Source organism: Kogia breviceps, chromosome 2, assembly GCF_026419965.1.
Source record: "Kogia breviceps isolate mKogBre1 chromosome 2, mKogBre1 haplotype 1, whole genome shotgun sequence".
NCBI classification, from domain to species: Eukaryota; Metazoa; Chordata; class Mammalia; order Artiodactyla; family Physeteridae; genus Kogia; species Kogia breviceps.
In genome coordinates, this window is record NC_081311.1 from 180,692,266 (window position 1) to 180,748,463 (window position 56,198).

General features: G+C 41.8%; 2 protein-coding genes across 4 annotated transcripts; one reads left to right on the top strand and one right to left on the bottom strand.

The window, feature by feature from the left end:
- Nucleotides 1–10,793: 10,793 nt before the first annotated feature.
- On the bottom strand, nucleotides 10,794–40,347 carry PECR (peroxisomal trans-2-enoyl-CoA reductase). Its single transcript, XM_067023370.1, is given in 10 exon segments — nucleotides 10,794–10,922; nucleotides 13,559–13,597; nucleotides 13,600–13,669; nucleotides 20,280–20,390; nucleotides 22,862–22,958; nucleotides 27,171–27,413; nucleotides 30,294–30,490; nucleotides 32,165–32,298; nucleotides 40,057–40,213; nucleotides 40,270–40,347. Coding segments are annotated over 10 exon segments (1,212 nt in total). The 3' UTR covers nucleotides 10,794–10,836.
- A 1-nt stretch (nucleotide 40,348) lies between these two features.
- TMEM169 (transmembrane protein 169) lies at nucleotides 40,349–55,506 on the top strand. 3 transcript variants are annotated; one of them, XM_067026826.1, is made up of 4 exons: nucleotides 40,349–40,471; nucleotides 47,039–47,198; nucleotides 50,647–51,042; nucleotides 52,979–55,506. In XM_067026826.1, the coding sequence occupies exons 3-4, from the start codon at nucleotides 50,772–50,774 to the stop codon at nucleotides 53,599–53,601; spliced, it is 894 nt and encodes a 297-aa protein (XP_066882927.1). In that variant the 5' UTR covers nucleotides 40,349–40,471; nucleotides 47,039–47,198; nucleotides 50,647–50,771; the 3' UTR covers nucleotides 53,602–55,506. The 3 variants fall into 3 exon arrangements, with proteins under 3 accessions (XP_066882927.1, XP_066882928.1, XP_066882930.1); XM_067026829.1 differs by having other exon boundaries at nucleotides 40,375–40,467; XM_067026827.1 differs by lacking the exon at nucleotides 47,039–47,198 and having other exon boundaries at nucleotides 40,350–40,471.
- The last annotated feature ends 692 nt before the right edge of the window (nucleotides 55,507–56,198 follow it).

Here is a 56,198-nt window from a genome sequence, read left to right on the forward strand (position 1 = left end):
GAAACTTACACAAGTCTCTTAGATAGCCTCATCCACCAGAGGGCAGACAGCAGAAGCAAGAAGAACTACAATCCTGCAGCCTGTGGAACAAAAACCACATTCACAGAAAGATAAGATGAAAAGGCAGAGAGCTATGTACCAGATGAAGGAAAAGATACAACCCCAGAAAAACAACTAAATGAAGTGGAGATAGGAAATCTTCCAGAAAAAGAATTCAGAATAATGATAGTGAAGATGATCCAGGACCTCGGAAAAAGAAAGGAGGCAAAGATCAAGAAGATGCAAGAAATGTTTAACAAAGACCTAGAAGAATTAAAGAACAAACAAACAGAGATGAACAATACAATAACTGAAATGAAAACTACACTAGAAGGAATCAATAGCAGAATAACTGAGGCAGAAGAACGGATAAGTGACCTGGAAGACAGAATGGTGGAATTCACTTCTGTGGAACAGAATAAAGAAAAAAGAATGAAAAGAAATGAAGACAGCCTAAGAGACCTCTAGGGCAACATTAAACGTGACAACATTTGCATTATAGGGGTCCCAGAAGGAGAAGAGAGAGAGGAAAGGACCAGAGAAAATATTTGAAGAGATTATAGTCGAAAACTTCCCTAACATGGGAAAGGAAATAGCCACCCAAGTCCAGGAAGCACAGTGAGTCCCATACAGGATAAACCCAAGGAGAAACACGCTGAGACACATAGTAATCAAATTGGCAAAAATTAAAGACAAAGAAAAATTCTTGAAAGCAGCAAGGAAAAAACAACAAATAACATACAAGGGAACTCCCATAAGGTTAACAGGTGATTTCTCAGCAGAAACTCTACAAGCCAGAAGGGAGTGACATGATATATATACTTAAAGTGATGAAAGGGAAGAACCTACAACCAAGATTACTCTACCCAGCAAGGATCTCATTCAGATTCAATGGAGAAATCAAAAGCTTTACAGACAAGCAAAAGCTAAGAGAATTCAGCACCACCAAACCAGCTCTACAACAAATGCTAAAGGAACTTCTCTAAGTGGGAAACACAAAAGAAGAAAAGGACCTACAAAAACAAACCCAAAACAATTAAGAAAATGGTCATAGGAACATACATATCAATAATTACCTTAAACGTGAATGGATTAAATGCTCCAACCAAAAGACACAGGCTTGCTGAATGGATACAAAATCAAGACCCATATGTATGCTGTCTACAAGAGAGCCACTTCAGACCTAGGGACACATACAGACTGAAAGTGAGGGGATGGCAAAAGATATTTCATGCAAATGGAAATCAAAAGAAAGCTGAAGTAGCAATACTCATATCCGATAAAATAGACTTTAAAATAAAGAATGTTACAAGAGGCAAGGAAGGATACTACATAATGATCAAGGGATCAATCCAAGAATATATAACAATTATTAATATGTATGCACCCAACATAGGAGTACCTCAATACATAAGGCAACCGCTAACAGCTATAAAAAGGAAAATTGATGGTAACACAATAATAGTGGGGGACTTTAACACCTCATTTACACCAATGGACAGATCATCTGAAATGAAAATAAATAAGGAAACAGAAGCTTTAAATGACACAATAGACCAGATAGATTTAATTGATACTTATAGGACATTCCATCCAAAAACAGCAGATTACACTTTCTTCTCAAGTGTGCATGGAACATTCTCCAGGATAGATCACATCTTGGGTCACAAATCAGGCCACAGTAAATTTAAGAAAAATGAAATCATATCAAGCATCTTTTCTGACCACAATGCTATGAGATTAGAAATCAATTACAGGGAAAAAAACGTAAAAAACACAAACACATGGAGGCTAAACGATACGTTACTAAATAACCAAGACATCACTGAAAAAATGAAAGAGGAAATCAAAACATACCTAGAGACAAATGACAATGAAAACACAACGATCCAAAACCTATGGGATGCAGCAAAAGCAGTTCTAAGAGGGAAGTTTATAGCTATACAAGCCTACCTCAAGAAACAAGAAAAATCTCAAATAAACAATCTAACCTTACACCTAAAGGAACTAGAGAAAGAAGAACAAACAAAACCCAAAGTTAGCAGAAGGAAAGAAATCATAAAGATCAGAGCAGAAATAAATGAAATAGAAACAAAGAAAACAATAGCAAAGATCAATAAAACTAAAAGCTGGTTCTTTGAGAAGATAAACAAAATTGATAAAACATTAGCCAGACTCATCAAGAAAAAGAGGGAGAGGACTCAAATCAATAAAATTAGAAATGAAAAAGGAGAAGTTACAACAGACACCGCAGAAATACAAAGCATCCTAGACTACTACAAGCAATTCTATGCCAATAAAATGGACAACCTGGAAGAAATGGACAAATTCTTAGAAAGGTATAACCTTCCAAGACTGAACCAGGAAGAAATCGAAAATATGAACAGACCAACCACAAGCACTGCAATTGAAACTGTGATTTAAAATCTTCCAACAAAAAAATTCCAGGGCCAGATTGCTTCACAGGTGAATTCTATCAAACATTTAGAGAAGAGCTAACACCCATCCTTCTCAAACTCTTCCAAAAAATTGCAGAGGAAGGAACACTCCCAAACTCATTCTATGAGGCCACCATCACCCTGATACCAAAACCAGAAAAAGATACTACAAAAAAAGAAAATTACGGACCAATATCACTGATGAATATAGATGCAAAAATCCTCAACAAAATACTAGCAAACAGAATCCAACAGCACATTAAAAGGATCAGACACCATGATCAAGTGGGATTTATCCCAGGGATGCAAGGATTCTTCAATATATGCAAATCAATCAATGTGATATACCATATTAACAAATTGAAGAATACAAACCATATGATCATCTCAATAGATGCAGAAAAAGTTTTTGACAAAATTCAACACCCATTTATGATAAAAACTCTCCAGAAAGTGGGCATAGAGGGAACCTACCTCAACATAATAAAGGCCATATACGACAAACCCACAGAAAACATCATTCTCAATGGTGAAAAACTGAAAGCATTTCCTCTAAGATCAGGAACAAGACAAGGATGTTCACTCTCACCACTATTATTCAACATAGTTTTGGAAGTCCTAACCATGGCAATCAGAGAAGAAAAAGAAATAAAAGGAATACAAATTGGAAAAGAAGTAAAACTGTCATTGTTTGCAGATGACATGATACTATACATAGATAATCCTAAAAATGCCACCAGAAAACTACTAGAGCTAATCAATAAATTTGGTAAAGTTGCAGGATACAAAATTAATGCACAGAAATCTCTTTCATTCCTATACACTAATGATGAAAAATCTGAAAGAGAAATTAAGGAAACACTCCCATTTACCATTGCAACAAAAAGAATAAAATACCTAGGAATAAACCTACCTAGGGAGACCAAAGACCTGTATGCAGAAAACTATAAGACACTGATGAAAGAAATTAAAGATGATACAAACAGATGGAGAGATATACCATGTTCTTGGATTGAAAGAACCAATATTGTGAAAATGACTCTACTACCCAAAGCAATCTACAAATTCACTTCAATCCCTATCAAATTACCAATGGCATTTTTTACGGAACTAGAACAAAACATCTTAAAATTTGTATAGAGACACAAAAGACCCCGAATAGCCAAAGGAGTCTTGAGGGAAGAAGACGGAGCAGGAGGAATCAGACTCCCTGACTTCAGACTATACTACAAAGCTACAGTAATCAAGACAATATGGTACTGGCACAAAAACAGAAACATAGATCAATGGAACAAGATAGAAAGCCCAGGGGTAAACCCATGCACCTATGGTCAACTAATCTATGACAAAGGAGGCAAGAATATACAACGGAGAAAAGACAGTCTCTTCAATAAGTGGTGCTGGGGGGCTTCCCTGGTGGCGCAGTGGTTGAGAATCTGCCTGCCAATGCAGGGGACATGGGTTCGTGCCCCGGTCCAGGAAGATCCCACATGCCGCGGAGCGGCTGGGCCCGTGAGCCATGGCCGCGGAGCCTGCGCATCCGGAACCTGTGCTCCGCAACGGGAGAAGCCACAAAAGTGAGAGGCCCGCGTACCACAAAAAAAAAAAAAAAAAAAAGTGGTGCTGGGAAAACTGGACAGCTACATGTAAAAGAATGAAATTAGAACACTCCTAACACCATACGCAAAAATAAACTGAAAATGGATTTGAGACCTAAATGTAAGACTGGACACTATAAAACTCTCAGAGGGAAACATAGGAAGAACACTCTTTGACATAAATCACAGCAAGATCTTTTTTTTTTTTTTTTTTTTTTTGCTATGCAGGCCTCTCACTGCTGGGGCCCTTCCTGCTGCAGAGCACAGGCTCCGGACGCGCAGGCTCAGCAGCCATGGCTCACAGGCCTAGCCACTCCGTGGCATGTGGGATCCTTCCAGACCGGGGCACAAACCTGTGTCCCCTGCATTGGCAGGTGGACTCTCAACCACTGCGCCACCAGGGAAGCCCCACAGCGAGATCTTTTTTGATCCACCTCCTAGAGTAATGGAAATAAAAACAAAAATAAACAAATGGGACATAATGAAACTTAAAAGCTTTTGCACAGCAAAGAAAACCAAAAGAAGACGGAAAGACAACCCTCAGAATGGGAGAAAATATTTGCAAATGAATCAACAGACAAAGGATTAATTTCCAAAATATATAAACAGCTCATGCAGCTCAATATTAAAGAAACAAACAACCCAATCCAAAAATGGGCAGAAGACCTAAATAGACATTTCTCCAAAGAAGACATACAGATGGCCAAGAAGCACATGAAAAGCTGCTCAACATCACTAATTATTAGAGAAATGCAAATCAAAACTACAATGAGGTATCACCCCACACCAGTTAGAATAGGCATCATCAGAAAATCTACAAACAACAAATGCTGGAGAGGGTGTGGAGAAAAGGGAACCCTCTTGCACTGTTGGTGGGAATGTAAACTGATACAGCCACTGTGGAGAACAGTATGGAGGTCCCTTAAAAAACTAAAAATAGAATTACCATATGATCCAGCAATCCCACTACTGGGCATATACCCAGAGAAAACCATAATTCAAAAAGACACATGCACCCCAGTGTTCATTGCAGCACTATTTACAATAGCCAGGTCATGGAAGCAACCTAAATGCCCATCAACAGAGGAATGGATAAAGAAGATGTGGTACATATATACAATGGAATATTACTCAGCCATAAAAAGGAATGAAATTGGATCATTTGTTGAGACGTGGATGGATCTAGAGACTGTCATACAGAGTGAAGTAAGTCAGAAAGAGAAAACAAATATCGTATATTAACACATGTATGTGGAACCTAGAAAAATGGTACAGATGAACCGGTTTGCAGGGCAGAAATAGAGACAGAGATGTAGAGAACAAACGTATGGACACCAAGGGGGGAAAGCCGTGGGGGAGTGGGAATGGTGGTGTGCTGAACTGGGCAATTGGGATTTACATGTATACACTGATGTGTATAAAATGGATGACTAATAAGAATCTGTTGTATAAAAAAATAAAAATAAAATTCAAAAATTTTAAAAAAAAACAAACCCAAAACAAATGTGGCCAATGGTAACTTTCACAGGTACAGCATCTAACCCTGTGGCAGCCATGGAAATGCACTGTTTACATCTCCTGCCATGGGGAACAGAGCTGACTGACAGCTCCAGCTGCGGCACTGGTGGATCCACCACTGCATTTGCCCTTGGGCTGCTCCCACCTAGACTGAGCACAGCTAAGCTGTTAATTCACACCCATTCCTGAGAGACCAATGGGTGACTCTGGCCCCAAAACTTGGGCAGCTTATGGGTCAGCCTGGTGGACCCTTCCTCCGACCGTGCAGCAGTCTGAGACTCTTCCTACCCAGGCCTCCTTCCTGCCCTCTCTCCTTCACCGTTGTCAGAACTTCATTACATCCACATTCAGGGGTGGCCCTGTAAGACAGTGGAGTGGGAAAAATCTTTCTCAGAGGCAGTCTGCAGGCAGTGCAGCTGGTATCCACACTGGAAAAAAGGAAGCCCAAGGTGAGAATGTACAGATTCCTGCACAGTGGCCCAAGGTCTGGTTCTTTGGCCAAGAACCTGGAAGGAAAAGGACTGAAAGACTGGAAACCAGGGGTCTGGGGTAGAGACATATGGATAAACACAGGGGAGTGGGCACACAGTGTTCATTTCTGTCTCACACAGTAATGCTCCCCAGAAGGCATCCATCATGGAAGAGGCACAGAGCAACCAAGCAGAAAAGAAGACTCAGCCCGTCCGTGTTGCGCGGGCTTCCTCATCGGCCACCTCAGAACTGGCACCACGGGCTCAGGGATGGAGGAAAGCAGAAATCCAGCATGTAACCCCAATTACCCAAAGTCCATATAGTTAGTGCTGCCTCTGAATGTCCAGTCTGTCCACACAGAGACCAACGCTGAGCCCCGAGATGGCACATTCCTCGTGGTGAACAAGTGCTGCCGGACAGCAAGTCAACACGTGGGCCAGTTAGGGATGTACTGCTTCTCTGCTCCGTGAAAATGGATCCAGGCCCTTTACATAGCTTCTCCTTTGCCAGCTAGCACCAAAGCTTTGTCAGTAGAGGGCGATGGAGAGACGCGGGAGGAAAAGGGTTTTGCTTCTAGACTCCTGCACTGCCCGCCACCCGGCAGCCCCCAGGCAGCTGCCCCCGGAACCCTAGAGGGCGGACTTCTGGCAAGTTCCAGAGGGCAGATTTCTAGCAAATTCCACCAGCAGAGCAGCACAGATGATGAGTGACTTCTCTGCCATCCAGTGAACCACAGCCATGCCCTCCCTCAGCCCTTGGGCGGAGGGGTGCGTGGATGAGCTCTTCTCTTTCTATCAGCCCTGTATAGCTTACTCCTTCTGTCTACTATTCCGGTATCCTTTAAAGTTCTCTTTACTTCCTACTAGCCAATCCCCTGTTAGAGGTAATAATTCTCTGTATTAAACTTTCCCTGTTCAAATGATTGCATAGTATCTGTGTCACACCTTACAGTGAGAGAAGTGATAGATACCATTCCAGGTAAGAGTTTGCCTTTCCTGTTCACAGGGACTCAGACATCACTGCTATCGAGGGGCTTATACAAGGTGGGATCCGCAGGTGTGGAATCCCGTGCACCAGCATCCAACCAGGTGATCAGAGTGGGTCCCTGATCATGGAACCATTGATTGTGTCACACTTCCAGAAGCAGCCAGCCTCACAGAGGACTGCAACAGCTAAGGCACAGCTGAAGTGCCATCGACCCTCTGAAAGGATGGCGTACTGTTTCTCAGGACACGTGTCCCCACTGGCTTTAGGAACACGTCGGGAACCAAGGAGTGCACGAGGGAATGGCTCTACTTGCCACACTCCCTAAGATCCACCATGGGACTCTGTCCTCCCCATCCCTGCAATTCTGGGCTCTGCGGCGTTGGAGGTCCTTGTCCCAAAGGGGCAACTCTCATCAAGGGACACAGCAAGGTTCCATTGAACTAAACTGTGTCTGATTCTAGGGCACTCTGGACTCCCTGTGACCAGCTACCAGCTGGTGAGAAAGGGAGTTGCCATCACCGGCAGGAGACAGAGCTACTCTTATACAGTGGGGACAGGGAGGGACAGGGAACCAGGTGACCCACTGAATGCCTCCTGATACCCTTTGGCCCCACTGTGACTGTGTTCGTGCACGTGTGCCAACCATGGCTACAGTCCAAGGTGGTTCCTCTCTTCCTCCTTCTTTTACAGGTGTCAGACTCCATCACAGTCTGAAGGCTGTGGATGCCTTCTCAGCCTCCCTCCCCTTTACCCTCCACGGGCACATTCCCCAGAAGTCTCAAGCACATCTTACTCTTCCCTGGCATCTTCTTCTCTGAGGACCTGAACTAACACAAGCCACGAACCAAAAGAGCAGTGTGTGTGGAAGGGGGTGACAAAGGTCATCTTATCAACAACCTCTTTTAACATGATTATAGAATTGCTTTTGTTTTTCTCGAGATGTCTTTTTCTTCCTGTTATATGCCTTTAGTACCATGACCTTATCCTCTGTAGCACTTAAAATAATGGAGAATTTTATGCTGGAGAGGAGAAAGGGAATCCTCCTAGCCTGCTGGTGGGAATGTAAATTGGTGCAGCCACTATGGAAAATAGTATGGAGGTTCTTTAAAAAACTAAAAAGAGAGCTGCCATATGATTCAGCAATCCCACACCTGGACATATATATGGAAAAGAAGAAGACTCTAATTCGAAAAGATACATACACCCCAATGTTTATAGCAGCACTATTTAAAATAGCCAGGACATGGAAGCAACCTAAATGTCCATCAATAGATGGATGGATAAAGAAGATGTGGTACATATATACAACAGAATACTACTCAGCCATAAAAAAGAATGAAATAATGCCATTTGCAGCAACATGGATGGACCTAGAGATTATCATACTAAATGAAATAAGTCAGACAGAGAAAGACAAATATCATATGATATCACTTACATGTAGAATCTTAAAAAATGATACAAATGGGCTTCCCTGGTGGCGCAGTGGTTGAGAATCCGCCTGCCGATGCAGGGGACACGGGTTCGTGCCCCGATCCGGGAAGATCCCACATGCCGCGGAGCGGCTGGGCCCGTGAGCCATGGCCGCTGAGCCTACGCGTCCGGAGCCTGTGCCCCGCAATGGGAGAGGCCACAACAGTGAGAGGCCCGCGTATCGCCAAAAAAAAATGATACAAATGAACCTATTTACAAAACAGAAAGAGACATAGAAAACAAATTTATGGTTACCAAAGGGGAAAGGCGGGGATAAATTAGGAGTCTGGAATTAACAGATACACACTAGTATATATTCAATATCTTATAATAAGCTATAATGGAAAAAGAATCTGAAAAAGGATATATGTGTGTGTGTGTGTGTATATATATATATATATATGAAACTGAATTTGCTACACCTGAAACTAACACAACATTGTAAATCAACGATACCTCAATAAAAATAAATAAATAAAACAAAAAAAGATTATTTGGGAATTTTAAATTTCTGTGCATATTTTTTTTCACTACTGAACACCCAACTCCTACCATAATGCTGAGCACAAAATAGGGGTTCCAAATGTTTAGTTGAGTGAATGAGTAAGGCTATGCAGGAACATCCAATCTACAGCAAAATTTACCAAGTGTAGTAGCAGAAGAACATTATTGACAAGACACTATTATGACACACACAGAAATCCTGGAGAGCAGACTTATATTTCTAGAGCACAGATAATGATCAGCTGTACAGTGACAGTCGAACAAGAAGATGTCATAAGGAGTTGGAGCTAAGTTTAGTGCTACGTGGGGCAGCCTCCATGTCTTAAACAGAAATAAGCAAATGTCAACCTATGGAGATATAAGGGGTTGTCAGCAGTGGTCAACACGAAGTAATTTGAAAAGCAAGCCCTGCTTCTTCCATCTTCCACAACAACCTGTGCGGGGCCACCCTGCCCTCTAAAGTGGCTTGTGGGGCTTCCCTGGTGGCGCAGTGGTTGAGAATCCACCTGCCGATGCTGGGGACACGGGTTCGTGTCCCGGTCCGGGAAGATCCCACATGCCGCGGAGTGGCTGGGCCCGTGAGCCACGGCCACTGAGCCTGTGCTTCCAGAGCCTGCACTCCGCAACGGGAGAGTCCACAACAGTGTGAGGCCCGCATACCAAAATAAATAAATAAATAAATAAATAAAGTGGCTTGTAATTCTTAGAAGCTGTGACGTTATCATCTCCAGAGGCTACGGTTAAAATGTAGTCTAGGAGGAAAAGAAGAGTTCTGATCTTTCCACCTTCACGGAATGAGGACAACGTTTAAGTGAACATGGGCTCACTCTCAAGGGTGACCTTGCACTTGTTCACTCCCAGAGAGAGCACTTCCTTACATGGGGCCCACGGCAGGTCACTAGCCTCATCCTAGTCCCAGACGTGCTTGGGTTGCTGCTAAAATTACAGATTCTGGGCCCCCCACCCCAGAGCTTGGTCAATCATATACTTTGAACTGTTACTGATAAAGAAACTACTTCACTTCAAGAGGGAATAAGTCACTTTAAAGAGGTTTAATTGATTAAGAGAAGAAATGAACATTCATAACTTGTAGATGGCACTTCATAAATTGGGATTGATTGCCAGAAAGGATAAATTGAAGGAAGAATACTGAACCCTAATACAACTGCATAAGTTTTAAATAAAAAAATTTTGTGTGTACCAAAGAAGAAACATGGAGAAAGAGAAACCTTTGGCTAAGAAATCAAGACACATATCAAGCACTGCAAAAAATACTACTTATGACTTTATTTTTCTTTTTAATTAAGAGGGCTTACACAAATTGGGCTTCATGAACAAACCACACAGCAATAATTACATAAAGCTTTACTGATCCAAAAGTATTATATCTGCCACCAAAAATGATTCTTTGTATATTTCTGTTGTAAAAATCATAATGATGCCACAATTTAGATGTACTGCCTACCTTTACAATTAAATATTAAATCCTTTTGGGAGATCATGATACCCCTATCATTAATTTGAAATATTTTACTTTTCAAATACCATTCTTAGAAATAAAAAGTATAATCATAAAGTATGTTAACTTCCATTCCTAAAAATTTTTTTGAACACAAGCTAAAGGGCATTGGTTGGGACTTAAAAATGCATTTATTTCAGGAATAGTTTTTGCATAGATGTAATTGATAACATTAAAAAATCAGAATGTAAGTTTTCCATACAGATTATATGTTCCTGTAAAGTACAGAAGTGCACTGTTGAGATGTTAAGGCATCTGGGGACAAAGGACACTTCCATGTTTCCTTAGCCTAGAGCTTGCCTCTTTGCTTAGAAGACTCTTTCATCCTTTTGACAAAAGCAAGGTCCCCTACTCCCTCGGGCCAGTTGTCATGATGTTAAGTAAGTGGAAAACCTCAGGTCAGACGCAAATCTATTAACCTCATTAGTCCTCTTAGTTTCCACCAAACCATTTTGTCATTTTCCCTGGTTCACCCCTTTTCTCAGCAAGAAAAAAGAAATTACTGGGACGAATGGCAAACGTTTTGAAAAAAACCTCAATTTGAATCCCATCTCCGCCACTTAGTAGCTTTTGTAGAAGTTACTTCTACAGATTTGGAGAAGTTACTCTTCCCGAGCCTCAGTTTCCTCATCTATTAGAGGGGATAACAACATCTATCTGTTAAAGTTGAGAGCTAATGTGATTCCTATGTACAGTGCTGGACATAATGTAGACATTCAATCAATCTTACTTCCTTAATAATAACACCTTCTAAAACATGCTCACTTTGTACCAGACACTTAGAGTTGCCCACACTCCCAGCAGCCAGTCTCCCATCTCCTCTCTCCAACAGCCTCAGTTTCCATTCAGAAAACCATGAGGTTCTGGGGAAGTGACCCGACTCAGATCACTGACTGATCTAAGTCATAAGTGCACTCTGTTCCCCTGGCTGGGGGTACTGGTCCCAAGCACAGGGAGTCTCAGAATTTGGTTAGAAATGCTGAGACAAAGTCATTCCCTCCCCTCTGTCTCTGTCCAGGTGGATGTGAACAAAGGAGCCTGTAGCTGCAGGTGCGGCAGGCAGCCATCCTGCTACCAGGAGAGTCCATCTTACGATATGGCCAGCATCATAGCAGCAAAAACAGAGGGAAGAGGGAAAAAAATGCCCTTGATGAGATCACTGAGCTGCAGAGTCAAGTCTCACCTGTTATTTGAGACAACAAATTTCTTCATTGCTTAAGCCAGTTTGAGTTGTAGCTACAAGCATCCTATCTGACACGGGACTTTCAACGTGCATTAACTAATCTAATCCTCCCAACAGCTGATGAAATGAATACTATAAGGGACCTCACTTTATAGAAAAGAAAATGAAGCCTTCCAGAAATGAATTTTCCCAAGAACCTCAGCTAATAAGGGTATAGCCAAGCTTCCATCCCAGGCATTCTCACTGCAGGGCTGGCAATCTTAAAGAAAACTTTAGAAGGAAAGGCTGACTCTGACTGCTCATTATTCAGGGGGAGTATATTCTTAAAAGATGGATGTGGCTGCTTTCTTCAAAAACTTAAAAGCTGTTTTTTGTACTGATGAAAAAACCGTGTTAGAATTACAAAAGAAAACCATTTCACTGGAGGCTTGGAGAAGCACTCACCTCGAGGTTTTTTTCCTTCTTTAAAAAGGAAAAACAGGGCTTCCCTGGTGGCGCAGTGGTTGAGAGTCCGCCTGCCGATGCAGGAGACACGGGTTCGTGCCCTGGTCCGGGAAGATCCCACATGCCGCGGAGCAACTAAGCCCGTGAGCCATGGCCGCTGGGCCTGCGCGTCCGGAGCCTGTGCTCCGCAACGGGAGAGGCCACAACAGTGAGAGGCCCGCATACCGCAAAAAAAAAAAAAAAAAAAAAAAAGGAAAAACGATGTACCTCACTTGAACAAATACTGACTCAACTCCGCTGAGGGAAGTGGAAAGATTTTCCCCCCACCCTTGCTACATTAAATACTATCAGAAAACAATACTGTATAACCATGTAGGCATTTCTGTGTTTCCAAATGAGATCCTTAAAGCCACAGTATCTTATGCACATTACCACACTGATGCTATTAGTGAAGAAATATACGGGAGGGGAAAAGAGTAAGTAATATTACAGATCCAAACTAATCAGTGATTAATGCAAAGAAGGTCTGAACCCTTGATAAGCCTATTAGCACATAAAAGAGTAGGTCCCTGATATTAAATTCAAGTACACGTATGTTACATCAACCACATTTTAATTCACTAGCAGCCATTTAATCAACTACCTTTAGTAACAGTTCAAACACATTTGAATTTCATATTCTTTTCTACATTTTGAGAGTGATTAGCTTGGACATGCCTTGAATCCATGGATGTGTTTTGTCATGTGTAAAATCAGGATACTGGACAGATTTTTTAGGACCCTTCCAACCCCAAAGTTCTATGGTCCAGCCATAAGATAAACACACACACAGAGAGAGATTTCTGTGTAATATCTACATTTGGATGAGCCTTATAAAACTGCTGTTTTGTACATCAAAAGTGAATGAACACAGCAAATTCATATGGGTTCATTCAATCTATAACCCAAAGATGGTATAAAATAGCACCATATCATCCCTCCCCACCTAACAGGTCTGATTCTTCCACTCAGATACACAAGCCACTTACTGGAGAAACAAAGAGAGGTTCACTCTCAAAAGTATGGCACCTTCTTGCCTCTCTTCTTTCTCTTCCTTGTACATATATACTCATATTGAGAGTATTTTTCAAGGTTAAAATTTACCAGCCTATGCACACACAAACAACTTTTTAAATATGTAAAGCTGTGTGCTACAATATATTCAGATATTTTCTGGACTAGGAACACTGCCTTTAAAAATCATATGATGATCATAAATATTTTGTACATTTTTGATGTTCTACAAGAAAAACAACGCTTATCTCTTAAGTACCTAAAGAACTTTTTGAAAACCTGAACAGGAGAAGGCGTAAAGTGAGTGACTACTCGTTTCTCAACTGCTCACCTGGTATCTCAAATGAGTGTGTGTACAGAGACTGACCCCATCCACATCCACCAACTGTCCGGCGATACAGGAAGCTGCAGGAGATAGCAGGAAGCGTACCAAGGTGGAGACAGAAGCACACACATGCATACGAACAATCAGATACTCCTCACTTCTGGCTGCTTCCCATTCCCGAGTAAACGCATCTGAAATTACAGGTCTGTATCTTGAACCCTATAGCCTAGAATGCCAGTCTGTGTGTGCCATAATCGGAAGGTGCATAGACAGACGCCTTTTTCTATTTGAGCGTCATTAAAATTAGGTACGTGACTAGGGTGAAGGCAAGATAAAAAGAGCCGTGGACAGTGTCCAACGAACTACACAGTGTGAAGTAGCCAAAAGTGAACGCAGTGCTCAATGTCTGCTCTCTCCCATCTCAAACAATTCAGTTCTTTCCACAATCCTCATTGTTTTCAACACCACCACGTGCCTTTTATAGTTTTCTCCTTGAAATAGTCATTGTGTCTGTATAACAATAAACTGGCTTTCTAGTTTGTTTAGTCCACGGTCCCTTTAGGCCAAAAGCCCAGCAACTCAGAGCTTTCTACCAGAGGGACCTGAGAATCCCACTGCAGCCCCGAAAAGTACAGATAGGTAATTGATGAGTTTAGCAACATCTAATTCCAAAACAAAAGAGAAAGACAGAAATTATCTCCCTGGATGTAAAGGAACTCTCACGTGAGGCTGCTGGCACAGGCAGAGTTTCTCAAAGGGTGATCTTAAAGTCCTGCATTAGAATCCCTGGGGATGCTTACTGAAACTCCAGATTCCAAGACCCTACTTGAGATTGCCTGAATTGTAAGCTCCAGAGTTAGGGCCCCAGAATCTGCCATTTGATCAGGTTGCCAAGCAGGGCTGGGACTAGGGTGAGGCTAACGAGGTGCTCGGGGTCAAGGGTGCAGCAGTTAAGGAGGTGCTCACCCTGGGGGCAGACCCTGCACCTGTGCAACCCTGAGAGCAAGTGGGTCCTTAAATATTGTGTTTGTACCTTGCCTGCCTCACCCCAGTCCTGGGCCTGCACAGAGCACTATAGCATGTTTTTTTACATGGCCGTGCCTCTTTGAGACTCTGAGACCCTGGGGGGAAGCATAGCCTTCTCTCCATCCTTGTATCCCCAGCAGCTATTATAGGACGGCACTGTCGAAAATGGAGGCCACTAGCCATATGACACAACCAAAGCATTTCCATACCGCTAGTCTGAATTGAGATGTGCTGTAAGTGTAAAACCACACATCAGATTTTGAAGACTTGGTATGGAAAGAAGAATGTAAAATAATCTCATTAATAATTTTTATAATGATTACCTGTTAAAATGATAATGTTTTGGATATGTTGGGTTAAATAAAATATATTTCTAAAACTAACTTCATTTTTTTTAAAACTTTTTTTAATGTGGCTATTATGATGTGTAACATTACATATGTGACTATTATCACATTTTTATTGGACAGAGTTAGTACAGAATTAATAATTTAAAAGTTCCCACATTCCTGGGAAAGGGCTGATGGGGCCTAGCAACAGGTAACCATCAGAACTAGTTTTACCCTGTGTAATCAATCAATGACAACTCGCCTGAGAACACGTTTTGTTAGTCAACCAATCAGTGAGAGCTCTCTGACTCTGCAAGTTAGCCAATCTGGAAGACTCAGTCCAATAAGCTCCTTTCTGAGTGTCAGCCAAACAACAACCCTCTCACCCAAGTAACCATGACTTCTGGAAGTCTGCAAATCTCTAAAACCAAAAGCTTCAATAGTCTACTCCAAGGGACCATGCCTGACCAGCAATAAATGTGGTTTTGTGCTGAGTTTTGTTTCAGATATTGAGCAGGGGCTCCATCCTTTGACAGTGTTTAGCATAAAATAACTACTTAATAAATGTTGACAGAGGGAAAGAATCTTTTTGCACCTCTCCCCCTCAAATAAAGGGATTTTTCATTGCCTAGCTCTCAGTACAGTGTTTTGCCAACAGACTAGGCACCATTAAATAATACTGAATTGGACTGAAACTACCTGTGAGGTATTAATAAAAGACATAAATATTCATGATACCTGATTTACTTTTGGAACTCAACATGGAGGTAAAATGAACTAAAGAGATATTTATAATTACCAAATTAAGCACTATGATAATACCTTCAGATAGATTCTTCCTAACTTTCATTTTAATGGAATCTATTTGACAGATGAACTTGAAGTACTAAATCGGGCATGTTATCAATCAATAAACACTACAGGAGTCTGGCAACTTGTATCCACGTCATCTATGTGGGTAACCCCTCTTTTAGCTCAGTTATCTGTTTACTTTCAGCTGTGTTTATTAAAGATCACAGGGATTTTATTTTATTATTTATTTTTATTGCTTTACAATTGTTGTTCATTTTTGCTGTAAAATGAAGTGAATCAGCTATATGTATACCTATATCCCCTCCCTCTTGGACCTCCCTCCCACCCCCCCCACCCCAATCTCACCCATCTAGGTCGTCACAGAGCACCAAGCTGAGCTCCCTGTGCTTTACAGCATGTTCCCGCTAGCTATCCATTTTATGCATGGTAGTGTACATACATCAATCCTAATCTCCCAATTCGTCCCACCCTCCTCTTTCCCCCACCCCCATGTCCACATGTCCGTTCTCTACATCTATGTCTCTATTCCTGCCCTGCAAATAGGTTCTTCTGTACCGTTTTTCTAGATTCCACATATATGCGTTAATATACAATATTTGTTTTTCTCTTTCTGACTTACTTCACTCTGTGTGACAGACTCTAGGTCCATCCACGTCTCTACAAATGACCCAATTTCGTTCCTTTTTATGGCTGAGTGATATTCCATTGTATATATGTACCACATCTTCTTCATCCATTCATCTGTCATTGGACATTTAAGTTGTTTCCATGTCCTGGCTATTGTAAATAGGGCTGCAATAATAAGTCAACTTGGGTTTGAATCCTAGTACCATGACCTGAGTATGGCCTTAGGCAACTTACTGAACCTCACTGGCTCTTGGTTTCTTAATTTGTAAAATGAGTGTACAGTGTAAGTATAAGCCATCTGAAGGGCCTGCCAAGTGCTGCACTCCCTTCTAAGAGACGTTGAGGGCACCGCAGGAGCCCTGGCAGTTCCTTTTAAAACTACAGCTACACTGACCCTCCTGACTCAGTCCCAGGAACCGTCACCTAAAAGAAGACAACTCACTGATAAGCAGTTCACCAATAGCCTGTTGTGAAAGTTCTGCCCCAAAAAGGGCATTAGTGATTAGCTGGGGCAATCAGAGTAGCTTGGAAACGTGACCTAGGGATGCTGGACCCTATCAAGCAGAGGCTGAAACGCTCTCCTTATTCTGCAACTCATGGCAATTCATCACCTCTTCTTCCCCTTACAAGCAAACTTTTTGAAGATATAACCTACATTAGTCACAGCACGGTTGGCAAAACCCTAGGCTTACCTAAGACCTTTTCAGGGGATTTGCGGAGTCAAAACTGTTTTCATAACCATACTGAGTCCTTATCTATCTTTTTCACTGTGTTGACATTTGTACTAATGGTGCCCAAGCCATGATGGGAAAAATGGCTGCAGCCTCGGCACAGATCACGGCAGGAACACAAACGTGAAGTAGTGATCATTATACTAGCAGTCATGATATTCTTCACCAGCAAGCACTGCTGGTGGGAGGAAGTCTGTTTCACTTTCAGATGTCCTTGATGAGCATTGAAAATGATGAATCATATTAATCTCAACTACTGAGTACACATCTTTTCAATGTCCTGTGTGTTGAGGTGAGAATTACACCTTCAGCTCTTGGGCTGCACATGGAAGTATAAAGTTGTCTCAAGGAAAAGAACTTGTGCTTGAGCTACTAACCGAACTAGTCACTTTTTTCACAAAACACCATTTTTTACTTGAAAGAATGACTAACAAACTACAGTAATTCACACTTGGGTATTTGGCAGACATTTTTTTCAAAAATGAACCAAGTGAGACTGCCACTTCAAGCAGATGAAAACAACTGACAGTGTTTGTTGTCAATGACAAGATTTGAGCTTTCAAGTGAAAATTAGAATTTTGGAAAAGTTGTACATGTCACTGAATCTGACAGTTTTCTAATGCTTAAAGATTTTTCAGAAGAGATTGGTGGTGATATTAACAAATTTGAACTTTTGATACTGTATCATGAATTGTGTATCAACATTTAGAAGATGTCTGTAATTCAGTGAACCCATATTCTCCAGAAGACCAACGTCTGATATTACAAAATCATCTATGGGTGAAAGACCCAGTAAAAGTGCAAGGAATACCAACGAATTTTAATGTAACAGAGTGAAAAAGTTCACTGACATGGTTTCAGATTCCACATTGCAATGAATCTTTAAGAAACTGCCACTTGTTGAGTATCAAAGAAGAATATCCACAATTACCCAAAAAGGCTATTGAAATACTCCTCACTTTTCCAACTGGCACGAAGCCAGATTTGCTTCACATGCTTTAACCAAAACAACATATTGCAACAGACTGAATGTAGAAGCAGATGTGAGAGTCCAGCTGTTTTCTATTAAGCCATACATTAAGCCATTTGTAAAAAATGTAAAACAAATGCAAAAAAGTTTGCTTTTGTATTTTAAAATGTAGCTATTTTCAGTAAAAATATTATTCATAGCCTGTAATGCCTTTATTGAGATGATTTTAAATGAATTCATAAATATTTCTTAAATTCCTCAATTTCAATTTTTAATACAGTAAATATAGGCAATATAGTTCATAAAATAGGAGTGTTCTCTCCAAAACAAAAATTCAGTTAGATCATTCCCTTGATTAAAAGTCTTTAAGGGCTTCCCTGCTGGCGCAGTGGTTGAGAGTTGGCCTGCAGATGCAGGAGACACGGGTTCTTGCCCCGGTCCGGGAGGATCCCACGTGCCGCGGAGCGGCTGGGCCCGTGAGCCATGGCCGCTGACCCTGCGTGTCTGGAGCCTGTGCTCCGCAACAGTGAGAGGCCCATGTACCGCAAAAAAAAAAAAAAAAAAAAAGTCTTTAAAAATCACTCTCAGTTTTCAAGATAAAAATCCAAGCGCCTTGCTCAAAATAGCTCATCAAATGTTGGATTTAACAGTATCTTCTAAAATTTAATATGCAAGTCAATTTTAGTTCAGGAATTCTGCTTCTAGAAAGTTATCTCCTCACCCAAGAGTGCATGACTACTTTGAAGGATGTTCACTGCAGAATTACTGAAGTATAAAAAATATAAATAGAATCTCAAAGTGCAACAATAGGGTCTAATTAAATATACTATGCTACCTCCATAGCAAGTGGAAGAAAACATACAGTAGAATCCCACTTTCATAAAAAAGTCTGTAAATAAAAATATTTTTGAGCATGCACAGTAAAATTTTGGAAAGATATACATCAAACTGATAATGAAAGCTAGCTCTAGGAATTAGAACACATTTTCCTCTAAGAGTTTTATGGCTTTGCTTTTATATTTAGCACTTAAATATATCTGAAAATCATTTTGCATGTGATATGAGATGGGGGCTCGATTTCTAAAGGAACAGTCAATTGCTGCAAGACTTTTGCTGAATGGTCTATCCCTTTCTCGCAGATTTGAAACACTACTTTTATCCTATAAACTCCCTGTATATATATGGTACTGATACGAGAGTCCATTCTGTTCCGCTAATTTTAACCTCTTCTAGTACCAGCCCCTGATGTGGTAAATACGTATAGTTTTATAGTATGTTTTGGTAGCAGGAGGGTCCAATCCCCTCATTATTCTTTTTCAAAACATTTTTGGCAGTTTTGGCATAAGTATTTTTCAAGACAAACTTTAGAATCAGTATATTGATTCCAAAAATATATTAAATGTATACACTGATTTAGGGAAACTTGTTTTTAGTCAAATTGAGCCTCTCCATTGAGGACTGTGACATGTCTGTGTTTATTCTGTTCTTCAGTAATAAACATTTTTTCATTTAGAGTTAAGTTTACTCTGGGTATTTTCGTTTTTATTATTATTGTGGAAAAGATCTTTTTTTTAAAAAAATTACTATTTAAGACTGATCTTGCTGGCATTTAAGAAAGCTATTGATTTTTACATACTTAAAACTGGCCACCTTACAGAAATCATGTATGGAACTTCATTTTGTCATAATTGTCTGACTTGCTTAGGTTTCTGTGTACCATAAATGCCATGTGATAAAACAAAGTAGCTGAAAAGTACAATGAAACAATAAAAACATGCTGCTCTGGGGCTTCCCTGGTGGCGCAGTGGTTGAGAGTCCGCCTGCCGATGCAGGGGACATGGGTTCGTGCCCCGGTCTGGGAGGATCCCACGTGTCGCAGAGCGGCTGGGCCCGTGAGCCATGGCCGCTGAGCCTGCGCGTCCGGAGCCTGCGCTCTGCAACGGGAGAGGCCACAACAGTGAGAGGCCCGCGTACCACAAAAAAAAAAAAAAAAAAAAATGCTGCTCTTAATCCACACTGCATTCACTCCTGAACAAATGCTACTGTGAGTATTCAAAGCACCATCAGGATAGGATTCCTGGGAGCCAGAAGGAAGAGGGGAAATGGCTTCATGGCGTGGGAGCAATCTTCTCTATTAGCCAACCAGACTATTTAAAAAGGACACCAAAATATTACCAGTCTCCAAAGTATAAAACAAAGTAACTCCAACCAATGTTACATATATACATCACCTCCTCAAGAACTCCAAGTCTTTTAGCTGGGATTTGCTGAAAATACCCTTCAAATAAGTCTTTTGCCAAATGACCATAGTTGTTAAAAGCAGTCTGGGAATAAATGATTCCCTATGTTTAAAATAAAACAGGAAGAAATAAAGTACATAAAATTAAATTTTAATTGTAAAGACAACAAGGCAGTCTGTCATCCAATACCAAGTTGTTTAAGTTTAATAGAAAAGTTAACATTTCTAATATTAATTTTTCTCAAAATGGTCAAAGAAGTACAGTCAACCACTACTCAAAAGGATTATCTGAACGCTCACTTTGTGATCTCCCCTCCCATAATAACCAGCCAAGCTCAAGATTTTTTCATAAAAGACTTGGTTTCCGAAAGCATAATCATACGAGTAGATCAGAGAAGCCCTTAACTGGGAACAATGGGTCAGGGGAGTCTCTTTTACCTTCCACTAAGGCTTCTATGTTTTACAATGGAAAACTGGCCTATAGTTAAGTAGGACTTAGAAAATGCAATATTATCATGGCTTCTTACCTAGAGAAAAATCACAAATAAAAAATTTAAATGCAATACAAATAAATTTTAATTTTAATTGTTTAAGAATTCTTTTATTCAGCTTTCAGTAGCTTTCAATGGTTTATAAAGCCAAAACAATTACTCAAAAACTGTTTAACACAGGATAAAGCTATTTATTACTGGCTTATAATTATATACAGCAGAGATTATTAGAAGGGGATGAAACAGGAGGGATGAGAGTAAGATGAAGAAACTTGGCAGTATTAATTACTCCAAACAATACTGAGGGGTAATATACTGGTTTCCAATTAAACAATTTGTAACCTTTTTTTAAAGAGGAAGGAATCTAGGGGCTTCCCTGGTGGCGCAGGGATTGAGAGTCCGCCTGCCGATGCAGGGGACACGGGTTCGTGGCCCAGTCCGGGAAGATCCCACATGCCGCAGAGCGGCTAAGCCCATGAGCCATGGCTGCTGAGCCTGCCCGTCCAGAGCCTGTGCTCCGCAACGGGAGAGGCCACAACAATGAGAGGGCCGCGTACCGGGGGAAAAAAAAACAGAGAGGATGGAATTGGGACTACCTTAGTGGCGCAGTGGTTAACAATCCGCCTGCCAATGCAGGGGAAACGGGTTCGAGCCCTGGTCTGGGAAGATCCCACATGCCGCAGAGCAACTAAGCCCGTGCGCCACAACTACTGAGCCTAAGCTCTAGAGCCCGCGAGCCACAACTACTGAGCCCGCGAGCCACAACCAATGAAGCTCGCGCACCTGGAGCCAGTGTTCTGCAACAAGAGAAGCCACCACAATGAGAAGCCCGCGCACTGCAGAGTAGCCCCCACTTGCCACCACTAGAGAAAGCCCGCACGCAGCAACGAAGACACAACGAAGCCAAAAATAAATAAATAAATAAATAAATTTTAAAAATAAATAAATAAAGAGGATGGAATCTTCCAGTAGTATTAAGGTTTAGACATTAAACCTAAAAACATCTGTGGAGGACAAACCTGACTTTAGTATTGTGCTTATAACACCATCACATCATTAAAGGTTATCAAGAAATACACATTTGGAGGCCAGTATTCCAAAGTATCAACATTCAGAATGGAACTATATCTAATTTACCCTATAAATATTTGAGAGTAAGGTAGATAAGGTAATGTCAGCCCCAAAGCATTTAAGGGATGTGAAGTTTCTGGCTAGGAACCTGCATTTGTTAGAGATGAGATTTCTCTAACATCTACAAGTCAGTTCATGCTTAGTTCCCACTGAGTAGCAGAGATAACAATATCTGTGGATACTATATAGATAGATCATAGGTAATACCTCCAGATATTACAGAGTTTCAGATTGAGGGATGATTACTATCTTAGCAATGACCAGGAATCATCACAGAGAAGTGAATTTGAGCTGAGTTTTGCAGGATGTGTGAGATGTTTCATTTATTATCTCTCTTGGAGTACATGGCCAATATGTAATACCCAAGGAAGCTTAAGCTATGTCTTACTTCACATAATATGACAGTGTTTAAAGCTGACAAATTATTTTTTTCCCTATCTTTTACATTATGTTTCAGAGAAATTTCCCGTTGACTTATAGTTGATCTTCAACTGGAAATTCCTTCCTAGAACTTTGACTTTAAGTTTCTCTCTCTCCTAATAAAGGATTAATGATATACCAAGAAATAACAAGATAATCTAGAAAAATTCATTCTTTAAAGCAGCGATTCTCAACCTTCACGGTGAACTTGAATTTCCTTCACTGTGCAATTGAATCAGCTTAAAAAAATACCAACAGCTGGATTCCATAGTTTGGAGTCAAGCTTATATACCACTATTTTTTATTTCATAGATGATTCTAATATACAGCCAGGAGTAAGAATCACTGGCTTAACTTAACCTTCTTGACAATCTGGTTGTAAATCAAAGAATATTTCTTCCTGGTTTTATCTATTTTTAAAAGCCAATCTTTTCTAGTATACATGCATATTAACAAATACCTCTATTAACAACACAAATGGAATCAGAAGAACACAATTTGTCAACGGCTCTCATATTGAACATTTACCTACAGGGGCAACACAATTGATCCTTATTCCACCGCTGGCCCATTCCACAGCTAAGGATTTGGTGAGGTTGTAAACACCTTCTCTGGCAGCTCCACTATGCCTTTAAAAGACAAAATACAAACATTACAATCAGCTTCTCTTGAGTATGTCTCCCTTAACTAAATTGATAGGTGTACCAATGACCTGTCAGAGTTCCACCACAATGTTCTTGTTATGAGTCCCTGTCTGAACCATAAGAAAGAACCAGGTCCTTCAATATTAAAGCAAAACCACAGCTATCTGATAGTCAAACAAATCCCACGTAAGTCAAGGCCCACATAAGATCCCCCAAATCATCATGTGCATAAGAGGAATATTTTGAAGAACTTTTGATTATGGAAGAAAACAAACAAATTGCTAATTTTGAGGGTTACAAGTGTGGTTATTTTTTCTTTTTTTTTTTTTTTTGCGGTATGCGGGCCTCTCACTATTGTGGCCTCTCCCGCTGCGGAGCGCAGGCTCAGCGGCCATGGCTCACGGGCCCAGGCGCTCCGCGGCATGTGGCATCTTCCCGGACCGGGGCACGAACCCGCGTCCCCTGCATCAGCAGGCGGACTCTCAGCCACTGCGCCACCAGGGAAGCCCAGTGTGGTTATTTTTTAAATCCATTTTAGATAATAAGGGATATGAAATTCATACTTCAGGCTAGAAATAGTATCAACAGAATTTCTAGACATAAAAAAAATTTAAATGAATTTTAATATGTTTCCAGAGAAGAGGTTCAAATACTTAGGTCTGTATCCATATGGTGCAAAAAGGTATAGACATACGATGGCTTAGAATTTCTAATTAAAAGGTCCTCAGAGCCAAGTATGTGAGATCTGGGAGTGTACCCACTCCTCACTAGAGAGTACCTCCATAGCCCCATCTTCCTGAAGAAAGTCCCCCTCAGCCCCCATGTTGGCTGCAAAAGCCCTGGCAGGACTCCAGGCAGAAACCAAACGTTCCATCTGCCAGAACTACCTGAGCAACCTCATCACCATCGAATGTGGCCACAGTCTGGGGTGGATTTACGGGACAGGTTTCCTTGCTTGCCACCAATGCTAGGAGGGGCCCTTCTGGAGTAACGCCCAGCTGGACAGGATGACATGACGGTGAACACGTAGCTTCACACCACCAGGAGCAAGAGGCGGGGGCAGAACACATGAGCATATGCAGGAAGCATAGTCGAGTTCGGGCAATCTTCTGGGAGGAGAACCTAGAGATGTTTGTCCCCTTGCACTCATTCCCTGACCACCAGGGCCACCATATGAGGTCCTGCCTCTCATCATAGGAAAAGGCTCGGCAGTGACCTAGAGCCCCTGAAGAAGAAAGTGGCAGGTGTTCAGAAACAAATAGCCACCCAAGAAAGAAAACCACTAGGAGTGGGGCGGGGGTGGTGGGGGAGAGAGAGAGCTGGAAAATCAGAGACAGAAATTACTCTCTGAATTTGAGCACCTGGGCCAGTTTGTTGAATGTGAGCGAGAGGCAGTTGAAGGGAGTGAGATGCCACCCAAACATGCTCCTGCCATGGTATATTGATTATGTTCAGCTGTGGGCACTTGAAAAACAGTAAATGCAGAGAGAGGCTTTCTCTGAACCCCCCTCATCGGCTAAAAGGAACGCACTGTCATAAATCCCCTCCCTGGGAGTCTCATCAACCAGGGAAGGCTGACTGTTGTCACATGACAGGAGACTAGATGTTGACACCACATGTGGACAAACTTTGTCACCAACTCTCATACCTCCCATCCATTCTTCAAAGGACCCATTCATCTTTCCTAAAAATCATATACTCCCCACCCCCAAGAGGTCTATATCCCCTCTCCCCTTTCCCTATTAAGATAGTATTTAACCCTGAATTTGAAGCCACGACCGGCAGTTGCTCATTTTTCCCTGGGTACCTCCCATGTATACATGAGGTATACATGTGAATAAAATTCTATTTGTTTTTCTCCTGTTCATCTGTCTTTTATTACAGGAGTCTCAGCTAAGAGCTCAGAAGGGCAGAGGGTAAATTGTTTATCCTCCCCTACATAGTTCTCAAGGCTTAGCCAAGAAGGACATTTAATACAAACTCAATGCAAACACAATAGAATTTTCAGACTACATCTCCACACTCAAAGACCTACTAAAGAAGTTGGCAGAGAAGAGTGTGATGTCAGAAGGGAAAGTGCTGCTGGATGTCGAGACCACCCATGACAGGTGTGAAAGACTGAAGCGCCTAGCTCTCTGTTGGTTCCATAAGGAAGGAAGGAGACGGCCTTCCTCTGCAGTAATTGGCACTGCAGAAAATTACATGGAAACTGAAAGTTACTCTGGATCTTGAAACAGCACATCCTAATCTCTCTGTCTCTGAGGATTAAAAAAAAAAAAAAATTGGTGACATTTGTGAAGAAAAAGCAGAGTTTATCCAGAGAGATTTACGGCTTATCCAGTAGTCCTGGGTTCTGAAGGATTTGATTCCGGCTGGCATTACTGGGAGGTCCAGGTGGATGAGAGGCCCGAATGGACCACGAGTTTGTAAAAACTCCGCTTCCAGGAGAAAAAAGTGACCCCCACCAAAACGGAACAGATGGTGGATAATTCCGCGGCAGGATGGAAACTATGTCACATGAGGCATTGTTCCAGCCACTTTTCTGAAGCAAAAGCCCAGAAGAGAAGGAAGTGCATTTATCTGGACTAGGAGTTCCATGAGATTTCATTGTGCCATCTGAATAACGTCTCACAGCTCTTCTTTCACTGAGAAAGTTTTCTGAAATACTAAGGCCTTATTTGTGTATCAGATATGATTTGAAATGTCTTACACTGTATGAAGGAAGAGATTATGAGCGATAAACCACCCTAAAGGCTGTCACACCGCTTCATTTTCTTCCTGTAATTTATGAATAGGAAGCAGAATAATATCTAACTCTCAGTGAATCTATCTCTAACAATTTTTTTTCAATGCTTCTAGGACTTAAACATATAAATGAAATCATACGTACATGCTCTTTTCTATCTGGCTTTTTTCACTCAGAATAATGATTTTCATATTTATCCACACTGCTGCATGAATCAATAGCTCACTCCTGTTCATTTCTGAGTCGCACATTATACATATACACCATGATTTGTTTATTCATTCACTCATTGATAGGCATTTGGGCCATGAATTCTCTCGCCATGGGAGATATGAGTTGCTTTTTGGCCCATCTCTTGCCCTTGTAATGATTGACAATGACCCAAAAGATCAGCGGGTCAGTCTAAGCTCCTCTGCACAGATTGTAATGGAAATTGGACTATTCTCAGACAACACTGAAAATGTCAAAAAATGATGAGAACCCCAGAGAAACACTTGCAAAGACAGCAATACAATTCAAACACACACACACAAGAAATATCCAGGCAGCCTTTCAACAGATGAAAAGAAGCTGCACTGGGATATCATTTCTTGCCCATCAGAGTTGTCCAGAAATTGACAAGACACATTTTTGGTGAGGCTGTGAGGAACAGGCATTCTCATTCATTGACGATGGAGTGCAAAATGCAAAGAAACTTGCAAATGCCTAACAGGATACATTTCCTCTTCACCCAGCAGTCCAACTTCCCGGATATACGCTAAATATATTACCTCCACAAATGTGAAACAAATATTTACAATGTTACTCATCACAGAATTATTTGTAATAGCGAAACATAGAAACACAAATTTCTATTAAATTTGAGACAATGTGTGCATTTGAAACAATGAATTTGAAAAGAAATCCTTGATTCCATAGTGGTATACTAAAAAAGTTAATAATAATAATAACATATATAAGGAGAAGTGATGGTTGTGGTGTAACTAGAAGTCTTTTTATGGAAGAGTATCAGCTACAAAACATAGAAGCGGGACTTTCGGGGAGGGGGGAACCTTCAAGATGGCGGAGGAGTAAGACATGGAGATCTCCTTCCTCCCCACAAATACATCAGAAATATACCTACATGTGGAACAACTCCTACAGAACACTTACTGAACCCTGGCAGAAGACCTCAGATCTCCCAAAAGGCAAAAAACGCCACCCCACGTACCTGGGTGGGGCAAAAGAAAAAAGAAAAAACAGAGACAAAGAATAGGGACGGGACCTGCACCTCTGGGAGGGAGCTGTGAAGGAGGAAAGGTTTCCGCACACTAGGAAGGCCCTTCGCGGGCGGAGACTGCGGGTGGCGGAGGGGGAAGCTTCAGAGCCGCGGAGGAGAGCGCAGCCACAGGGGTGCGGAGGGCAAAGCGGAGAGATTCCCACACAGAGGGTCGGTGCCAACCAGCACTCACCAGCCCAAGAGGCCTGTCTGCTCACCCGCCGTCGGGCGGGGGCTGGGGGCTGAGGCTCGGGCTTCCGTCGGATCCCAGGGAGAGGACTGGGGTTGGCTGCGTGAACACAGCCTGAAGGGGGCTAGTGCGCCACAGGTGGCCGGGAGGGAGTCCGGGAGAAGTGTGGAGCTGCCAAAGAGACAAGAGACTTTTTCTTCCCTCTTTGTTTCCCGGTGCTCGAGGAGAGGGGATTCAGAGCACCGCCTAAACGAGATCCAGATATGGGAGGGAGGAAGAGAGGGGGGGAAAGACACAAAGAGAGAATGCAAATGCAGCAAAATGTTAGCACTTGGTTAATCTAAATGAAAGGTATACAGACACAGCTCGGAGATTCGGCAGGTTCAGTTCCAGACCACCACAATAAAGCAATATTGCAATAAAGTGAATCACGCAAATTTTTTTGTTTCCCAGTGCATATAAAAATTATGTTTACACTATACTATAGTCTATTAAATGTGCGATAGTATTATGTATAGAAAAATAATGTACAACCTTAATTTTAAAATATTTTATTGCTAAAAAGTGCTAACCATCATTTGAGCCTTCAGCAAGTTGTAATCTTTTTGCAATAGTAACATCAAAGATCACTGACCACAAATCATCAAATATAATAATAATGAAAAATTTGAAATATTGCATTAATTACCTAAATATGACACAGAGAAAAACAGTGCTGGCAGACTTGCTAGATGTGCAATAAAACAAAACATAATAAAACAAGGTATGCCTAATAGGAGTTCATTATATTATTTCTTTAACTTTTTCACACATTCAAGAGGTTTTCAAAAATAAACCGGGAGAAAGAAATTCCTATATTAGTAAAATGAATAATTAAAGGCTACAGGAAAGTCTAAATTCACCAGTAATTTATATGTGGATGTTCCCACAAGTCTTTAACAATAGCATATTGTGTCAAATAGTACAAGTTGAAAAACCTGGAGCTTCAGGGTAATCATAACTTAAATCATTTTAATTAAATAAAAAATACATGTTCATTTTAGAAAAACTAGAAAAAGCAGATATGCAAAAAGATGAAAATAATATGTAATTTTACCTCCCAGAGATAATATGTCAGTATTTTGGTATAAACTCCTTCAGAATTATGTCTATTCATATACAGCCATATATAAATATATACTGGTTTTTGCAGAAATGTGATCATGCTAGGTAGAATGTTTTATAACCTGCTTTTCACTCGATGTCTGGGAATATCTTTTCATATTGAGAAGTATATTTTTATACCTATATTTTTAGTGGCTGCATAGTACTCTATCCTGTAGATGTATAAAACTTCACTCAACTAATATTTTACTCTAGAATATTTAAATGGTTTTCAGTTTTTCACTATTATTATTATGGTACAGAAAAATGTATGTTTCATATTTCTTGTTTTCAAAACCAAAAGCTAAGTCCCATTGTTTAAAGTCAAAACAAAACAAAACAAAGACTATAGGCCCTGTATTCTTTAATTCAATTCTGGCTAATAAAAATCATAACTGAGGGCTTCCCTGGTGGTGCAGTGGTTGAGAATCTGCCTGCTAATGCAGGGGACACGGGTTCGAGCCCTGGTCTGGGAGGATCCCACATGCCACGGAGCAACTACGCCCGTGAGCCACAACTACTGAGCCTGCGCGTCTGGAGCCTGTGATCTGCAACAAGAGAGGCCACAATAGTGAGAGGCCCGCGCACCGCGATGAAGAGTGGCCCCCGCTTGCCACAACTAGAGAAAGCCCTCACACAGAAACGAAGACCCAACACAGCAAAAATAAATAAATAAAAAATTAATAAACTCCTACCCCCAACATCTTCTTTAAAAAAAAAAAAATCATAACTGAATCTAGACTGCAGACTTCTAATTAATGGCTGTTGGCAAGGAACCTCAGGTTGGTAAGAGACTGTTGACTTGAGTGCTAGAAGGTGTTGAAGTGCTGAGCTATGAAGGGTGAGTTAGAGACTACAAGCTATCTCCTAATACTCATGCTCCTCTTCTTACATAGAAATTGAATTTGTACTTACACACATAGATTCACCTAAAGATTCTATTTCCCAGTATCCCTTATAGGTAGGTATGATCTTTTAACTGAGTTCTAGCTGATGATGAATGTCAGTGAAGGTAATGGGGCCACTTTCCGATGGTGCTGTTAAAAAGAATGAGTGAGTATTACATTTTTTCTCATTCCTACTGTCTGGAATGCAGTTACAATGACAGGAACTGGAGCAGCCATTTTGGACCATAGGATGGAAACCACATGTCAAAGACAGTAAAGCAAGGAGTAGGATCCTTATTCCCTAATGATTATGGAACTACCATACTATCCCTGGACGATATACCTTGAGTTCTTATGTGAGGGAGAAGTCAACTATCTTATTCAAGCTCTTCTTTTTTATGTATCTCTATACTTCAGCAGCTCATCCTGTATCACAATTAATACAGAACTGTATACTACCAGTTAGATAAAAATGAGGCTGGAAGTGTCTGCAAGACCTTTGATTTAGAGATACTAAGAATATAAAGCCTAACCCATGTTGGGGTGAAGACCCTGTGGTTCAGAATTATACTTGTTCCACATTTTTCAGCATAAAAATGCCTTGGTTAGTTTGTAAGGGAACTATTCAGTTACCCAACTTCAGGGTTGAGTACTACCACCTATGAAACATAAGCTTTAATCTAAAGACTATGCATGTGTGCTAATTACTTATTAGTGATAAAAAATGTGGACTCTGGTATCTCCCTGAAGATTTCACTGAATTAATTAATAGGTCCTTGTAACAGATTTAACAGATTCATTTCTTAAAAACAAAATAAGTGTGGAGTCTTCCTTTATTTTATGAAGCACTTTGTAGCAATACGTTTGTACAAATCCTGAATAATTTTTATATGATAACTTCCTAGAAATAAAATCAACAGATCAAACAATATTTGTATTTTATAAATGTTGCCGAATTACTATCCAGAAATGCAGCAATTTGCATTGCTATGTTGTATGTAAGTTAAATCAGGGCAGTAAGTGTTGATGACATGGAACTTCTGAGCCCATAACAATTTCTCTTTCAGGATTCTCTATGATCTTTACATAAAGACACTTGGACTTCTTGGATGATTGATCACACTTGCCTGCTTTGCACATGTAGAAGGCACCCGTCAGGTTGGTTTCAATCACAGCATTCCACCCCTTTGAACTGATGTGTTCAGAAGGAGAGAAGAACTGGCCTCCTCCATTGTTTACCAATAAACTGATCTGACCATAAAAGTCTAAGGTGGCTTTGACTAAATTATTTGCCTAAAGAAAACCATTAAAAGTGAACTGGTTACAGACACAGAAAGACAAATACTGTATGATAGCACTTATATGTGGAATCTAAAAAATGCAATGAATTAGTGAATATAACAAAAAATAAGCAGATTCACAGACATAGAGCCCAAACTAGTGGTTACCAATGTGGAGAGGGAAGCAGGGAGGGGCAATGTAGGGGTAGGAGATTAAGAAGTACAAACTATTAGGTATAAAATAAGCTACAATAATATATTATACAACATGGGGAATATAGCAAATACTTTATGATAACTATAAATGGAGTATAACCTTTAAAAATTGTGAATCACTATATTATACACCTGTAACATATAAATTGTACATCAACTGCACTTCAATAAATAAATAAATAAAATGTTAAAAGTGAACCGGTTAATAACCTAACTTGCTACTTGGACTTTATCACCTGCTTTAGGAGAGTAGCAGAGCTTGCAGTGTCTCACAGTGAATAGTAACTCTGAGAACCACAGTAAATGGAGAGGTAGTCACAATGAATAAACCTGAAAATCCTATATCAGTCAATAATTTACCAGTATCCGATACCCATAGATCATAAAGCTAAATTTGGAATTTTAATGACAAGATTTATCCAAGGACCTGGATCACCCCTCTATTGTTTTACTTTGTGAGCTACCAACACAGAATAATGGATAGTGATGAAACAGGCATTACAAAATGAGTTAAAGGGCAAAAGGCACAAAAGGTAGTCTCTAGATGAAACTGTCCTTGCTAAGCTTCGCTACATTTCTTCCCTTCCTCTCTTTCTCCTGAGGCCACTCACCCAATAGATCATTAGCTCAAGAATCTCCTTCACAGGCTCTGCTTCTAGTGAACCTCATCTAAGATAGCTACTATGGGAAAACTTAAAGCACAGTCAGGTTTAGGGACAACTACTATAAATTAAAATGAATGAATAAGTAAGATAGATTTGCATTCCTCATAAAATTAAAACTACAGTTGCCATATGATCCAGAAATCCCACTCCTGCACTGCTGGCCATATACCCAGACAAAACTATAATTTGAAAAGATACATGCACCCCAATGTTCATAGCAACAGTATTACAATAGCAAGACACTGAAACAACCTGAATGTCCATCAACAGATGAATGGATAAAGATGTGATACACACACACACACACACACACACACACACACACACACACACACACAATGGAATAATACTCAGCCATTAAAAAGAATGAAATAATGCCATTTGCAGCAACATGGTTGGATCTAGAGATTATCATACTAAGTGAACTAAGTCAGAAAGAGAAAGACAAATACCATATGATATCACATATATGTGGAATCTAAAATAAAACACAAATCAATATATCTATGAAACAAAAACAGACTCACAGATATAGAGAACAGATTTGTAGTTGCCAAGGGGGAGGGAAGGATTGGGAGTTTGTGATTAGCAGATGCAAGCTATTACATATAGAATGGATAAACAACAAGGTCCTACTGTATAGCACAGGGAACTGTATTCAATACCCTGTGATAAACCATAATGGAAAATATGAAAAAGAATATATATCTGTATAACTGTCACTTTGCTGACAGCAGAAATTAAACACATTGTAAATCAACTATACTACAATAAAATTTAAAAATACAAAGATAGATTTGCTTTACCTCCTCTTCATTGCAGATGTTGCATTTTATGGGAGTGACTTGAGCCTGGCTGGTAGGAGGCAGTCTGGCTTTCAGTTCATCTGTGGCAGATTTTAATCTATCAGACTCACAGGATGCAATGATCACATTACACCCTGAGGAGACAAAAGCCAAAGAACAGCTAAAAATGTTTTCACTGGTTGTCCAAATTCTGAAAGTAATAATGTTTAGAAAATGTTTCATGTGTTCCTATAAAAAAAGATGAATTAGGACTTCTGCTTATGGTCAAGATGGAGTAATAGGAACTGAACTTACCCTCAGTCCAAAACAACTAAAAAACTGAACAAAATATATGCAACAATGATTTCCAGGCACTGGATATCAAGTAGCACAGGATAATGATCCCAGAGAGTGAACACAAACAATGTGAGCCCTATTATTATTCCAGAGTGCTGCCTAGAGAGAGTCTTCAGGCAGCAACATAGGGAGGAGGAACCCATTCAGAGCCCAGCAGTCTCCTGGGTAGAAGAGATGAAGTTGGGAGTCCAGGGAGGCCAAGACAGCTAGATTACACAGGGCACAGAGAGAAAGGAGGTACACAGGGAGAGAACTCCAGAGATCTGTAGAGTTCCCTCAGATCTTTAGCTGAGTAATATTGAACCTATATCTTGACAGAAAAGTTACACTTAAAAGTATTAAGAGGACTTCCCTGGTGGCGCAGTGGTTAAGAATCCACCTGCCAATGCAGGGGACATGGGTTTGAGCCCTGGTCGGGGAAGATCCCATGTGCCGCAGAGCAACAAAGCCCGTGAGCCACAACTACTGAGTCTGTGTGCCGCAACTACTGAGGCCCGCGTGCCTAGAGCCCATGCTCCGCACAAGAGAAGCCACCGCAGTGAGAAGCCCGCGCACCTCAACAAAGAGTAGCCCCCGCTCGCCACAACTAGAGAAGCACGCAGCAACGAAGACCCAACACAGCCCAAAATAAATAAATAAATAAATAAATAAATTTATTTTTTAAAATTGATGTATAATTTTCAACAAAGCATATATTATACTGTTAGGAGAACCGTTATTCCTTTCTTCTTCTGTTTCCAGGAGGAAGCTTCTACTCCCAGGAGGGGAAAGAATTGAAATACACATTTCTAGACCAGGTCCAACCCTCAGCCAGGTTTCCCTGAATTAGGAGGAATAGCTAACCTAATTAATAAAACGGAAAGGAGAAACAAGTTCCCCTGGATTAGCCTCTGCTCATCACCTTCTTTTCTTTGATCTTTCTGCCGTAAAGATGGGCATTAACTGCTCTAGTTCCCAGAGCAGAGCACAGGCTGACAGGGCATGGAAATCTGACATCTACAACTCTTCCTAAATCCACATTAAGAAGTTAAGCCTCATTAAAAAAAAAAAAAAAAAAAAAAAAAAGAAATCCTCAAGAATACTAAGGTGATTAATGCCTGACTTTGTCCCAGGCCTCAAATAAGAGATATAATGAAAATATAAATAGGATTATTCACAGGAATTATCTAATTAGAAGCTTACTAAATTATCACTAACTACTATCTGAACCCTGAAGGCTTCAGGAAAGTTATCTAATATTAGCAGAGCTATACTGGGACACAACTTTAAAAGGCTATTTATTTTAACTGCTATATAAACTTGAACCAGCGGGCAAAGGTATTACAAGGCAGAATGCTGCAGTGCTGGGTAGAACTAGAAACCTAAATTTCCATTAAAGGAATGGTTAAATAAATTATTACACATCCATACAATAGAATACTGTATAACTTTGAGAAGAATGAAGTACTACTATATGCACTAGCATGGAAAGAAAAAATTACAGAGCAGTAAGAATACTACAGTCACAGTTTTATAAATAACAAAATACATACAAGTGTATATGTGTGCATGTGGGTGACTTATAGAAAATCACCAGGAAAGGGATTTAGGAGATGGGTAGAATGGGAAAGCTCATGTTTTTCTTTTATATACTTCCATACTACCTGAATTTATTGCAATGCTCTTATTTTACAATAAACTAGAAAATTATTAGATGATATCCTTCTCCTCACCCTTATGCTAAATGATTTGGATGGACTTTTTTTGTTGTTTATATGAGTTGCTAGAGAAATTCAGGAAGCTTGATAAACTTACTTAGAACAAGGTACAGAAGTAACTAGCAAATAATGAGTTATTTCCACATCAGAGGCATTTGTAGCCAAATATATTGCTTTTCTACTTGGGCTGATACTGATTCCTTTCAATCTTCAACTCAGAGTGCTACATTTAAGCACCTTCTATGTCCCTGGTGTTGATAAGAGCCTAGTCACCAGAGCAAGAAAGAGTGCTGTCTTGCCTCACAATTTCCACTTGCAATTCCTACTTTCATTTCATCCACTGTCACAGAAAGAGAATGACTAATTTGAGGACAGAGACAAGGATCTAGCTTGTATTCAATGTGAATGGTCTTAGGTTCAATATTCTTTGATGGAATCAGGACTCCTCTGGTCTAAGAGCATCTGTCAAATAGAGGAAGAGGGTTTCAATTCTGTTCGCTATATCCTGCCCTTGTGAGCTAGGGCTTTCAGCATCCTCTCAGAAAAGGGACAGTCAAAATCATTTGGATGTGAAAGACAACACAATAATCACTTTAAAAAGCATGCCTCGGACTTCCCTGGTGGCGCAGTGGTTAAGAATCCGCCTGCCAATGCAGGGCACACGGGTTCGAGCCCTGGTCTGGGAAGATCCCACATGCCGCAGAGCAACTAAACCTGTGAGTCACAGCTACGGAGCCTGCGCTCTAGACCCCGCAAGCCACAACTACTGAGCCCGCGTGCCACAAACTACTGAAGCCCACATGCCTAGAGCCCGTGCTCCACAACAAGAAAAGCCACCGCAATGAGAAGACTGCACACTGCAGCGTGCAAAGAGTAGCCCCCGCTCGTCACCACTAGAGAAAGCCTGCACTCAGTAACGAAGACCCAATGCAGCCCAAAATAAATAAGTAAAATAAATAAATTTATTTTAAAAAAGCATACCTCAAAATCCAACTTGTAATTCACACCAAAAAATAGGAGGCTTCTCACTGGAAATTGAATTGGCTAACATTTTTGTGGCGAGCATTGCCCTCTGAGGAAGGCGCCATTAAGACCCTCATAAGCCTCAGGGCCCGATTGTACTCTCCTTGGTATGCATCCTGGACTTTATGGTATGAACGTAAAAAAGGAGATGGCCTTTGGCCAAATCGCTCCAGGGACCTGCTCAGTTACTGGGAGTCCCTGGTTGTTCCCTAAAGCTAGGAAAAGCAACCCTGGAGGGGAAATTGGTGCCTTTGAGGGAGAAGCCGAGAAGCCAATCAACCAGCTGATGCTGATAAGGCGTGACTAAGCCGAGAAGCCAATCAACCAGCTGATGCCGATAAGATGATGACTAAGCAAATTCCCTGCTTTAGGGGTATATATACGGCTATGCTTTGTTATTAAACTTGTCTTGCAACCATCAGTTGCTTGTGCCCTTCTGATCCCATACCTTGGTGCGTTCAGTTCCTTACCCCCTCTCGTCGATTGTTGCTACACTTTGAGGACCCACCGCGGCTGGCGGCCCGGTAGGTGAATCCCCGGAGTGAAGAGTGAAAGTGTGGCCACATAGTAAAGTTGATAGTAACTCGGGGCAATAGTCAGAAGTAAAAAAAATATGGGACAAAAAGTATCCAAGAAGTGACCTGAGATCACTGATCAAGAGAAGGAGTTGTCCACCAGTGCTTTCCAGGCTTTCATAGCTGGAAATTATGATGTCTGTCTGCAACATCTTGCCTGCCTACAAGATATAAACAAAGACGATTATAAAATAATTTTGAATACGGCAGTAGCTGAGTTTTTCAAAAGTAACCAGACAACAACAGATAGTTTAAGACAGACACTTAACCAGTTGAAGAATCAGGTGCACTCGGCTGTTGAAGAAATGGATGGACTAGATGATCTTGAAAATAGTATGTTGTATTACAATCAAGCAGTCATCCTGTATCATGTCTGACAGCATACAGAAGCCATATCCGTTGGTGAAAAACTTTATATCAGTTCATAGAACCTTTTGAAGAAAAATTTGCCCAAGCAGTGTGTTTTTTGCTCGTAGACCTGTATATATTAACCTACCAAGCTGAGAAAGCTTTACATCTTCTTGCTGTTCTAGAAAAAATGATTTCACAGGGCAACAATAACAAAAATGGAAAGAATGAGACTGGTAATTACAGCAACAAAGATGGGTCTAATCATAAAGCTGAAAGTGGAGCTCTAATAGAAGCTGCAAAGTCAAGGATACTATTTTTGTGTTGAAGTATATGTAGGAGGACAAGGGACTTTACTGGCCGGCCATAGTTTAAAGCTAGTTAAAGCTGTTACAAGTTTGAAGTTTCCCTCCTTTTTTCCTTCTGATTTTCCCCAATCTGATTTTGAATTCTCAAATCTGGTGCACCTTAAATTATAATAATGGTACCATTCTAATTTCTTCAGTTTCTGTTACTGATAATAGTTTGGTTTTTTATAAGCATTGGGATTTTGGGAAGTTTGCATTGTCTTATTCTTATCAACCGGTTATTACTTGTGTTACACCCTCATATGCCTTGCTAATAGGAGATTTACAGATTGAGCTTACTTCTGGTTCCTTAGGATATAATATAACTTGTCAGAATTGTATTTTTAGTACCTGCATTCTGCCTATGAAAGGAACTTTTTCTGTTATGATGTTAAAGCAACCTTCCTATGTAATGCTGCCTGTAAATATTTCTGAACCATGGTATCATAGTACTAGCATGCAAGCTTGGCTAGAATTATCTGAAGTTTTAAAAAGACCTAAATGATTCATTGGAATATTAATATGTAGCATATTAGCCTTAGCCGCTTTAACAGCCACAGCCGCTACCGCCGGTTTAGCATTAAGTAAAACTGTACAACAAGCACGTTATGTTAATCAATTGTCTAAAAATACCAGTATTGCGTTAGCATTACAAAGTCATATTGATACTCAACTAAAAACTGAGGTTGATGAGTTAAAAAATGCTCTCATAGGTTTAGGAGACCAAATTATGGCTTTCAAATTGAAAATGGGTTTGATTTGCCATGCTAAATATACTTGGATTTGTGTGACTCAACACGCTTATAATGAAACTGACTGGGATTGGAACAAAGTAAAAATGCACTTTTTAAGTGTATGGACTGATGGACACATTAGTTTGGACATACAAAAACGTAATGCGGAAATACAAGCAATTCAAGAAGCTCATCTACAAGAAGACGGGCCCCAACAATTAATTCAAGGACTCTTGGATCAGCTTCAATGGTTAAACTCAATGCATTGGTTTCAAAATGGACTCACAGGATTGATTACCGTGGGGTCATGTGTATTGTTGATGTTAATTGCCTTACCTTGTTTATTACGCTTTGTTGGTCGTCTCGCTGCTCTTCGTCAGGAGGTGTATGGGTTGAAATTGCATTATCAAGCTTTAAAAAATAAAAGAGGGGGAAATGTGGCGAGCATTGCCCTCTGAGGAAGGCGCCATTAAGACCCTCATAAGCCTCAGGGCCCGATTGTACTCTCCTTGGTATGCATCCTGGACTTTATGGTAAGAACGTAAAAAAGGAGATGGCCTTTAGCCAAATCGCTCCAGGGACCTGCTCAGTTACTGGGAGTCCCTGGTTGTTCCCTAAAGCTAGGAAAAGCAACCCTGGAGGGGAAATTGGTGCCTTTGAGGGAGAAGCCGAGAAGCCAATCAACCAGCTGATGCTGATAAGGCGTGACTAAGCCAAGAAGCCAATTAACCAGCTGATGCCGATAAGATGGTGACTAAGCAAATTCCCTGCTTTAGGGGTATATATATGGCTATGCTTTGTTATTAAACTTGCCTTGCAACCATCAGTTGCTTGTGCCCTTCTGATCCCATACCTTGGTGCGTTCAGTTCCTTACCCCCTCTCGTCGATTGTTGCTACACTTTGAGGACCCGCCGCGGCTAGCGGCACATTTTATTTTATTTGCCCAATTTGGGTTTCTATAACAATTTTCAGGAAATAGCCATTAATCCTGGCATAAAAAATAAAGCTGAGCAAGTCAGGAAAAATTATTTGTATACTCTTTCACTGTAGGAAATGCATTTCCAATACAACATTACTTTTTTTTTTTTTTTAGTACATTGGAAGGTTGAACCAGGATCTGATCAATCTGCTGTGAAGCCTGGTATCTGACCTTCACAGAAAATGATAACGGGTTCTACTTTTCTAATGGATTTTCCTGAACAGGGTTAGAGTTTTGGTGTTGGAAGTGAAGTGGGTAGTAATGGTGATGAAGCTACACCACGGTCAGATTAAGAAATGCTAATTTCCTTCTTTTTCTTATTAAGATGTATTTTTTCCTGTTTTTCAACATACTTTTTTTTAAGTTCATACTCTGTGCTGGGCATTAGAAACACAATGGTAAGCAAAGACAACTTGTTCATTAAAAAAATTTGAAAAATGAGTACAATTTAACCATTCATCATTCAAATCATTTCCAGAAAAAGTAGTTGCTGATAATATTACAAACTTCTTTCCAGTCTTCTGCATATATAGTTTTCATTAACAATTAAATTGTAATGCTATATTTTGTTTAGAATCCTGATTTTTTTCAGTTATATGGTATGCATTTGACAACAAAATCTTCAATAGCAAGATGTTTAAACAGCAGCATATTTCATTGTTACTGATTTAGTCATTTCCCTTATCATGTTTCACTATTCAACACTACATTCTTGTACACAAACCCGTGCTTGTCCCTGATTACTTCCAAAGAGTAAATTCCTGAGAGAGGAATTACTAGGTCATACAGCACAAATACTGTTAACATTTTTGGATTTTTTTCCCCAAACTGACCTCTAGAAAGCTTGTAATAATTTACATTCTTGCCTGCCTTCTCACTTCCTCATCAACACTTTCATTTTCCCCAATGTTTTAAAACTTTGTTAAAAAACCAATGGCACCTTTTTATTACTATATTTTGCATTTCATTGCCAAAAAAGTTGACTATTTTTTCATATACTTACTGCTTTTTTTTTTTTTAGTTCTTGATTTTAAATGCTTGGCCCATATCAGAAGCTATTTTTCTATCAGTTATTAGATCTTTTCCTTATTTATGAGATCTCTTTACATAACAAATTTGTTGTACATTGTAAATGTTTTTCTTCATGTTCCTTCAAACTTTGTTCATATATATTTTTTAATTCAATGAGGATATACATCTTCATATTTATCGATTTTCTCTTTTGTGGTTTCTTTCCTTGTTTATTGCTTATAAAGTCCTCCCTTCACCCAAGTTAAGGTAAATATTACAAGAGATTCGAGAAGATTATACGAGGGGAGTCTTTTACCTTTTCCAGTTAAATGAAGTCTTCCCATGTTTCCTAATCATTCATTAGGCAATAAATAGAATTTATTTATTTGCCCCAGCAGCGCCGCTTGTGGGACCTTAGTTCCCCGCCCAGGGATCCAGCCCAGGCCTACCAGCAGCAAAGCCCTGACTCCTAACCACTAGATCGCCAGGGAATTCCCTAGAAAGAATTAATTTTAAATTCACATCCATAATTAGTTCCATAGCATTATTCCATACGTCTCCTTAATCCCCACCTCGGACACAGTATCTTTGGCTCTAAATTTTCCCTTTAGTCTACAAATAGTGGTTCATCATCCACCGCTTCTCCACAACTTTTCTTAGAACTCTCCTCTCTCCACTCTCCCTCGCCGTTTAAATTTCACCCACAGCTATACTTCCTTTGCTTTGCAACTTCACGCTCTCCTAAGCCCGCCTCTGGCCCCCTGGCTCCCGACCCCAGGTTACGCCAGCTTCTAAGGATCCCTCGCTCTGAGTACCCTAGCCCAGGGGCCTGCTCACGCACCTAGATGCAGGAGCTCGGTCGCGATGGCCTTTCCGATGCCCGTACCCCCGCCGGTGACGATGGCCACTTGGTGCTGCATCAAGCCTGCTGCCAGGCAGCTTTTGCCCTTGACCTAAGAACTCACGGCCACGGGACATTTGAGTGATGAAGCGTAGGCCTGGTTAAGTCAATGGGTCCACGCCGCCTTGTAAATATGCTGGACTGAGGGCTCACGCTCACGTGACCGCCCGGGCCCCGCCCCGCCCAGTCCAGTCTACTCGCGCTGCCTCGCGTCGCCCCGCCCCTCTCCATCGCCCCGCCCCACCCCGCGCGGCCGTTTTAGGAGCTCTCTATTCTCCCAGCGCTGAACCGCTCCCCCAAGGCGGCGTCCTTACCGTCCGAACTGTCAGCCTGCCTATCTCCTCGGCACGTGTAGGTGAGATTCTTTGTTCCGTGTGTGTGTGTGTCTTGTGTGTTATTTCGATGCTTTGGGGAAAGGAAAGAAGACAAAAAGCGGGATTGTGCTCTATTTTGAAAAATTCAATCCTCAGTGCTATAGCTCTCACGGTTAATTAAAATTAAATCTCCAGTGCATCTGGGTAAAGAGAGGCTGCAGCTCGGGAGCCTCCAGTATTGCCTCCTTGCTGCGCGCGCCCGCTCGCATTGGAAGTCCAGCGATGCTCTGGCTCCAGCTGCTGTGTGCAGCTGGCTGGGAAGGAAAGAGGTAACCTTAGCTGAGGGCGGAGAAATCCGGCTTCATCCTCCGGAAGGGATGGGAATGAGAGGGGGAGGGGGGAATACAATTGTAGTTATCCAGAGAACCAAGATAATAAATGATTTTTAGAAAAAGCTGAAGCCCACCTCCACCTCATCTCCCTCTCCTCACTGAGGAATGAAGGAAAGAAGGAACCTTTACCAGATTTGAGATTTGATACATTTCAGCTGGGCGGCATACATTGATGAGTCCAAAAGAAGATCTTTCCTCGAAGGGTGTATGCTTCCTGCAAGAATGCATCTGTAGGTGTGTGTTTGAGATCCTACCCTCTAGTTCATTCCTTACGCAGGGGAGCGAGCCTCCTGAGGACGGGGGAGATTTCTCATCCGTGTTTTGGTGCCCATTAACAGTGATTTATTATTCAAATTCTCCATCTTGCTTCCTGCTGTCAACCCACCAGAGTGGAATTACACCTGGACTAGCCTGGGGAGACTTTGCCTGAGAACTTGACAAATCTAGGGAATGTGTCAGGTGCTGTGGTCTTAACAATCCAGGCAGGATCATGTTTCTATGTCTGTTGTCAGAGTGTTGCAGGAAGGGGGAGCCTTTCCAGGGCCCGAGAGTGGGCTCTTGTCTAACACTCGGAAGAGAATTGTTCGAGGAGATGCATGTGCTGACAAAGCAAGAGATTTTATTGGGAAGGGGTGCCGGGGCAGAGACTAGTAGGGTAAGGGAATCCAGGAGGACTGCTCCACCACGTGGCTCACAGTCTCAGGGTTTTACGGTGATGGGGTTAATTTCCAGGTTGTCCCTGGCCAATCGTTCTGACTCGGGTTCCTTCCTGGTGGCTCCCGCATCACTCAGCCAAGATGGATTACAGCGAGAAGGAATCTGGGAGGTTGGTAGGACATATGGACTGATGTTTCCTCTCTCCTTTGGACCTTTCCTGAATTCTTCCAGTTGGTGGCATCTTGTTAGTTCCGCGTTCCTTACCAGGACCTCCTGTTTAAGATAACTCATGCAAGTGGTTACTCTTGGGCCTGGCCACGGGGGTTGGTTTCAGTCAGTGGTCCCCCTAGCAAGAGTACTGTATTTTCCCCAACAAGGTATTGAAATAAGGTAAAAACAAACAAATGCCATCATTCTTTTGTTGGGTCCACCACCGAGTTAGAGTGAATTGGAAATGGATCTGGTTGAGAGTGGAAGCCAACATCACTTCCTCCCTGTTCCTCTATCCCCCTGTCCTCCTCTGACCTCCTTTGAGAAACACCTCCCCCTCTGTCTTTGTTGCGGACACATTCCAATCAACACTGCTTGAAGAAGGGAAGCTATCTCTTCCACTTCTCATTTGCTGGATAGTTTATCAAGGAATCACTTCTACTAACTCAGTTCTAAGAGGTTTCTTATTCCAAAAAGTTCTAGGCTTTCTTTCTTGGGAGGAAGGAACACTTTAAATTTTCTTTCAAAGGTACTTGTATTGAAGATCTAATTAAATGTGATTTGTGACCTGGTCTGGACTTGGGGGTTCACAGAACTCTGCCAGGGCAGGTCAACATGGGCCTGGCTGTACTGCAGCCTCTGTGTGGTGGCTGAGTGGCCTCAGAGAGGGATTCTGCAGTCCTCCAGTGAAAATGTGACTGGACTGGCTTCAAGCCAGTTTTGCTTGCTGAGGAAGACAAGGAGCCATTCCTCAGCCTCAAGGAAGTTGCACCATGAGCAGTCAAAAAGCTCTTTTCTTTTGTTTAAAAGAAAAAGGCATGTCCTCTCTGCCCCTGCCTCTGACCTCAGTCAGGGTTTGAATGTGTGCTAACCCCGAAAGGCCTGGAGGCACAGCAGTAGTTCTGCCTCTTGAAGGCTCTTTGTTTCCAGATTTCAGCTCTGACTCCTGGTTGAGCCCTCTCTTCTCAGGGCATTCGTGCCCTGCTGCAATGACTCTCCCTTTGGCCAAATCAAATGCTACCTGGCACTCTGCATCACTGCCCCCTTTGTCCTGGGGAAACAGGCATCACCGTGGCTATGATCTTTCCACATTCCCACTCTGTCCTAGCCCATTAGCACTCCCTCCCTCCGTTCATCTTCCGAGATGCTCTTGCTACTCGCCCATCTTCCCACCCCTCCCCCACCCCATCTGCCTAGTAACTTCATTTTCTCCCCTTCACGAAGCAGCTGCTGGCTCAGACTGACAAGGGCCTGTGGGATTCTCAACATGGAGACAGAATCTCGCTGCTGAAGGAATATCAGTGAGGCATATCTAGCCCCGCCTGCCTTGATGTGAAAGCAGTCCTGAGCCAACTTATATAAGTAAGATTCTTAACCAGTTCACAATATTCAGCCAATATTTATTGAGCACCTGTCATGTGCCAGGTACTATTCTAGACATGGGGGTTACAGTACAGTGGACAAGACGGTTAGGTGTCCCTGCCTTGGTAGAGTTTATGTTCCAGGATGTACACATGTTGGTAGTTGGGGGTGGAAGGGGTATGTGTGCCATGAGAGGTAAGACAATAAGTAAACAAAAGATCAGACAATAAAGATCAGATCTAACAGCTCTTACACTAAAGCTGCTCAAGCTCCTTATAACCAACTACCTTCACTATTGGGAAATATTTCCTCTGTAGACAGTCAGATGCTCCCCAGATGATGAACCAGCCTCAGTGTGGGAGCCTTTCAGGACCAGGAGACAAGAGAAATGCTGCTCACAGGGCCACAAAGGAAAAGGCTGCAGCCTGACCGGGCTCACGCTCAATCATAGCAACTGGCTGGAAGCTGCAAGTTCTAAGTAGCTGTTCCATCATCGCTCCAATCACTTGATACTGGTCTGAACCAAGTTTCCTTTCATCTTTACATTGGTGAGACTGTCTCTCTGAGAGCGGCTAATAGTAATTTTCAGTGGTAAAATGGCAAACATTTTATTTCCTGGTTGGCCTAGTACCTCTAATGGTGGCAAACCAAGATGCTAATGGGGGAGTTTGGCCACCCCAGACAGGTGATATGTAGCCCTCTGAGTGACAGATACACAAGTCAGAAAAGACTTGGAAGAACAGCAGGGCTGGAGCAAGGCACAGCTCACTGTAGTAGTCATAAATGAACTTGAAAATGATGATATTTTACCCACTGAGCCCCGGTTCACATTCCTTGGAAGAGGAAGATGTGTTAATATCAGTGAAGGTGCAAAAAGTCAATTCCTGATTGTACTTAGTTAAACCAGTGGAGCAGGGCACCCTAATTTGGAAGCATTATAAGCCAGAGACAGCAAAATGGCAGCCTATCTGTTATTTGTTTCGGTTGTTTGTCCATATGGTAATTTATTTAAATTTGGCCTAATTGCAGTAATTAAAATCAGGAACTTTCTCATGAAATTTCAGGCAACCCATACCAAATGGACCTGAATTTCTCTACGAAAGCAGTTGGCTGAACAGTGGGCTTGGTGGGAAGGAGAGAGGAGAACAATAACTTGCTATTTCAGATGAGCACCTATGTTTACCATAGCCCCCACCATTCCCTGTGTCCCGTTGCTAAGGCTTGGTGTCATTGCCATTTATTCGCTTTTTCCAGCCACACTTCATCCATATATTTTACTTGCTTCCCTGCAATTAATCTAAGAGCAGAGGCTTCAAAACTCCCTGGCTTCTCCACCCACCAAGCCCACAAGTTCTGCTGAGTATCTGGGTGGGTCTGGAGAAGGCCCTGGATCTGGTCTGCTTCAGTGACCACCTAGGAACAGAGAATCATGAAAGGACTCCAAGGAAATCATGCCTGATGATGAGAGGTCCATGAAGCAGCAGTGAGCCACCACTGTGGAGGTGGGAGTGGGAGTTAGTGACCAAGTGACAGGATGGGAGTAATGACCAGACTTCCTGCTGATGACTCAGCTCTACCAAGGCACTATACCCGGGTAGGTAAGTTCATTTTGTGGTACGGTGAGTTTTGGGGTGTCTACTGACTGCTTAAGAGCTGTTGGTTTTCTTTCAATAAAACTCTAGAGGAGTGCATAGGCAGCTAGTGTGATTGAAGCATTGAAGGTATACATGAGGGAGATGGTATAGCCTAGGGTGGCAGGACAGGGAGGGGCCAGATCACACAAGTCCTTAGGCCACATGAAAAGTTTGGATTTCATTTTATACCAATGGGAAGTCACTGGAGGATTTTAAGCAGAAAATGGCCTGATTTTCTGTATGTTTTCAAAAGATCTTTCTAACTGCTAAGCGGAGAATTGATTGGAAGACAGCAAGAGTAGAAGCCAGAAGATACGGAGCATTTTTAGAACCTTAGTAAGAGATGATGGCCTCTTAGACCAAAGTGGTAGCAATGAAGATGGGAAAAAGTGGTGGATGCATTTAAGAATTATCTGGAGAATTTTCTTCAAGGGTGGCTTAAAACCAGTTACTTTACGCGTAAGTTCCAGAATCTGAGTATATACTTGAAAACCTATTTTTCCCCCCAGAATGACTGAGGAGTCAGAGCTAATGGTGGATTGAGGTTAACAGTCTGCAGTATCACATTCGTTAATAATCTTTGGACTGGGGGTGGAGGTGGAGGATGAGCGAAGCCTACCTTCCAGGAAAAAGAGCAGAGTCCTGTGTCTTCTCTTAATTCTATTGACTAAAACCTTGGAAACTAGAGAAATTTTCTTCCTGCCCTCTCTCTTATGATATGTAAAAGAAAGGAGAAATGTTCAAAACCTGCTTCTCAGCTCAAATGCTAACGGCATAATAAAGTGTACAGAAACGACGAAAATAATTAAGCCTTCCTCTCTTAACACTCATTCACATCATATTTACAAACAGGTATTTTCCCTTCCCCTTTGCCTTAGCAGGTCAACAAGCATGTACTGAGTATCTGCTACATGTCCAGCCCTGGGGTCTTCCCATTAGAGGTAAAGAAGTATAAGACAGCTCCTGACTTCTAAAATTTTATAATCTTCAGTGGGGAGATGAATGAAAAATCATGAAGCCATTCATAATCAGTTCAAGATGATATGCAATGCTGCATAATCAAGCACTAAGAGAGTATGGTACAGGTGACAAATACTACTGGAACAGAGAGTAGGAAAAGGCAGAAGAAAGGAATTGGAAACTAAGATCTATGAAACATCAACTCGTACTAGGCATTGGACACTCGAACACTCAAGTCATTCTCACCTCACTCCTGCAACAACAGGATTGGGGTCGGGGAGAGACATGTGTAGGCTGGGGTGGTCACAGAAGGGAACATGAGTGAGTGAGTCTCTTGAGCCAGGCTTGAAAGAGGTGGAGAAGAGTGATAAAGGTGAAGGAACCGACATAAGTAAATGTGTCAACTAGTCATGTTATGGGGAGTGGGAAAAACTGCTATGGAACCCTAGGATGGAGCATGAATATGGAGAGCCTCAAACACCAGGCAGACCCTTGAGATATATTTTAATCAGAAATGGCAAGATAGTGACAATTACTGGACAAAATAAAAATACCTTGTGTCATTAATCACCGTTTAAAACGGTAGAGGAAGAATTCTGAAATAGAAGGCAGAGGAACCTACATGGAGGAAGTAGTGTAGGGGCTGTATTCTAGCATATGGTGGTAGCAGAAATCGAAATGAACACATTACCAAAGAGATTCCATAGGAATGGGTGGCAGGACTTAGAGACTGATTAGTATTAGGGACATAGGAATATATCCCTAATATAGGAGATGGATTCATCAAAGACAGCTCTAGAAGTTTAAGTATGAAATCTGGGGTAAATGTTGGCAGGCAGCAAAGCATGGTAAATAAACCATGGGCTCTGAAATTAGCAAACCTGAGCGTGAGTCACAGCACCATTACTATGTAACCTTGAACAAATTACTCCTCTGCATCGAGATAATAATAGTACTTCCTTCCTTGGTTTGCTGTGAGGATGACACAATGATGACATAATAATGATTATTGAAAAGCACTTAGAACAGCTAATGATTATTGAAAAGCACTTAGAACAGCACCTGGCACACAGTCAACATCCAGTAAGTTTTAGTTATTACTGTTATTAAGTCCAGCTGTCCTCTTTGCAAAATAGTGCTTGTTCTGTAAGATAGGAGTTGTGCAAGTTAGCCTTAAATCCAGTTCTCTCACTTCTTTATTTAACATGGATGAGCTTAATAATGTCAAGTGAGGACATTAAAACCTACTTTATCACAGAAAACTCCTGTACTCTGGATCTTCCCATTTTTAGAACATCATGTGCTCTTAGAGACATCACCAAATGAATTTCATAGTCCAACAACCTCCATGCATAAGAATGTGAAGGTAATGGTACTTATTTTGTTCGAACAGGCAAAGTCAGGCTCTGAGGATTTAGTGAAACCTTAATTCCACCTGTGGGCGTTTTCAATTCTGTCGCTGAGCACCTCATTTGTTTCGGTCACTGGGCTATGTGCCCAAGATACAAAGGAGATAAGACCCAGTACCCACCTGCCATCCAGTGGGGAAACAGGTAAGAAAATTAACAATCAGAGGACAAAGGAGAAGTATTTAGGTGACACTTGGACAGTGGAGGGAAGCTACCTGCTGAGAAGGCTGCTCAGACTTTGGGGAGTTCTGGCATTTAAAGAAGTGTGATAGAGTCAGTCTTGGTACCTGGTAATACAGAAGATGCATCATATTAAGGCTTGGGATTTGCTTCAGGTTGAGTGGCATTTAGCGCCTAGTTAGATTTTTGTCTGTTTCATAATCCTCCCCATTCCCCACCCTGCCCTGACTGGGCCAGTCCACTAAACATTGGGGCCATTTAACACAAATAAGAGGAAAAGTTTTATTGTTTGGGATAAAGGGACACCAAAGAGTGTGCATGTGGCATTGAAAGAAAGGAAGTACTCAGCACTGAAACCAAATGAAGATTTGAGAATTGGGAACAAAAGTAACAAAAAGCTGGCACCCTGGAGTTACTGAGAGTAAACAGTCTCCGGGCGCCTGGGGCAACAGAACTGTGAGTAGAGTCTACTACAATTCTCAATTATCAATACAGTTATTTGGAAATAGGATATTTGTTTGGTAAATAATTCAGAAACTTTTCGTATCAATAGAAGCTGCCACTGTTGTCATTAAAGAAATGTATTTAACAGTATAATTGACAATAATATTATATAACAATGGCGCCACTTGCGTCCTCCACTAAGTTTAAAACTGGGATTGTTAAAAGCACCTGAGGGACTTCCCTGGTAGCGCAGTGGTTAAGAATCTGTCTGTCAATGCTAGGGGACATGGGTTCGATCCCTGGTCCGGGACTATCCCACATGCCGCGAAGCAACTAAACTCCTGTGCCACGACTACTGAGCCTGCGCGCCTAGAGCCCGTGCTCCACAGCACGAGAAGCCATTGCGATGAGAAGCCCACGCACTGCGGTGAAGAGTAGCCCCTGCTCTCAGCAACTAGAGAAAGCCCATGGGCATCAGCGAAGACCCAACACAGCCATAAATAAATAAATTTATTTAAAAAAATTTAAAAGGCCCATGAGAGTGTTCTGGCTAATAAATAAAGAAGAAATGAGTGAAATAGAATGTCATCATTTTTGTAACACCTAATGAACGAATGGGTCTAGCCGATAGTCATCAATGGCTACTAATTTCACAGAGTCAAGCAGATATTAGCTACCTTCTGATGGAAATACAAAACACCATCTATAACATCTTGCCAAAACAACCAACCAACCAAAAAAAATTCTAACCCAAATCTGAGTAAGCCTCTTTATTTAGCTACCACTTTATAGGAAATATGTGGTTCAGAGGAACACACAATGGGGGTTGCAGTCCTCAAGATCTAGGCTATAAGAATCTGCAAGGTAAATGACCTTTCTTTAACAAATAAATATAAAGGAAAAGGACAAAAAACTGGTTGGGGAACATATGGACCTGTTCCATCCAATATAGTAGCCAGTAGCCACATGTGGCTGTTTAAATTTAAATTGGTTAGAATTCAATAAAATGTAAGATGCATTTCCTGGGGAATTCCCTGGCCGTCCAGTGGTTAGGACTCCACACTTTCACTGCCGAGGGCCCAGGTTCAATCCCTGGTCGGGGAACTGAGATCCCGCAAGCTGCTCAGCGTGTCCAAAAAAATAATAATAATAAAAATAAAATTCATTTCCTCAGTTGCACTAGACTCATTTCAGGTGCAATGGCAGAAAGTTCTATTGGACAGGGCTGCTATAGCCAGAGGTGTACGATCTGTTTCCATTGCATAGATCTTATTTGAATCCTAATTCAAGAAAATAGAATTTAAAATTTTAAACAGAGAAATTTGAACTGACCAGATATTTGATGATACTAAAGAATCGTTTAAAAAATTAGGTGCGATAATGGTAATAATCTTTTATTATTTATTTATTTTTTTGTGGTACACAGGCCTCTCACTGTTGTGGCCTCTCCCGTTGCGGAGTGCAGGCTACGGACGCGCAGGCTTAGCCTGGCCATGGCTCACTGGCCCAGCCGCGGATGTGGGATCTTCCCGGACTGGGCCACGAACCCGTGTCCCCTGCATTGGCAGACAGACTCTTAACCACTGCGCCACCAGGGAAGCCCCGATAATCTTTTTTTTAAAAGAGATTTCTTATATGTAAGAGGTACATGCTGAAACAGATACAGATGAAATGAAAAGATATCTCTGACATTTGTTTTTAAAAAATATGAGGAGATAAAACAAAATTGGCTACTAATATTTTGATTATTGTTGAAATTGGGTGAGAGGTACAGTAAGGATTCATTCGAATTATTCTCTTTGCTTTTATAAAGATTTGCCACTTTCCCTAATAAAAATGTTCTCATTTTACATGTTTGAAACGTTCCATAATATAATAACATTTTTTTTAAAGAAGCATACAAGCAGCTACCTGTTTTTTTTTTTTTTTGGCTGTGTTGGATCTTCGTTGCTATGTGTGGGCTTTCGCTAGTTGCGGCAAGTGGGGGCTACTCTTTGCTGCAGTGCGTGGGCTTCTCATTGCGGTGGCTTCTCATGTTGTGGAGCACAGGCTCTAGGTGCACAGGCTTCAGTAGTTGTGGTGCATGGGCTTAGTTGCTCCATGACATGTGGGGTCTTCCCAGACCAGGGTTTGAACCCATGTCCCCTGCACTGGCAGGCGGATTCTTAACCACTGCACCACCAGGAAAGTCCCGCAGCTACCTGTCTGTTTAAATGCGAGTGGCTGAGTATTTGCTAATTGGCACCTCTTTAGCAATAGCACTCAAAACATTCCATTCCTCTTAATGGCTCCATGTACCAAGAACACAGGCCGAACAGTTTCTTCCTTAAAAGATGTTGTATAGACTCTCTTCTCTCCCACCTCTTTTTACCTGGAGAACAAAAGAGGAGAAAAGTGTTGCGTGAAAAGTATGCATTCTTTCCACTGGTATCCCAGAAGGTGATAGTACAGATCCCAGCCATTCTGGGATCTTGGGCCAACAAGAAGCCAGGAGACAAGTGTCTTTATAGAATATCAGAGAAGGCATGGTTAGTGAAGTTGTGACATCGTTGGATGGCTTGTTCAAAGTTGCATTCAACCATTTGAGTATAGTTGTAATGGCTGACCCAATAGCTAGAAGCCTGGAGTGCTGGTCCCGCCATAGCAATCTCCATCTATGGTGGGAGGAAGAACGGTCCTTAATCTGTCTGTAAGGCTTTCTCCCCCCAACTTCCTTATACTTGGCATCCCCCAGCTAGATTGATGAGTTTTGCATAATATATGCAACACAAAATATGGCAACACACAAAAAGTTTTATTAACAACGCTTGATTCTTGTAAAAGTATTTCCATAGCACTCCCAAAATAAAGTTTTATGAGAAATAAAGGGAGGCAAAGGCTTCTGCCAAGTTGAGGACCACTTCCTAAACCCCTCTCCATCTCACCCTATTCATTCCCTGTTGGTGATTTTGCTTTCGTATCTTTCAAGGACAACTCATCGTTGGAACGTCTTTGCATAGCCCCATCCTGGAAGAAGCTCTGTGATGTGTGGATCGTGAGTTTGCTCAAGCAAATTTGACTCTTTACAAGGAATTTCTAGATTTGAGGACTAGGATGGAAGAGCCAGCACCAGTAGAAGGCCAGGGCCAGCTCCCAAGCCCCCACCAGGGCTCTCTAAGGAAAGCCATGGCAGCTGCCCTGGCCCTTGATGGGGAATCCACACTGGGTCGCAGGAAAAAGAAGAAGAAAGAGTCCCGCCCAGAATCTATTATCATCTACCGGTCAGAGAGTGAGAAACTGGATGAGGAGCCTGGGGAATTAGAAGGTAGAGATCAGCCTAAAGAGGAGGAGGGAGATGATTTCCTAGAGTATCCTTCGGATGATGGTAAGTCTCTCTGGGGCCACCTACTTAAAGCCACAGGGAGGAAACCAAATGAGGATCCTCCAGAAGACAGACAGGCATTTGCTCACTGACATACTTCTTATTGATACATTTCTTCTCGCAGTGTTGCAGTCTTCATTCAACAAATCGATAGTGTTTGTTGGGCATTTATTATGTTCTCTTCTAGGTGATACGGAAGAGATCTCTGCCCTTTTGGAACTCCTTGTGTAATGGAAGAGACTGACTTATACACAAAAAATAGTATTACAAGACAACTGTGCTAACTGTTTAATACATGTAAGATGAAGAAACTAATAGTTGACTTTCATAATAATCAGGAAAATGTGAATTATAACAACAATGAGTTATAGTAATCCTTCACATGTAGGATGGTCAAAAATTGGGTAAAACATGATAACATCAATGTGTGGAGATGGATATATTCCCGTATACCTCATGTGGAAGAGGAATCCACTTCAGGGAAATTTGTCAATATCTATTAAATTTAAAATTCAAAATATTGCATAGCCTATGTCCAAGAAATTCTCAGTATCTACCTCATGCCCATGTGCATAAGGAAGCATGTATAAGAATGTTTGTTGCTGTTAAGGAAACTGTGGAGTGTCCATATTAAGTGTCACTACACAGCAATAGATGGATGAGGTAGATCTCTGTGTCGATGGTCACCCCTAAGATATACGCCTACGGTGAACGAGACGAGCAATGCCCCTGCCCTTATGCAGTTTACCTTCCAGTCAGGGGAAGACAGACAGCAAACGAGTCAGTAGATAAGAGACAGTCGCAGGTAGTGGTACGGGTTCCAAAGACAGTAAACCTCAGTGACGGGAAGATGAGCAAGTGAGGGAGGCAGGTGGAGGGAAAGATTGCGTGGTTGGGGATGCCTCTCGGAGGAAGGGACGTTTGCTCTTGAGGCAGCCCCATTCTGTCCGTCTACCAGCCAGGGGAGTAGGAGTCCACAGGGCCCGGGGGACATGCCAACCGAAAGCCTATACCCTCCTCCCATCCTCCACTTCTAGACTACACTTCACATACTAAGGACTGTGAACTTTGCTGTTTCACTACCTGCAATCTCACTGCTGGGATGGCCAAAGAGTGGCTCTTTGGTGGGGGTGGTGGTGATGGTAGTGATGGTAATGGTGGTGACGATGGTGATGATGGTGGTGGTGGTGGTGATGCTCGTGGTGGTGGTGGTGGTGATGCTCGTGGTGGTGGTGGTGGTGGTGATGCTGGTAATGCTGGTGGTGATGATGGTGATGGTGGTGATGATGCTGATGGTGGTGGTGGTGGTGGTGGTGGTGGTGGTGGTGGTGGTGGTGGTGGTGATACTGGTGTATTTTTGTTGGGGAATGTGTGTATGTTGTGCCTGTGTATGTGTGGTGCCTGTGCATGTACAGAATTTGGATATAAAGGCTGGGATGTCCACCAGCCTATAAGGAGGACCCTCTCAGAGAAGCATGGGGTTAGGAATAGGAGAGAAGAGGGGTGGGCTGCTCATAGTATAACACACACACAGCACCACCTTTACACACAGTAGCTGATACTCAGAAACAGTATTTTCACAGCACTTGTAAACTAGAAATAAGGTCACTATGAAGTGGTGTCTGTGGTAGAGTTCCTCACTCCCCTGCATATCACAGACATGATAGAGGCCCAGAAAAGTGGAGAGAGAATATGAGAAACAAGTTTAACCTGCTTCAGGGCCCTGATGTGAGAGTTTACCGTGGGAGTACTAATCCCTCCCCTGAGGGGGACCCATTTAGTCCATCGTGGAAACACTGACTTCATACCATGTCAGGGTGTACCGTGTCAGGGGCTATAATAATGGACATTCTTGTACTCAGCTCCAGTCTCAGGGGATGATGCTCTGATGAAATGTCTACTCTGCAGATCTTGACTTTCCCCTCTTTATGCCCTGCAGGTATGTGGAACATGCCTGTGGACAGCCGCTATGTCACATTAACTGGGACCATCACCCGAGGGAAGAAAAAGGGGCAGATGGTGGACATCCATGTCACGTTGACAGAGAAGGAGCTGCAGGAACTCACCAAGCCTAAAGTGTCTTCAAGGGAAATGACACCTGAAGGCAGAAAGGCCTGCCAGCTGGGAGCAGACCGTGGACCCCACGTGGTCCTCTGGACACTGGTCTGCCTGCCTGTGGTTTTCATCCTCTCCTTCGTGGTCTCTTTCTACTATGGCACCATCACCTGGTACAATATCTTTCTTGTGTACAACGAGGAGAGGACCTTCTGGCACAAGATCTCATGTTGCCCCTGCCTCATTCTCTTCTATCCAGTGCTCATCATGGCCATGGCCTCTTCCCTGGGCCTCTACGCTGCCGTGGTCCAGCTCTCATGGTCCTGGGGAGCATGGTGGCAAGCTGCCCGGGACATGGAGAAAGGCTTCTGTGGCTGGCTGTGCAGCAAGCTGGGTCTGGAAGACTGTTCTCCCTACAGCATTGTGGAGCTGCTTGAATCTGACAATATCTCAGGCAATCTGTCCAACAAGGATGCCACCCAAGAGGTAGAAACATCCACTGTCTAAACTCCCAACAACTTACTTGATTCTCTGGTCTCAGTAGCCTGTATATAATCTTCCAATTTCAGAATATTCCTTCTTTAAATTATTCCTCCCCCTACTTCCCCCATACATAGTTCTTCTGGAAAATTTTAGCCCCCACACTGATCTGTCCTACCATCTTGTTGGTTTCTAGGAGGGCAGGAAACAGAAAAACAATTTGTGCCCAAAGAGTCCATCCAATGGATAAACTCTTCTTCATTCCTTGCCCTAAGATGACCATTTTTCTGAGACAAGGGAGCTCAGGTGTGTGTTAGTTCAGGAGCTTGGAGGTGTTCCTGGTGCCTGGAACCCAGGGGAGATGTGACTAAATGTGACAGGGAGAATAAGGAGGCTCAAGGGAGACCAAGTCCACCAATAAGATAATAGATAGGGATGGAGTGAAATATTTAAGAAGCAGGCTGCAACAGTGTAGCAGAATGTGAAGATATGTGTGTATTACTTAGATTTTGATTTATATATTAAATATAATTAAAATCCAAATATCAGTAGTTTAAACAAGATAGAAGTCTGTTTCTTTTCCTGTATAGAAGAAATCTGGAGACAGACCATCAGGGAAACTGATGAAGTCATCAAAATCCCAGGCTTTTTTTATTCCCCCACCCTCATTGCCTTTATCCTCAGCACCCAGTGCTGACTACATCTCCAGTCATCACATCCCTGTTTCGGACAGAACAGAGGAAAGGACAACGAAGAGCACATACACTTTCCTAGGCTAAGGCGGCTTCTCAGAAGGCCCCCTCAACACTTCTTGTATCTCATTGGCCAGACCATAGTCACATGACCTCACAAGCAAGAAAGGCTGAGAAATGTAGTCTTTTGGCTGGGCAGCTATATTCTAAATGTTTGCGTTCTGCTAATTTAAGAGACAAGGAAATCATGGCTATTTTGGTAGGCAAGTAAGAATCTCTGGCTCACAGTAATTATTTAAATACATTCAGATCCAAAACTGCAAATACAGTTTTATTTATGTATGTATTTATCTATTTATTTAAGCCTAAATATTACACACAGAATTTATACATAGATATTAGCTACATATACTATGCATAAACCACACATAGATATTAGCAACTCATGTATGTTGCAATTAAATATCTATAATGCCATGTGGTTTCAGGTTGTTTAGAAAGGAAGAGTGAATAGTTGAGTACAATTATATCATAGTAGCATAGCTTTCTTCCTGGTGATGAAGGTGGGCCTGGGTGGTGATGTTTAGTTTAATGTACAGATGAAAGACTGCGAAGGGAGGCATTGCATCTGTCAGACTTTCCCCCAGCAGGGTCAGCAGCCCTAAGCACAAGAAGACAGTTAGCTTTCTGTGCTTTGTCAAAACTCACTCAGAGCCTCACTCACTCAGAACTTTCTTCTCACAGCAAACACAGTCTTTGCTGTGCTGAAAAGCTTGTGTCTTCGTGGACACTGAGGGTGTAAACCAGATGGATCCAGATTAATAGATTCTGAACTTTAAAAGAAAATATTCCTGAGGGTCTCTTTCTAATTTCAAAAAAATCAAATCCTAAGAGGTCAAGCAGATTTTGGAGGTTTGAGTCCTTATAAGAATAGCTGGTGCCCTATTCATGGTTCATGTCTCAGGAAGAAGCTGTTGAAAGAACTGCTGTAAATCAAACCAGGTGGGTCAAGCAATGCTGTCCCACAGAAGGCCGGGACATTTGCCTGATGCATGGTGCTGAACTCCACCTTCAGAGGAAACCCCTCCTTTTTAAAAATAACTATTATTAGTTTGAAAAAAAAAAAACAACTCTGTCCAACACGTTTGAAGATAATGTTGGTGCTCTCTGGTGCTTTTGCAGAGATATAAACAATTGAAATGAAGACAAAGAGAATAAAAATAAAATCAGATTAACGTTTGCTCACTTTGTCTCTGAGTTTCTCCAAAATTGCTTTGAATGCTACCATTTTCAGAAAAGGTTGAGCGTGGTGACTATTTTATATATGTATAATGATCTTAATATGGGTCCTTATGTCTTGATTCTTCCCATAGACCACCAATTTATGAGGATTCTGTTTAGCTGGATTTTTTCCACACATCACAGATATACCTAAGCCTACATTAGGAAGTTGCAGCCACATTGTCACATTTTTTTCAGGGCTTAAGGAAACAAATGGACAAGGCCAAAAACAGTCATGATGGGCTTCCCTGGTGGCGCAGTGGTTGAGAGTCCGCCTGCCGATGCAGGGGACACGGGTTCGTGCCCCGGTCCGGGAAGATCCCACATGCCGCGGAGTGGCTAGGCCCGTGAGCCATGGCCGCTGAGCCTGCGCGTCCGGAGCCTGTGCTCCACAATGGGAGAGGCCACAACAGTGAGAGGCCCGCGTACAGAAAAAAAAAAAACAAAAAAAACAGTCATGATTAGGACAAGTGTAAGATGTCCCTGGCAGAATGAAGGAGGGTGCAGTCAGGGTAAGGAGCATGGGATACCTAGGTGAAGTTGATGTAACCCCCACCCTAATTGGGCTCACCACCTAGTGGAAGAAATAGGCTCATAAAATGAAATCATTTCAAATGGGCTCAGAGAAGTATGTAAAAGCCTAGACCTGAG

Coding starts and splice junctions, on each gene's coding strand:
- TMEM169 (XM_067026826.1), top strand. CDS start 50,772: ATGGAAGAGCCAGCACCAGTAGAAGGCCAGGGCCAGCTCCCAAGCCCC. Junction 51,043..52,978: donor AGAGTATCCTTCGGATGATG/GTAAGTCTCTCT, acceptor TATGCCCTGCAG/GTATGTGGAACATGCCTGTG.